At 44.5% G+C, this 71,939-nt stretch overlaps 1 protein-coding gene across 1 annotated transcript; it reads left to right on the top strand.

The window, feature by feature from the left end:
- Positions 1-36,667: 36,667 nt before the first annotated feature.
- GRIN2B (glutamate receptor, ionotropic, N-methyl D-aspartate 2B) lies at positions 36,668-66,853 on the top strand (the record flags this gene model as incomplete). Its single annotated transcript, XM_010021264.1, has 9 exons — positions 36,668-36,876; positions 37,195-37,366; positions 38,108-38,261; positions 39,757-39,882; positions 42,861-43,090; positions 58,505-58,665; positions 60,923-61,110; positions 62,849-63,087; positions 64,952-66,853. Coding segments are annotated over 9 exons (3,381 nt in total), but the record flags the coding sequence as incomplete, so codon positions are not given.
- Between the last annotated feature and the right edge of the window lie 5,086 nt (positions 66,854-71,939).

Below are 71,939 nucleotides of genomic sequence, written 5' to 3'. Positions count from 1 at the left end.
TGAATGTTATTAACTGGAGCTGGAGCCTCTGTTTTCTTTCCATGGGGCTTGAGAGAAGGGAGGTACTGCTGTGCCTTCATCTGCGTATTCACAGGTTTCCTTTTTTTTGCCCCCCCTTTTTTTTTATGTTTTGTTTTTCTTTCTCTTCCTCTTCCCGTTCCCCATTTTTTTGCTAGGATTTTGGCAGTTTGCTTTTCCTGGAGTAGAAGTCTGGCCATATTTGCTTCTGAATGCATCTTAAATCAATTTTTCTTCATATGGAATGGCTCAGAAATTTATTTTTTTTGTCCGCCCGGTAAGGAATAGCTCGTTGGTTGTGTCTTTGGCTTGGTTTCTCTCCTCTGGTGCTGGTTCTGGTTGGCGTTTTTGTGCTGGATTCTTACACTCTCCTTGGTTTGGATTTGAATCCCAATGTGCATGGTTGACTTGGCTTGATGCTGAACTGCATCTTGGCAGAATTTTTTCCTAGACTAGGACAGTCTTTTCCCCTGTGGCTTTCTCTGCACTGTTACGTGTTAACTTCTCTGTTGCTTTTCAAAGGTATCTAGTGTTAAAACTGCGGTTATTGCTGAAGCTACTGTGTGCTTGAGTTACTCTCACTGCTCATGAACTCTGGCATGCGTTTAGTGTCATTGATTTGAGCACACAATATGTTCAGCATCGTTTGTTTTCCCTCTGCCTGAACTGTGTTTTCCCTGAGTCTGTAATATTTTCAGACTGCCTTTGGTAATGTTAGATCACAGCACTCACTCTTTCATTGCCTTGTAGTGGTATCTGAGTTTCTGTCACTATCCTTTGGCCTTTCTTCCTTGTGAAAGGTTCTGGCATTTACTGACCTGGGTTTATTTCTAAAATGTGCTGGGGGTTGTGTTGTTTTCTGCTGATTCAGCAGTTTGCCAGGCTTATTTAATTTCCTTCTGCCCAGCTAGCTGCATTCTGCAGCGCCTCTCACCATGCCAAGCCTGGAAGATTGTTTGACAGCCTTTTTCTTGCTCCTGTTTAAGCTTTCGACTTGGTCTGCATTTTGTGTGACAGTTTCTGGTGCTTGTTTCCCTTAGGTTTACTTCCTCGGTTCCTGTACATGATAATGACTTACATTTCTATTGTTCCTTTCTTCAAGAAGGATCCTAAGCACTTTGCAAAATTAACATACAGGCAACATTTCACTGTGAGTAACGTTCAGCCGCTTGTGTGGTGGAATGGGGTTAGGCTGCTTAATGATGCAAAACAGGGCTGCACAGCCATGCAGGGTAGGAAAGAGGAGTCTCAAATGGAAGGAAGCGAGGAATTTTTAATGCGACTCTGGCCAGTTTTGTCCCCAAAGCCTGTTTTGGGGGAAAATGATGCAGACGATTAAATGCCAGGAGTGATAAGGCCAGTGCCCTTCCCTTTGCAGATGATAATGCTTGAGCCTCAGAAATATGGTGGGAGGAACAAACAAGTCTGTGAAAAAAAACATAGTTCAGGATCAATGAAAACATTCATTAATTTTGGTTAGCTATAGAGAATTTATTTTGGAAGTTTTATTGCTGTAAATGAAAACTGGCATTTTGATGTTTCCATGTAGACTCGCAAAAGTCTTTACATACCGTTCACAGAGGTGACGTGGAGGAGGAAATGGCAGCATCTTCCCCCAGATCCCAGAGCCTCATTAGCCAGACGGTGAAGACAGACTCCTAGGCAATGGGAAAATTGCATTCAAATCCCTTCTGCCTGACTCAGAACGGAGGTTTAAAATGTTGTCTCAGTTGTGTCTCAGGAGAGAGTAGGTCTAGCCTTTGGGACTGAATTTATTTATTTATTTATTTATTTAATCATCGAAACTCCTCTGCCAGTGAGTACTCAAAGGGTCTTTGCAGATGTTTGTTTGGATCCAAATTTCCATCACTTTTATTAATCATGTCTGATAAAGAACATGAGTTTTGGGTGTGTGTTGAATGGAAGAGTTTGATTAATGGAAAATTCAGAAAAGCAAACAAACCAGGGTTTAGATTGAAGCAATACCTTTAATTATTTTTTCACCCTCTCTCTCTATTTTTCAGGACTTGCTCTGAAAAATCATTTTTGTGCATGGTAATCAGAACACCATTTTGGTCAGTGTTGGAGCATGCAGGGCTGGCCCTTCTGAGGCTGGGGGAAACTGTGCAGCAAGGCAGCTTGCCACCTACCATGTAACATGGGGTGCACACTGCAATGTCAATTGCTAAGAGATGCTGCAGATCCTTTTGTTCTCCTGGTAGATCCACCTGCTGTTGTGTAACCCTGTGGGTTTTGAGAAGAAATAGTGTTTGCTGGTAAATCAACCAATATAGACCGGGTGCAGCACTGGACAGCAGAGGTGTGCTGAAAGTTTTGCAGTCTAAGCAGTGTCATACGACAATCTCACCTCCGAGGCTGGGAGATCTGGGAATAATAGAAAAAGTCCTTTCTGCAGTCTGCTGCCTCAGATCACCTCCTGCATGCTGAGTTTGGGTGTTTTAAGAATTCAGGATTGTTCAGGTCATTTCTTTTAGGCCAGTGCTTTACTTTTGTTCTTTTTTAGAAGTGGGAGCTATTTGCTTTCCTTCTTAGATGTGTGCTCATTTTCACCAAGGCCAGAGTTCTTTGTATCACTGCATTTAATTATGTTTGCTTTGTAAAGACTGCTGGGATTATGGCAGCATCTCATTTCTGTAGCTTTTCTGCATCTGACTGGGGCTACCTGTGGACAGCTACTTTCCTTGAGCTTCTCCTGTGTATAGATCAGCCTACATCTGTAGTTTCCAACAGCTTCATGCCTTGTCCCTTTTCTTGTACAGAGGGCTGCTATTTGAGATCTCAGCTTTTGGGATAGCTGAGGAACAGACCAGTAAAGAGATGTGTGTGTCTGTATTTGAACAGTCGTTCTCATCTGTACTCTGTCTTCTGTATTTGGTCCAAGAATAAGTCCCGTGTGTGTCTATATTTTCCTGCTCATTGCCCAGACACCTTGCTCCAGCCTGGGACTAATGGAGACACTGTCTTACAAATAAAGATTAAAAGAGTACAGTCTTGTGAAATCTGCACTAAGGACTTTCTCCATTAAGAAGTCCCCTGTCTCAAATAAACATTCTGAAGTATTCCCAGGGTTTACTCTGCAGTGTTACTTGAACTTCAGTTAAAACCTGGTTTCTTACTGGACATTCACCTGGTTGCTGAGGATAGATTTTTCCCAAGTGTATATTTTTGCCAGATAAGAAGTATGGTAATTTTCTGCAAGTGTTTGAAGGGAATAGTCAATAAGGAAAGAAAGGACTTCTTTAGGATAGTCCAAGTGAGGGTAATTAAACAGTAATGGGGAGGCAGGAGGTAGAGCAAAAGTGCATTTAGATTATTGGAGATCATTGGGTTCTTTTAGAAGACGCAAAACAGTTGTCTGATGAACATGCTGGGGACCTGGTTGCTGTGACTATGGGACAGGCCAGGCCAAATGGGAAGAAGCTGGAGAGGAGATGACTGGAAAGACATCCACCAAATTTTTTGTTTTGGTTGTTCCATGTCTGTCTGTGTGTTGCTGTGGAGGGCAAGCAGCACAGCAGCCCTGAGGGAAATCCTCCCTCTCCCAGATACGCTCTCCTCCCGGCCACCCTGCCTGTCCTCCTATGACCAGAAGTGTGGTAGAAATCTCCCTTGCCTTCTGCTTGAGGGGAAGGCACCTTGTTTGTGCGGTGACAGAGGGAAAGGACTGAGAACTCCCCTGTGCCCTGAGGAGCCCAGCAGGTCTCTGCACTGCCCATCCTGTGCCTGTGCGGGTGGAATTTTCCAGGAGCATCCCCCTCCGCCACCACCATCGCTTTGCAAACTCCAAGAAACGCAACTCACGAAAATGCATTCTTAGCATACAGCTGACATGGTCAACATCTGGTTTCCAAAGAGAGTGCTGTGAGAGATTCGAAATTGCTGCACTGTGGAAAAAATGACTTGGGGTAATTATAGATACCTAACAATGCTATTTAATTTCTTCTGCTGTGTCTTTCCTACAAAGTGTATCTGGTAAAGCTTCAGAAAGCTGAATAATTCTGACAGAGGGCAGTGAGAGGTGTAGATGAGGGAGGAAAACAGTCCCCCGTTACTTCAGTTAGGATCTGAGCTGAAGGAAACATGAGTGAAGGATTAAATGTTTTCAAGTCCTGCTCCAGAAAGGGAGACCTTTACCTTTTTTGTGCATTGGGTATGGGAGGAGGAACAGGATGTATAGGATGAGGGAAGCTAAGGAAGACAGGATGTCTGAGCACAAACTCACACGACAGGGGGAGCTTCGCATGAAGCCTCAGTGGCAGCAGGAGTGCTGCTTGGCCCCCCTTCTGCTGAGAAGGCTCAGAGCTTGGGACCACAGGGAAAAAGGGAGGTACATTTTATAAGGTTGGACTTGTGACCAGTGGTGGGACTGACTGCTCCAGGAAGCAATTCAGAGGGCTTGAAAGTCAGACCCCTGCTCAAAACCACCTTTGCTGCCTCTGAAACAGAGGGAGCCTGCAAAGACCAAGGATCGATCTTTGAGGACAAGCCTGGATTCCAGCAAGATCTCTCTGTTCGGAAGTGCTGTCACTGTGTTGGCACTGCAGTCCAGAGGTCCCATGTAGGCTGCTCCTCCTGGAAGCACAGGGCCAGCTGCAGTCGTGACCTGTCCCCCAAGAAGTGAGCACATTCCCTGGCGGCTGCTGCTGCACAGAGGGCACTGCATGGGTGCCTTAAGAAGAGGCTCAAGGGCCAAGGAGGAGGACCTGTGTGGAGATCAGAACATTGTTTAGGAGAAGCCCTCAGAGCCTAAATGGCACATGAGAAAGGGCACAGTGATAACCGTGGAGGGCAGAACTGGGGAGCAGTGGGCAAAAGTAGAATTTGGGGCATTAGATGTCAGTTCTAGCATCAGGGTGAAGGCGCCCAGGAGAAGGATCTGTGGTGACTATTGAAGCTTTCTGTAGAGCCCAACAGCAGGAGAAAGATGTTATGGCGAGGTTGCTGTTTGATTTTGCTTGCAGTGCAGCCAGGGTTGGAGCAGATAGGCAAGGATGCAAGGTGAAGATGAAGCCCAGGTCTCAAGTCCCTGTGCAAGTTGTATGCTACCTTTCTGCCCTTGTGCTGAGTGCTGTGTTCCACCTCAGTTGCCATCTCCAAGATAATTACAGTTGTGCAGAGATGAAGTGAAAGGCAGTGGAGGTTTTCTAAAGGGATGATGGAAGGTCAGCAGGAGACTTGTCAATTGGTCTGGCTTCTATAGGTAAATTGTCCCCTGAAGGCAAGCTTTTGGTATAATTTCCTTTAGAGAAACACACAAAAAAGAATATAATGAAGATATTTGTATTATGAAAGTGTGATTGTTATCCTGGAAGAAGCACTGGTTAAGACTCATTTGTCTATCAATCATGCTCACTGGGGCTTGTCTCAGTGATATGTAATCTGAAGATACTTAGAGAAATACTTTGTGAAAGAGGCCTACATATACAGACATATCTGAGTGACTCTGCCCAAAACCAGCTCGTATTGAGTTAACTTGCAGAAAATCCTGTGAAAGGTTTTTTGATGAAAAATCAGTGTTTCAGTTAAAATACATTTTTCATATGAGATGCTTGTTTTCTTTGAGATGCTCCAATTTTTTGTGGGAAGGCTGAGAAGTTTGAAAAGAGACACTTTAGAGTCTTTTATTGCTACAAATATGTACAAATTGATTTGGGGTTTTTTGTCTCAAATTTTGTAATACTATTTTGAAATTTTTAGCAAAAGAAGCTATGTCAGGGGCCTTCTCTCATTTATATTCAAATTGGTATTTCTGTGTGTTTCAGGAAGCCAGAAACACAAACCAGATGACTCTGGTATTAAAAAAAGAACATACTCTTAGCCAGTGTACCTCCTTCAGAGGAAATTACCATCTTTCTCTGCTCCAGAAGGTTCTGCAATGATAAATGCAAAGTTGTGCAGATGCTGAGGGAATAACCAAACCTTGATCTCTGAGGAAACAGCTAGAGATGGATACGAGTTCAAGGTTGAGCTCCTGGACAAATGTGAACCTTCCCTATGGAGGGTTTCTGATGAGCATGGTGAGTAATGGTGAGCATGGCCATAGCTGTGTGCAGGAAAACCATAAAAATTAATGAGGTGTAAGAGCGATAAATATTTAGGCAGCATCACAACTTTGCAAGGTGGTTTCTAAAAATTAAAGCAAAAACGAGGTGTTCTGTTCTTGAAAGGCCCCTCTCACAGGCCGCCCAGACACTACCCTCTGTAGTGTCACGAAAAGCTTGTGTCTTTTCCTTGCTGCCTTGCATCCTCTTGCACTTCTGTACTCCAGAAGCTGAAGCTGCACTGTTGCTGCAAACCTGACTATTCTGAGTTACACTGATGCTGTAAAACTGGTACTGCAGTTCCTGATGCAGACCCTCTTTCTGAGGCCAGAGCACCATCTTTGCTCTCTGGTGGACTGGGGCGACAGCCCTTGCCTGGTTCTTCACGTGAGGTGTGCATGACCAACACTGTCCTCCAGACAGTGCTGGACAGGATAGTGGTGCAAGGCTCAGCAAAGCCAGAATATGAAGATAGCCAAGAAAAGGGAGAAGGGACTGGGAGGAGGGGAAGGGTTAAAATAAATAGCTCTCATGAGATCTATGTTGAAAGCAGATTGACTGCTTCCTTGATCACAAATTTGTATTTTGGTGAAGAGACTAAGCCAAGATTATTTCTGCTTAGAATTTTGTTGTTACTGGTCATCCACTTCCACAGCATTTTGCGGAGTAAGTGAACCAAATACTGCAATGTGGCAAGTCAACTATCTACCTGCAGCATAATAACAACAGCACTGGAAACTGAAATTGGCTTCAAGGGTTTCCTGGCATCACCCTGACCTCTGCAGAAAGAGGAGGACACAGGTTACCAACCTTCTGTGAGCAACTCTTAGAGATACTACAAACAGCTGTCTTTCAAAGTAGATGATAGGAGCAGCCTCACAGTTGCAGGCCCTTGTCCTCATGGGGGACTTCAACCATCCTGGTATCTGCTGGAGGTACCAGCACAAGCAATCTGGGAGGTTCCGTGATTGTGTGGAAGACAACTTCCTCTTGCAAGTAATAAAGGAGCTGACAAAGAGAGGTGCCAGCTTGACCTTGTATTCAGCAACAGGGAGGGGCTGGTCATGAATGTGACACTCCAGGGCAGCCTTGGCTGTAATGATCATGAGATGGTCGAGTTTGAGATCCTCAGGACAGTGAGAAGAGCATGCAGCAAGCTCACTGCCCTGGACTTCAAGAGAGCAGACTTTGGCCTCTTCAGGAACCTGCTTAGTAAAGTTCCATGGGATATAGTCCTAGAGGGCAGGGGCGCCCAAGGCTGCTGGCTCATATTCAAGGATCGCCTGCTCCAAGCTCAGGAGTGTTGCGTCCCGACTAGAAGGAAATGGGGCAAGAATGCCAGGAGGCCTCCATGGATGGATAAAGGAGCTGCTTAGGAAACTAAGAAGAAAAAGAAGCTTATAGAAGATGGAAACAGGGACAGGCGTCCTGGGAAGAACACAGGGACGTTGTCTGGGAAGCTAGGGACCAGGTCAGGAAGGCTAAAGCCCAGTTAGAACTGAGTCTGGCCAGGGATGTCAAAGATAACAGGAAAGGCTTCTATAGGTGTGTTTCTAATAAAAGGCAGAGTAGGGAGAGATGATCTTAAGGTCCTTTCCAACCCTAACTATTCTACAATTCTATGATTCTATGAGCTTTCCTTTTATGTCTGCCTGCCAGAAGGCTTCCTTGCAGGGGAAGGTGATTGCTAAGTTGCCTGTGCAGAAGCAGATCTGAAAACCTCTGATTTTCTTCATCTGTTTCAGCTTAAGTTTGGGCACAGGGAAGCTGTGACAGTTGTAATAATCAGGATTCAGTTGCTGACTCAGACACACACCTTCTATTAACACCTCCATTCTGCTCCCTTCAGCTACAGGGTAATTTGAGGTAATTGCTTACCTAGACAAGGGCTATTGGTCTGGGTGATAACACCTCCATGTGCGTGTGAGGGGGATCTTTTTGGTGGGTTTGGATGCTGAGACTTGGTGGAAGAAAACAGAAAGGCTTAGAAAAGCACTAGACAATATTCTGATTTGCCTTTGAAAGGAGCCTGGATGGCTAAACGCCAGGTACCAGGGTATCCCGTCTATTTTGTGTTGGACATGTGGGCAGGAAATGGCACCCTTGTGCCAAATGCTTGTAAAATAGCTGTTTAAAAACATTTTTTTTTATTTTTTATTTTGCTTGTTGTGTTTTGTGCCTTTCTTGCTGCAGTCGTCTCCCTTACTACTGGGTGCCACTTCAGCCTATGCTGAAGTCGCAGTGAGGTTAAGCCATTTAACTGTATGATGCTTACACAGTGACCCTACAATACTACTCTTTTTCAGTTATGAGTCTAACTTCTTTTGTGTTTCTGGTGCATCTGAAGGGTGCTGAATTTTTTCTCCATAGCCCTCTGTATCTTTGCATCCTGAGCATTTTGTAGCTTTATGCTTCAGCCTGGATTGAAATTGTCTAGGTTGAGCTAAAAATCTGTAGATTTGTACACGTAGCTTTACCATTGGTGTGATCTTGGCACTGGGTACTAGATAGTGATACTTTATTCCATGCCCTTGGGAAATGCAGACAAAGTTTGCTGACCTTTAAGACAAGTTGCACTGTCTGCCTGTTTGCTGAGGCTAATTCTGAGGAGAACGGTAGCATAGGGAGGTGCTGGGTGTATTTCTTCTTTATGGGCTGTGGAGGTCTCTAATGTCATTTTCTGACCTTGTGTTAATTGGAAGTGTTTCCATGGGTGTTTTTCAATTTTATTGCTATTGCACTTGGAGAGATTGAAATAATACACAATAGAGAATGGGAAATAAATAAAACCAATGATCTTATGAAGTTTGGCAGATCTTACATCTATGCTGTCTGGAGCCTCCTTGTTGGCTAGTAAGCTATTTGTCCTTCCTTCTCTGGCTTCTCTTCTGGAGAAAGTGTTCTCACAGGATCTCTCTCTTACACACAAAGAACACCAGAAATGCTAAGGAATGGGAGGCAGAGCAGTGAACAGGGAAGACACACTTAGCTGGAGGGGATGCAGGGAAGTAGGGAACAGTGAAATGTGGACTATACTAAGTGACAAATCAAAGCCAAGGGATTTATTAACTCCTTTGTTAATCAAGAAGTCGAAAGAGGGGGGGATCAATCAGAAAAAGTGGCCTTCATCTTGGTTAAGACAATGCCTCTTAATATCCTTAAGCAAGATGACTGGTGGGCTGTGGATAGCTTGTTCTAGGAGAATCACAGGAAATGGGACTTGGTTGAAAGGGAGGAGCATCCCAGCAAATTTATTTACTTGAGAAAAGGGAAGTCTTGACATTTTGTAATTCTCTGTCCTGAAGCAATGCTGAGTATCAATGATTTTCTGACCTGTGGCCTTGGGCAAGTGTCCTTTGCTTATTACATGTTCTGCAGCAGCAGTTTTTAATGCAACATTTTAAAGTGCAGCTGCCTTTGCAAAGGCGGTGCTTGATTGCTCTAGGTCCTTCTGGTAGTAACCCTGTAGTCTGTGGTGGCATGTGGTATAGACCAATTGACTCTTCCTGCATCTTTAATATGTACACAAACTCCCCATGAGAAGCTGAAAAAGGAGAGGTGAAGCTGTCCTTGTGACAATTTCCATTCCCTCCCCTTCATACGTGGCCCAGAAGCCAGCTTTCCTAGCTGAGAAAGAAGTGCTTGGAGAAATGGCAGATGAAATTAAACTGTGGCCAGAGAAAGGGGTGATGGAGAGAAGTACTTTTTTGAAAGAACATGTCAAATCCCAAAGATCTCCTTTGGTCCAACACCTCTGCCACTTAACTTCATGGTGAACACGGATCAGGGGGCTTTCACTGGTGATCAGAAACTGGGTTTTTTTCTGCAGCTGCGAAGAAACCTCTGCTCTATGCTACAGGCTTTTCTGAACGTGGCTAGGAGTGTAACATCCCTCAGCAAGTTATGAGTTTGTTGTAGTTTGATATTGGCAATAAATGATGGGGGAGACTTCAGAGTGGTTGAAGACATAATGTCCCATTTTCTCAGTAACAAGAAAGGACTGCTTTTGCATATGCTTTCTGGAGAGCAGAGTGAATTTGATCTCCAGGTTGTTATTCCAAGCTCCTCCACAGATACTGAGAACAGTTAGAAATTCTGGTGGAGTTATTTAGGTGTCCAGTGATTTAGACTCAGAGGACAAGGCCTTATTCCTTCGATATTTTTAAGTGTGTGGTCCCCTGGGGCCCAGGAAAATAAAGAAAACTTTGTGCTAGAGATAGGCACTTTTCTGGCAGAATTCTGTGTTGAAAACTCTGTTCTTTCAGAGTTTCCCCTTAGGCCAGGACTGTCAGCAAAGGCAGACTTACTTGCGGAATGGCTTAGACAGAATTATAGGGGCTAGCCTCCCCATTAGTATTATGTCTTTAAGAAAAATAGCTCAAGTTCTTCAGTTTTGGGATAACGCTTTTTTTCCATCTTGTTTGACTGCTACCTGTTTGTTCAATGGCCAAAGATCTTGGGCAGTGAAAATGTTGGGTTGGCATCAGGTTGGAAAGTCCAATGCAGCAATCTTGGGATCTACTTGACACTTCTAACCATTCAGGCTAGCCCTCTGGCTTTTGCCTGCTGCTTCACCCAATACAACAAATGTAAGCCCAGAAACAAATATCAGCATGGTTGTGAACAGGCAGTGGTTGGTCCTGGGTGGGAATCTAGACCTGTTTCCCTAGTGTTTCCAGTAGGTGCTCATTTCGATGAGGTGCCTGCAGGGCAGACAATACTTTGCACATGCTATTCTGTGAGGGGGACACATGAGTTGTGTATAGTGTCTGCAGAAAGTTGTAGATGTGCATATAGGAACTTGTGCTCAACAGGGTGCATGTGGAAGCGTACTGGTCCCACGTGTATTTCTATGCGTGAGTTAGAGATCCTGGTGCTGGCAGCGTGTGGAGCACTGCCTCTTTCTCTGTGCATGTGTGTGAACTGCATAACGCCACCTTCACTTCTTTCAGTCTTGATTTATAACCTGTATTACAAGAGATTTTACCACTCCCATTACTCCAAGTCTCTTTGCCTTTACTTCTTTCTAATCATTGCCATCACAATTTTAGGAATGGAGCCTGATCCTGGGAATGCTCATTCCTTTCCTAATTAGCTAGCAAAAAGCCATGTCCGCCACTGGTGTGCTGACAGGAAGTTCCATAACCTGATGCTCCAGTGTGTGGAAAAGTATTTCCTAGGTCCCAAAAATGTGTACAGATGATCCTAAATGAAAAAAAAACCTAATGAAAAAAACCCCTTGTAGCTACTTTTTAAAGGCTCTGGATTAAAAAAATAAGACTTCCTTTCTTTCCTGGATTATAAATGATTTGAGTCTCCAGGCATCTCGTGTTGTCTGCTGCTACTGTATATAGTCCTCCACAAGCTTGAAGTTTAGAAAGCTCTGCCTTTTGGGGATCGTGATGATCAAAATCACATTTATTTTGGTATGTGCTTGGCCAAAAGTTTCTTCAACAGCTCAAAATGATAACAAAAGTCTCAAACAAAAAAAAGCTCTTAGAAGTTGATCTTTCTGAGTTTATAATTTATAATTTTCCAAATTACATTGTTATGAAGAGAAAAACCTACTTATTTTTAATAAAATTATACACTTTTTAGTGCTAGGATAATTCTGTGGTTGGTCACATTTTATCATCATGCTTGTTCAATGGCATAAGTGACTTCCTACATCAGAGAAAATCTAGTTCACAAATATAAAAGCTCTGACTGATTGTGAGTGGATGTTCCTTGAGATTGCAGCTGTTCCTTGACATTTCTTCTTATTTTCTCATTTTGAATGCACATCAGCTGTGGTTCTCCTGGGAGTGCTGCACCTAGATATCTGATTTTCTGGAGAGTTGTGCTTCATCTCCAAAGCAATAATGGAGATTAAATGCTGGCTATGGCCAACATGCATAGCAAATTGTAGGAAATGCCTGGGCTTGTTCTTATCAGGATACAGTCTTCTGTTGCAGATCCATGTGAAGATGTGTGTCGATAGTGTGTGTTTAAATGGCAGCTTATCTGGGGTAATAGTTGTCTTTTTCCCTGAATGTGATTCGACACAGAAGAACCTATGATGGTGAATAGTTCATTGAACTGGGTAAACACGGCAGGTCTTAATAAAGCTGTAAAGTCCATTGAGGTCTGGGGCAGTAGAGTGGTCAGGATGTGGTGACTGCTGGGGCAGTAGTGTGTTCTTGCCTTGACCTGACTCCAATCCAAGGTCTTCTCTGCAGTACAGGAGCTGGCCTCAGAGTGTGTGGGCTGCACCCTGAAGAAAAAGGAGCTTTCTGTTTTAATCCCAGGAAGTAGGAAGGGAGAGGGTGATACTACAGGAATGATACTACAAAGCAGCAAGGAGACCTTTCCTGTGCTATGCATGATTTCCTTTGGCAAGGGGAAGGTTCTACTAGATTCTTCCCTTTCTTCTCTCTCTACTTACTTCCTGCTCTCTTTTTTCTCTCCTTCTTTCCGTTTCTCACTGGCTGGGTTTCTGAAAGCAGCCCAGCTGGGACTGAGGTAGAGCTGCAGACTGGCCTCTTGTGCACTCTCCTAAATGCCTTTTCAAGCAAGCTCAATAATTGATGAACACCTGGGTCCTTGTCTGCACTGAAGAGTGCACATGGCATTTAGTACACGGAAAAGCTATTTTGCTCATCAGAGCTCATCCCTAGAACTGCACCGTTTCCCCAGGATACCAGCTAATTGTTGTAGAGGAACCTTCTTTCTCCAATGATCTCAGCTGCTTGACTTCTTCCATCCTAGAGCTTGTGCCTGGTCCTAGTACACAGCTCTTGACTTCCACTTAGCACACCAGAACACAGTTTAGACTCCTTCCTCCAGTGGGTTGCTTCCTGACCATTACTACTGTCCAGCCTGTCCTCTGCTACAAGTGAAACAAGTGCAGCGGTCTCAGGTAATCTCCAGAGTTTCTGTGGCCTGGATTGTCATCCTGAAACATTGCACAATGGGATTAACTGCTCTTATTGAGGTGGAAGATGCATTGACACAGCTGTGGGTGCAGGACGGAGTGGGAAGTCAGGGTTGAAATGTCTCAGAGAAGCTGGAGAAGGAAGAGGAGGCGGTGTGGTTTAACCCCAACCAGCAACTAAGTACCATGCAGCCCAGTTGCTCACTGTCCCTCCCACTTCCCCTCCTCCAGTGGGATAGGGAAGAGAATTGGAAAAAAGTAAACCTGTGGGTTGAGATAAAAACAGTTTAATAATTGAAATAAAATAAATAATAATAATGAAAAGGAAGATAACAAAAAGAGAGAGAGAAATAAAACTCAAGAAAAACAAGACACACACATTACAACTTCTCACCACATGTTGACCAATGCCCAACTAGCAGCGGTCAGCCCTTCCAGCTAATTCCGTTCAGTTTCTGTACTGAGCATGACGTTCTCTGGTATGGAATATTCCTTTGGCTAGTTTGCATCAGCTGTCCTGGCTCTGCTCCCTCCTGGCTTCTTGTGCCCCTCTTCGCTGGCAGGGCAAGGGAAATGGAAGAGTCCTTGTCTTAGTGTAAGCATTACTTAGGAACAACTAAAATCTCAATGCTATCAACATTATTCTCATGATAAATCCAAAACACAGCACTGTACCAGCTACTGGAAAGAAAAAGAACTCTATCCCAGCAGAAAACAAGACATTAGGTGAGAATTGTCATGCCAGGGAAGGTGGAACCTATCAGCTTATCAGTCCCTGCTGAGCACATGGGTGAGAAAGGGTAAGCACGACTTCGTAGATGGGGATGCTGTTGAGCAGGACAGAGGCATATGGACAAAACTAAGTGTGGAGGGTAAGGAAGGGCTAAAATAGTTGAGGTGCTACAGATGGGGTCTAAGGTGCACTGGCTGAACTGCTTATTGCTGTCAAAGGCTGAAATGCCAAGATGTGCCACAGGCCAGGGCTGTTGGACAGGAGGTCTGGTGCATGCTAATACCAGTCTGTATTTTGCTGTCAGTGTGACAAGTGAGACTTGAAAAAGGACAGGGTTGCTTGTTTCCTGAGACAAGGTAACAACCTCCTTTCTCCTGTTGCAGCAACACATTACATACCCAACCTTCCCCTTTTTCCAAAAGGAATTTACAGAAAGGGTGTTTTGTGATTGCACTGCATTGAATCTGTACCTGTAAAGCTGACCCAGGTAGTATCTGCCAGATATTGGAGAAACATTGATGCCTGTCTTTAAAAAAGACAGGATTGGGGCAGAGGGGAAAGGAGTTTGGAAACTGCAGATTTATGGAATCACTGTTGCTTACCCTGATTCTCAGAAAAAGTATTAAATGAATTATCAACCAATCTCTTTGTCAGCACCTGAGCACTAACAAGGAGACATGTGAAATTCCTCCAAGATCTGTTGAGAACAAGTCATGTCAGTCCAATCTAATGTCTTTCTGTGAGAGGGTAACAGGCAATTGTGGACAGAAGTGAAACTGAAGGTGTCATCTGCTTTGACTCCAGTAAGGTTTTTACCATCTCTCTCATCACACTTCGTTAGCAATCTAGAGGAGCCAGCTCTTGCAGAGAGCTTATAACAAATGCATACAAAATGAGTACGAATGTCGAAATGGAAGGGAGAGTGGACTCAGGTTCTGTGAGGGTCTGTCCTGTGCTCACTTCAGTTCAGTTCAGTGTTTTCTTCAACAGCATTGGTGATTGATGGAAAATTTGCATATCAGATTTAAAGATGACAGCAAGCTGGGGGGCGACGACTGTGAATTTGTTAGAGAACAAGGTTAGAATTCATAATGGTCTTGGCAAATCGGAGATACACTCTGAAAAAGTGGGATGTAATTCAGTAGAGACGAGAGCAAGCTATTGTACCTTGGCAGGAATAATGGACTACATAAATACAGTGCAGAGAAAGATCAACTAGATCACAGTTCTGCAGAAAAGGATTGAGAGGGGGATAAAAGAGGATCACAAGCTGAACATGATTGTGTGTTGTTGAGAAAGAAGCAAATGCTGTACTTGGATGTATAAATAGGAGTTTAGCCTGCAAGGCGCATGATGTAATCTTTGTGCTCTGCTGGGTGATGGCAAGACAGAAAAACTCTGTGCAGTTCTGTGGATAGCACTTCAAGGGGTATCTGGACAAACTGTAGTGAGTCCAGGGGAAGCAGTGAAAATAACCAGGGGTGTAGAAAATAAGACATACAAGCAGTGATTTAATGAATCGAGATTGTTTAGTTGTAAATTGAGAGGACTGGAGAGAAAAGGGGAGAGGCTGGACAATAGGCAATGAACTCTGAATCTCAGAGCTTCCCCATTTTCATCAATTCCTTTGACAGTACCAAGTGACAGCAGCAGTGGCTGTGTCAGTGCTCTTACCTGGTCCCTGATGAATGAAGCGTAGAAATATGAAGGGGTTTGTGTGGCTGGAAGTTCAGGTGGTTCCTGTCTGTTTGAACAGTTCCTTTGGACCATGGTCAACATAGTGGCACCAGAGGCTGTCAAAGGAAAGAAAGGGGAAGAGGGTAAGCGAGCAGGGCTTATGAGGAATCTCTTCCACTTGAAACAAGTGTGTGCATCTAGGCCAAGGGGATGCTTGGGCCCAAGAGTTGTTAGAACCACTCACAATGTGTGCTGTGTGCCAGCCGAGGTCTTCAAGGTGAGGTTCAAAGGTTGGCAGACCATCTTCTGCACACCATCTATAACCCTGGGAGAGGGATAAAGGCTTCATGTTAATTTTCTATTTCTTTTTTTAAAGTCAGACTTTCCTGTTTATTGACTCACTTGCCCTTATCATTGACCTTCCCTTTTTCTTTCATCTGCATCTTCTGTATGTATGTGTCTATCTCTGTCTGTCTGTCTGTCTGTCCGTCTATCTATCTATCTATCACCAATATTCATTCACAGTGATTTAGCTTGTCTGGCTGTGATACTTTCAGTATCTTGGACTTCCTGTACATGTCTTCTGTGCTCTTTGATCTGGGCTACTGTAATTCCCTTGCACTTCCAGATGTCAACTTTCATCTTTCATGTTAGTATTATGATGTCTTGTATTAGGCACTGCAAAAATACTTTCCAAGGGGTCAGTCTCTCAAAGTGTTTAAAGGAGATGTTGCACACTACAAGAAGATAAACTGAACATGCATATGGAAAGAATGAGAGATGTTAGGGTCAATAAGAAGTGAAATATCTGTATTATAGCATAACAAATGATGCTTGTAACTTGCTGTCTGACTAGCTTGTTGTAAGCTGGGCTGGCAATTCTTACAGACATTATGGCTGAAGAGAGTTTGAAGGCTGAATCTCATGGTGTTCAAAATTATGTCTAGATTTCATTGGATGCCAGATTCTGCCTTTGCAAAGGAACAGGGAAACAAATTTATTCTTCCATACCTGAAACTATCCCATTCATTCCTAGTTTTCAAATTCCAAATGCATTTAGCACATGCCGTCTTGACAACCACTTTTTGTTTTGGTTTGGTTTTGGTTTTTTTGTTGGGTATATTCATATGCTGCGGTCACATGCAGTACGTTAAAAATACATTATGAGTCTGAGGCCTGTGAAGTCTTTTACTAGCCCTGTCTGGTAATACTTAGGACCTATATAAAACAGCCTTGAAACATGGAGGCAATATTTGGGCATAGGACAGGGGTTTGTTCTTACTCTTTTGAGAAGATCTGAAGTCTGTAGTTGGTGACAAAGGGGGCAGGAAAGAAAGCTCCTAGGAAGGCAGAAAACAGAAACGCAGCATTTTTATGGATGAATGAGCTTTTATGCAGTTGCTTTTAAAAGGCAAAATTATATGGCCATTTGCACTGTCTCTTGATTGCTCGGTGCACCAGCTATTCTGTATGCTGCATGCCATTTGCTGTCTTGTATTTAACTTTGCAAAATATTCTGGGATGCAGTTTGCGTGAAGGCGCCTGTATTAACACATCTGTATGGTTTTGCACTTTAGAAGGGGGTAGGATTCCCCTACTGAGGGGTGCTCATTAACTCTGAGTATTTTTTGCCCTTTTCTTATGCGGTCCTGGGTTAGCTGGGCTCTAGACATGAGTAGGAGAGATGGCTATTCTGTTGCAGCATTTTTTGGCCCTTTTTCTCCCTCTCTCATGCTATGGCTGCAACATAAGGTTTGAAGGGTCATTATCTAAGCCATTGCATAGAAAAGTGTTTTGGGAGCCAAATTCACCTCTGGCATAAGTGGCTGCAATTCTATTGTCTTCAGAGCAGGATCACTGCTTAACATCAGGGGTACATTTTTTGGAAGGTAGATATGAAAATGAGTACTACTAGGGCATAATGGACTGGTTTCTGTCCCCAAAATGACCAATTCTTAGGCTTGGTTTGGCTTGATGACAGTGCTGCACTCCATCCTTGCATGTGAAGAGCCCCCTTTTCTGTTTGCTTCTGTCCTGGGACCTGTTTTCTTCTCCGTGTTGTCTTCCTTCCAAATCCCTTCAGATCTGCTTGTCTGCAATGGCACACTCCCTTAAGCTGCATGTTCCCCACCCTCTGCTCCCACTTTGCAGCCAGTTGCGTGGAGTCCTTGAAGCTGGTGTTGTTGAGAAAAAGATAAAATAGCTGTCCTGGGCTGATCATTGCCACTAGTTCTTACGTAGTTATGGAAGACATCGACCAAAGCCCACAAATCCTGTCTCACAGCTGTTGCAGTCCAGGACTCTGATATCTCCCTTATACAAGGGAGTAGAGATAAGGATGACTCATGGAAGCCTGGTTTACATTAATATTACAAACCTGAGATATTTTCATCAACTAATACACAACTCCTGTCTGTATTTAGAGACTCAGAACCCTTCTGGAGGGGATAGTTGTGTCAGCAGTACCTGGGATGGAGGGGGACAGCAGAAGTGCATGTTGGCAAAGGCTGAACCGATTGACTCTTATTGGCAAGGAACTATTTTTGGGCGCCAATTATGAGAACACCCTGTACTGCTGCAAGTTTGGCTCTGCCTTGCAAGGTTATTATCTGGGAATTTAATCAGTCTGTCAAGCGCATGGAGTGAACAACTAGAGTCTAAAAGGGTGGGTTTTGTGCTGGGACAGGGCGAAGAAGTAATGGGGAAGAGAGGCTTTTGAGGTATGAATGGAAGAAAATAGAAATCCATTTCTTGACTTTCTGCCATTTTTTCATTTGTGATTAAATATATATAAATTACTTCTATAAATTCAAGACAGACTTCCCACATCTCTGTGATCTTGTGGTGGTAAGGCAGAGGCAAATCTGTGACACTGAAGACCTCCTATTTTCCCTTAGCCTAGGGGGTCCCTGAGCTCTCTGTGAATGAGCTCTGTTCACAGATATCTCTTTGCCCTCTGTAGAGATGCAGCCGTACCTCCTTGGGTTGAGATGTGTCAGCTGTTCCTCAGTGCAAAGGCATTTTAACTGGCAGTTTAGGGAATAGGTGAAAATGGAGGGGTAATTAGAGAGAGAAAGACTGTAATGAATATCACTCGGGTTGCAATACAGCTATCATTCTCTGTCTTGCAAAGAAGCAGTCCTGGTTAGTTTGATTCATGAACTGTGCAGAACGAGTTTATGGTGATTTGGATTATTTGTATTACTGTAGTCCCCGAAAAGGCCTGTCATTAACCATTGCTTGTCTTGCTGGGAGCTGCACAGAGAGACCAAGATGATAGCTACAGTCGCTAAGCACTTACTGTGTAAATATCTGTAAGTGAAAGTCTGTAAAGAGATGGCATATTTTACCCACTGATAGCAGTGAACATTTTTGCATTGATCTGCTAGAGAAATACAAGGGGAAAATGGGTGAGCGTTTGCAAGTTTTGTGAACTACAAGCATAACAGCAGTCTAATTGTTGCAAATTATCTTCCACTATCTGGGTAAAAGAAAGACTTAGGGTAAGGTATGGAGAAAAGCAATGATATAACTTCACTGGTATTCACCGCACCTCCCTCAAGAAGGCAGCCAAAATTGAAGCAAGCTACGTGGGTCTTGGAAAAACTGCTGAAGAAAGTGGAGCAGGTCACCATTCATATCTTGCTACTGACTTGAGGGATAAAGGCATCAAGTGGCTTGAAAAGAGGCACTTGATGCAGCTGAAAAGGGAGGCAAAGGAAGACTGAAAAGAAAGGGGAGAAAATTATATCAGTTAAATGTTCTCTGAAACAGCCTTATGAATGGATGTGCAGAGAGTGGGGGGCTGAGAGGCATTTGTCACAGCCAAAATTAAAAGATGTTAGAGTAAGAGAGAGAGCAGGACCGTGGTAGTCTGTGAAGGTCGACAATCCTAATCCCATACCTCAGATCTTGCTGTGTTCGCCTTATAAAAAGTCAATCTGTCCAGGAGCAGGGTTTACTTTCCTACACCCAGGACTTGGAGCACAGAGTTCTCCTTCACTCAGTCTTGCTGCACCGCTTGCTGTATGTCATCAGACTTCTGGTTTTTGGAGATATTTTGTGCAGCTCTCGTATAAGACCTGACTTTTTCCTAAGCTGCAAGATCATGGGCACCTATGACAACAGCTTTACAATGTCACAGTTACAGAAGTGCAATAACCTTCTGCAGGAAGCAGAAAAATCTTTCTTAGATTCAGGTAATTTTGTGCATAGTGAAGGAGGGGAGCCTGTCAAAAAATTCCTGTTTGTTCTCTATATTAGTGTCTGCTTTGATTGGAAAGTCTGCATTTTTTAGGAGAGAGAGTTCTGTAAAGTGAGAAGTGAGAGGCCCAGAAATATACACATATTTACCGCAGTGCTGACAGGCAGTGGTAATCACAGACAGGGAGAAGGTGATGGGTGGAAAGGGCTTGATGCCACAGGGAAAGCAAACTGCAAGGAGCCTGACAATGCAGCAGCCACTCTGGGGAATCATCAGCTGTGACGGCTGTGTGGGGTGAAAAATCCCAAGGGATCCCAACTGCGCAAATGCTGTTATGCTTTGACATCTGGATGACTATTTGTGGGAAGGGTGTTTTCATTTTCCACTCTGCTTAAAAAGAAGTGAGAATGGATGGAAGGAATGGGCTGGTCTCTCATGTTCAGTGGTACACACCATGATGACAGGACACCTCCATCTATTGCTCTAGTGGATATTGCTGGCTCTTCTCCCTCTTCAAATTTCTGATAGACAGGGTGCTTCTCCCTGTGACGCAAGAAGGCTGCCTAGGGGAGGAAGTATGTTTCTTTATGCTTATTGCACAGGGTTCAGGGAAGAAACCATCCCCTCTCTCTTTCCTGTTCAGCACACTTGTTTGCAAAGGCTGGTTTTTTTAATGTCTCTATACAGAGGGGGTATGTTATTTTCTCGTTATCAATAAGGAGCATTTTCCCCAAAGGACAGTGATATGGAGCAGGTTAAAATGGTGACAAAAACACCCTGCAGAGGCAGAAGCAAAGCTGCAGAAATTGCTAAACAGGGGGAAGAAAGGGCTTTGGCTGGTTTCATTCACTCTGGACCCAAAGTTCTCATTGGTGGCTTGCTTCCTACCATAACTCAAGTAGTAGCCAGCATCTTCATACATAAACGAGAAAATAAAACTAGTGAAACTGAAAGGGGGGCCTCCTTTGACCTTTCTGGCTCTCTGAGGAAGTGAAAACTCTGGGACATACTCCTGAAGGAAATATCTCCACATCATTGCATGCCGGTGCACAAAAAACGTCCTACTTTGACCATACAAGTGGTCCTTCAAGTCTGCCGATGCCTGCTGTGGGCTCTGTGTGTATGTCAGAGTGCACTCCCACAGCTCTGCAAGAAGCTGACTCTTGACTGGATTTTCTGAGGGCTGTTTAGCTCTTCTGGATATGTTGGAAAATATACAAGAAGTGTGTGGTTTTCCTGGGGTATGACATATTTTATATGGCTATTACCCCTCAAACTACCATCTTACATGGGTGACATAAGTGGCCAATTTTATACCCTGTTGCCTATAATACCCACTTTCAAACCAGTATTTCTCAAGTAGTCTAGAAAAGATCCAAACTTGATTCTTTGGTATCTCATAGAGACTTGTGAAATCTGTAGTGCTGTGGGCGTAGACACAAATAATTCTGCATTGGTACAGGATCCACAAGCTGCTGAGCCTGAAAGGAGCTGTCAATATAACAGCCTCTTCCAAGCCACATAGCAGGGATGAGGGTGGAGGAGTGGCTGCCAGGGTTTTGGAGGGTGGTCAGGCATCCCTCCTGCTACCCAGCTTGTGGGGCAGAGGAGCAACCAGGACTGGAGCTGAGGCCTGGTCTCTGTCTGCAACAGACCCAAGGAGCCCCCAACCTGCACCTAAGTGTTCTAGGCCTCCTTCTGGAGTGTGGCAACAAACTGGGAGAACAATGAAGCAGCTAAAATGAGAAAGACTCATCATTAGAGGTATATTTATTTAGCTGTGTCTTTGCTAAAGGTTGTTACCTCTACTAGCCTCCCAGCAAAGCACATTCTTGGTTTTGGGGTTTGTGCAGCTGTACTAACAGAGATCTGTATTGCATCAGCTCCCGTCTCAGGGTGGAAACCAACCTACTGTGCTGCCTAGGTCAGGGAAGAGAAGGGGATGGTTGTGTTTCCAGTTCAAACTCCGGTCATTTATCTTCTCCCAGCCCTCCAAGCCATGCCTCTGTTCTTTACCCTCTGTGCCCTGAGTACTGCAGCCAAGTCCCCGTGTGCTTCTCTGCATCTTCAGTGCTTTAGTGGCTTTAGATATTTTTCTATGTAGAACTTACCCCTGGGGGAATGCCTTATGAATGCAAAGGAGGGGTATCATGAGAGAAGGATTACCAAGCAGTCCCTAGAGGGCTCAGTATTGTCTACTGCTGAGAGGCAGAAACAGCACAAAAAAGCCTTGTCCTGGCAAAAGATGGATGTATAGAAGAACACACGCACACACGTGCACACAAACACACACACACATATAAACACACACGAAAAATTGGCAAATGAACGCAAAGAGAAAGAAAGCATTTGCACCAGCCAAATGATTAGAGAGCAAGCTCTATTCGGTCAAGGAATTTGCTTTCCTTTGATCCATAAGACTCCAGCATTTTTACAGACCCACCATCCAGAAAATGCTGCAGAAAGATATATAAGAACACAGGAATGGTCTGAGATGCTGCATGTAAGAACAGGCTACCACGAGTTGAAGGACAGGTTGTGTCATCGGGAAGATTTCCTGAGGTTTGCAAGCATGCTTGAATTTGCTCACTGATTTGAGTGTTAACAGTCTCCTTGTAGATAGAATGTAGGAAAATCTGGAATCTTTTTGCTGTTGTGATTGATATTGCTTGAACTTTAATCATATGCAAGAGGCAGCTCAGCTTGTTGAATTCATTAATTGCTAAGGCGTAACACATTCACTTAATTGGATTCTCTACTAGATAGAGACATATTTATATGTATTTGTATATGTGCTTAGTGTATATATTTAGCTCCACAAAGACTGATATTAATGGAACGTTAAGGGTGCGTGGTGAAATAATCAGCAGACTGGAAGGGATAAATGTTCAGTCATAAGCATGATCTTTTCTGCCGCAAGAAGGGTAAGGTCTGGCTTACTGGATATTCTTGGCACAGCAGAGGAGCAGGCAGGGCTAAAGTTGGCACTGAGGTGAATTTGCACTTGTATGTGCCTTGGGCTGCTTGTGGGGCTGCTCTACACGTGGCAGGCCACCCCCCGCACAGTGCCTGTTTGTCACCAAGGACTTCTGATCAGCCAGTCCTTCTCCAAGGCTCCTTCTCAGGTCTCAGAGGTTGCTTCCATTTCTTTGTACAAGACAGCACCACGTTGGTGAGCCACAGCTCTCTGTGGCAACTGGGTAGCATCTTTGGAGGCATCCTACCCTCTGAGGCGGCAGACTCCCTCCCACCCATATCTGACCTACGTGTGTGGAGACTTACTGCATGAGGGTCCTGGCATGGCAGAGAGGCTGCTTCAGAGCCAAGAGGGAGAGCTGAGGCCTGGGGCCTCATCTGACTGAGTTTTGTGTTAATGGTGGGAAGTGAGATGGATTTGCTTCCTGGAGGCTGGAAGGGGAAGGGCTGAGCGCCACTGTGCCAGCTCAAGCATCACTGTGCTCCCTCTTCCAGGAAAGGTATCTTCCGAGAGCCAGGAAAGACAGCTGCCTGGTCACTTGTGCCACTTTAGCTTCCAGAGCAGCTGGAAAGGACCCAAAAATGTGCTCTCAAGCTTTAGTTAATCTCCTGATCCCAAACTAGTCCTTAGTGAGTACCATATAAAATCCCGCTGTTCCTTTCACAGCTGTCGATCCACGTTCCTGACCCGCTGTACTACCTCTTTGTGATTAATCAGCACGGTTTCCACTGCTGACTGCCAGCACACATGGCTGCTCTGCAGGAACCATTACCCTTCTACAGCAAAGCTCCTTCCTCTGACGTGGGATGTGAGGGTCTCGTAGGTGCAGCCCTGAGCTGCACAATTTCTTCTGGGATGGCTGATCTCAGGCTTCTCCTTAATACACTTTTGTCATTGCTCCTGGCTGGTAGGTCCCTGTTCATCCCTCTCGCAACACGGGATGGATTATTAAGAGACTTTTGCAGAGCAAAACTGAGTTTCAGAAAGCTTCAGTGACTTGCTTAAGGTCACAGAGTAAGCACAGGACAAGATTACAGCCAGCACTTGGGTCTCTTCACTCCGGGGCATTTGGGGAGAAAGCATCTGTGCTCTGCACAGCTGCTGCAGCTGCTTAGGGCAAGTTTGCTCTGTGAAACCCAGCTACACATTGAGTGCTCTGGCTTCGGCTTCTGATGGTAAATCCACACAGTGCAGAGCAGCGCCACAGGGATGCAGCAGCATGGCGTGGTGCAAAGCAACTGTGTGAGCCTGGCAAGCTGCCTTGGCTCTCAGCCCTGCTGGGCTCACATAGCTAGATTACATCTGGACTGTAACTGGCTTGGTGTCCTCATGCCATCTACCCCCACCCTCGTACTTCTACTCTAAGGTTATGCAGACTAGACAAGCGTGGTCCTGTCCATACCTCCCGTGCGGACCTAGCCCTCTCTCTTAGCCTTTTATAAGCATGTTGCTGCAACGTGAGCAACCTGCCTGCAGAATAATCTGCCTGATTAGTGTCTCCCTTTCATCTCACCTTCTGAGCATCATGACCGCAAGGAACCTGCCAGCTTCACCCTCTTCCACCTCTCTCCAGTGCTCCCTTCCAACTTGGCTTCTGCTTTCTTTGCCTTGTTCAACCCCTTGGCAAGGTCAGTGCTGCCTCTTTCATCATAAAATAGGGTTGCATAATCTCTATGTTGGTTGATTGGTTTGCTGTCCATTGCTGGCTTTTTATTCTTCTCTCCTTTGCCAGTGCATAGTGATTTATGGATCGCTCTTTCTCCATCTTCGCTGATACTTTCTTGGCCCATTTAATGGTTTTGTAATAACTCATGCACAATTGTATAAGCAATTACAAACAGAAACTAAGAGAACAGTGATTTCATTTTTAGCTTCTGAAGTCAAGCTAGGAAATGCCAGTCTTGTTTCCCAGGACACCTTAATACTGCTCCTTCAAGTTTCTTTACAGTACAGGATTGAGGCAGGGACCCTGTGGAGAGAGTTGTATGTACTCATTAATTAAAACTTGAATCAGAATGTCCACACACAAGTGAGATGGAAGAAAAGCTGAAAAGGAAATGGTAAACCTGCCATTTCCTAATATTTCAACCTAAATAGAATTCCTTTTGTGTAGTTTGGTTTATATGTTTTTGTGTGTGTGTGTGTGTGTGTGTTTTATTTTATTTTTAAGGGAAAAATGCAAGATCTTTTCTGTAGAAATATACTTTTCATTCTCATGCATGCTGAGCCTTCAGCACTGAGCCTGACTGCTCAACCCAGTGACTAACCTGTATTTGTTCCGCAGGCAGTAATGACAGATCAAACTAGTTTGCCTTTCTTCTGCATCCCAAATGGTGGAGCGCAAGTGACCTTTTTACAGTGGGGTGCATTTAAAAGATGGAGAAGAACCTGAATAGGTTGTCCACTTTTGTGGGCAGCCTGACTGAGCTTTCGGCTTTCCCTTGCTCTGCCAAAGCTGAGGTGTTCCTTGTACTGACTGTGGTATTGGTGGGGATGTCCCCACTAATTTACTGGGTTGATGGACTTAGCTCTTAAAATATTTATGCTCAGACACTGTTTGGGCTGTCTGCCATTATTTCTGCAAGAAAGTGACAGAAAAGAAATTACGATTATTTAACAGGTTATAATGCAGTTAAAAGTGAATGAAATTTGATGGGCCAAAGTAAAAATCACGTCCTTAGCCTCAGGGTTTTTACCCTGCTGACTTTCAAATTCCTGTTGCAAGACATGGAGATGTTGTCTTTTCTCAAGGAACCAGCCTGAAGACAGCTAAAATGGAAAATGTCAGAGAACTTAATTAGTCTTACTACTTACTCCACTTTATAATAGAGACAAATACACCATACACACACATTTAAATACATGTATGAAGTCATCCAGCTAATTCCAGACTGCAAGAAGTCACTCCACGTGTGGACTTACATGTGTCACAAAAGAACTTTTGCAACCTGCTCAGCCTTTGCTTCATCTTATGTCTCCAAGACTGCCTCTGTCATGCCTGTTCTACTTTCAGGCTGCAGAAAGGGAATGGCACAAGATCTGCTTTGTGTTAACATGTTCCAGCACAAAATAAGAGACAAATCTTTGAAAAACAGGTGCACCTGAGGTCCATTGGGGTTGAGAGAAGGGGAGGAATTTATATCCTTAAGGCCATGCTCCCTAGAAAGCAGTGATTGGCTTAACCCTTCTTTGCTAGCTGGGGTTGGCGAATAAATAGCTTCCTCTCTCCTTCCCAAGTTGTTGATCTCAAGGTTACCTCTCTCCCTATCCAGACTCAGTTCTGATTATGCTCCTTTTGCATAGAGATGACTTGCAGGCCAAATGGCCTCAGCTGGGTCCTTGGCAGTTCTACCTGGACTCTAAGCCCAGATCGGCTTAGGATAACTGCTGATGGGAGTACCTCTGAGTTTGTGTCTTCACCTGTGTATGGGACAGGAAAGGAGCAAAATCTTTGGCAGAGGCACTCCCTGCTGCTCACCAAGTGCTCTCTGGTTCCAGCCAGCATGGCACATATGCAGTTAACCAGCCGTCCTGCCAGTGGGCTCCGTCCAAGGGTCGGGTCTTCTCTGTAGGGTATGGGTAGGGCTTGTGAGTCGTGTCTAATGCTCTGCTCAAACACAGCAGAGCACCATGGTTTTCAAGCAAAACCCAGCACTCGGCTGTAGCAGTGGGTCAGTTGGGGGTCCTGCAGCTCGTGGGCTCTCTTTCTAGAACCCCCATTTACTGGAGAGGCTGATGCATCAGCTCCTAAGGCAGGAATCTCCAGCGGGGGAGTACAGCTCACACCAGCTGGGAGCCCCGGGCTGGCCCATCAGCCTCTCCCATAGGAAGGGTTGGTCTTCAGCAGCACAGACAGAAGTACCCTGGCAATGCTTGCTGCTGGCAGAGCTGTGCAGCACTGACACCACTATGGTTTGGACCAGCACTTCATTTCAGAACAGAAGTGAAGTTATCATTTGGGCACTGCTGGGGTGAGGGCAAAGCACCTAGCCCAGCATCAAGTCAGTGGGAGCTGAGATGGGGCAGAAATCAAAGCATGAATTACTCCCCCATCCCTGCAGGTTTCTCCACTGCTTGCACCAGTCTTATTCCTGCAGCTGGTCCTGGCACGGGGAAGCAGAACAACAGACTGAAAACATGATGGAGTCACTGGTAAGGAGACAGGTCTGTGCAGTGGGGACTGAGTCACTGGTTGGACACCAGTGATTTGGGGCAGGACCATAGGTGGGCAGGAGCTGGGGTGCTGATGAGCTGGGGCATGAGGGCCACTGTCCCATTGTGCTCACAAAGGTGAGGCAAGAGCTGCCTCTGCTTCCCCTTCATCTTCTGTCCCCTGTGTTTAGTTGGGAGCACCTGAGTGAATAAAAGGAGGAAGGGAGAAACTGAGTTAGGGTATGAATTTATCTCTTCACACCATATCTTCTCCATAGAGACAAGCAAGGAGGACTTTGGATTAGAAAAGGTGCAAGGATGCTAGAAAACAGCCCCCTTAATAACACATGGGGTGGAAGGGAAGCAGCAAGGGCATCCTCAATTGCCTCTATCCCACAGCTTTGCTTCCCATCTGGCCCCTTTGCAAACCCAGCGAAGGGGTCTGGCAGAGAACCAGGGTGCAGAGCAGAGCTGGGGGTTTCACTAGTTTGGAAATCCAGTGACAATCTGGAGCAGTGGCTCTGTTGGCTGCCCCTTGGGACAGCTTCTGTGCTGTGCATGTGGCCCCCCAACATGTGTGAGGTTGGCGGGGCACGCAGACACACACTTTGAAGGTGCGGAGGTGGTGGGGCTGGCTGTGGCTACGCCAGTGTGAATCCAGGGCCAGGATGCAGACAAAGGGTGCCCGGCTGGTGAAGCTGAAATCTTGTTCCCAACGTGTGCAGTAATTCCTCCTCCAGAGGCACGTTCCTCCCCTTTTCACCAGCAAGAGAAGAGCCGAGCACCCTGTGTCTCTCTGCGGAGGGGCATGCATGGGGCTGTGCCTGCCTGTGCCTCTTTCAGAGAGGCATGCATCTCTGCAGGGGGGCAATGCGGGGCTGCTGTGCGGAGGACAGCAGCTCTGGCTGGTGTATTCAGGATGGGGAGGCGTTTCACCCACTGCGATTACCCCCGGTGAAAGTTAAAGGATCTCTCTGATATTCTCAGAGATGCTTTTCAATGCGGCACCTTCCATCTTGCTTGCACAGCTCAGAAATCAGTGAGGTTTAGGCAGCCCACCCCCTTTCTCTTCATGTTGCCTCCTCTCCTAACCCTGCTGGGACCTGCTTCAATGTTTAGTTTTGCTCAGCAGAAGGAAACATTTTTGGTCTTCCTCTGGTTCTGCGTTTTTAAATATTCCTTCAGCCTCAGGTCCCAGGAGGTGCTGGGAAAGATATTTGCTCTGTGTAAAGAGTAGGTGTCACTGCACAGGGGAACACGCACCGAGGTTTTGTACACTGCTGCACAGGACCCACTTATCAGGCAAAGATCTAAACCATCTCCCAAGCTGCGGTGTGACTTGGCAAAGAGCATCCCTCCCTCTGTGTATCATGTTTTAAGGGTAAAAAAAGTCTGAGTGAAAGAAATGAAAGCTCAGCAAAATGCAAACCCAAGCCCAGCACTCAACAGGGAAAGCCAAAGGGAAAAATCATTAGATAGGGCATTACATGCATGGACACGTACTGGATGCAGATACACACCTGCACAATGCGGATGCACCCCTAGAGACTGTGAAGTGCTTTCATAAAGCATTTAGATACCTACACATGCACATAAAAACACATTTTTCTTTAAACCGTTGTGACTCCCAAACCCCCTGTGGCTGAAAATGTGCAATCTTACCAGTATTCTTTCACCATTTTCCTCTGCCCCGTGCTTCTGCAGAGAACAGCAGTAAAGATGCTCAAGGTGAAACCTTCTTTCACCTTAGATGATGGGACAGTATAAGCTTCCTGGCTTTACATTTTATTTCCCAGGCCAGAATCAGACTAGACCGACGTTGCTGGAGTTTGGGACATCGTATTAAGCTCCCATCTCTTCACGCAGAGTCATCTCAGAAGGGCATAACGGCTCTAAGGATGTAAAGTTATTGAAGTAAGAGCCTGAGTCAGGTGCTGTCACTGCCTGTTAGCTGGAGGTGGCTTGTGTTCGATGGTACAGTCAGTCTGCAGTTTGTTAAAATACAATTGTTTTTTCCAAGTCTTCTTCCAAAATCCTAACACCTAATTTGCAACCCCTAGAAGCTATGGCTTTGCTGAGTTACATTCTCCAGACTACTCAGATCAGAGCCCACACTACCATGAAAAGCTTCCTCTAACCTCTCCCCTCATGTCTCCTAATTATGCCTGTGCCAATTGCAGTCTGCACTTCCATAAATCATGGTTATATGGACATGAGGTAGCATTGAGGATCTTGAACAAACATGTTCACCACAAAAAAACCCAACCAACCCACCATGCTGCTCCTGCATAAGCCAGCCTTGCCTGGATGAACCACTTCCTAGGTTACCAAGTTACCAATACTACCAAGAAGACCATCTGCCAGAGGAAGCTCTCAGGCGATCCTGACTGGTTTTATACCTGCAGTGAACTCTTGGTACCTTCTGGTTTGGAGAAATGATTTACCAAGGCAAACACTTTGGCACTCTCACAGCTCTGACCTTTCTGTTACACCAGTGGAGCTCCATAGACTTTGCAGAAGTCAGAAGCACTCAAAGTACATCTCATTAACCTTCTCAGGCTAATCATGGAAGGGAACAGGACCTCAGCAACTGCAAAGAGCATTTAAATGCACTAGGAAAGAAATGTTTCAGCAAAACTGGCAAGAGCTGTGTAAATGCCAGACTTCAGTGAGCTGGGGGACTGTGTTTCTGCAAAGAGCTTTTATTCCCAGAATGAGTTGTAAAGCAAGAGCAAGTACTTCACCCTGTCTGTATTCTAAGCCAAGCCTCTCTCTGGCATATGCTAGGTGCTGTATAAATATAGAGGGAAGAAAATTCCACCATCTCCTGCAGCCTACATGTTTAATTGAAAGGCTATTAGAAGCAATTCCTGCTTCTGCAGGTGCAGTGAAGAAAGCAGCCTTCCCCAGGTGGTTATGGAAGGTGAACTTGAGGTTCAGGAAGGAGTGTTGTTTCTGTGTTAATTAATTTTGCATGTGGAGCATTTACAACCATTTCTTGTCTGCTTTGGCTGATGTGGCTAATTAATCACCTTAAGTGTCTGTAAACAGGAGATTTTTGCTCTCTGTGGCATCTCTTCTTCATCTGCTGTAGACCAGCCTATGTGAGGATACAGACCTGTAGCATCACAGGAATACACTTGGTAATGGCTGCGATGTTAGCACTCTAAGCGTGACTTAACCAGCTTGGGTGAAGGCTAAGAGAAATGTTCTATTCTCAGGGCACTGGAGAAGGTTTTTTTTTCTGAATGAGGGAATTATGAGCCTAGGAGGTGAAGATATCAATAGCAAGAATATATGTGATCATGTGGGTTAGCCGGGGAACAGAGATATATATGAGTTTTGACATCTGCAGGCTGAAAAATCAAGGAGAAAAGGTTTTCCACAGAGGAATTTCTCCTCTTGCTTCTGCTTACTTAAGACACCGGACTGAAAAGGCTCATTTGATCCCTTCCCTACTGCTCAAGTCAGCAACGTCTTATAGCCCTACACAAGCCAGTTGTGTTTCTTCTCAACCCCATTTGAGTTGTTTCCACAGCTCCTCTTGGGCAGTTCTTCCAGAACGTCCCTCCTCTGCTGCTTACAATCCGTTGTATTTTCAAGGGAAATTTCCTCACAACCTGTTGTTCTTGTACCAACATTGGGTTTATGCTTAAAATCCCCTTTTCTCCCCTTGTTGTATATCTGTCCCCACTTTATTTATACAGAGCAGTCATATTCCCTCTTGGCTTTCATTTATCTAGGTTAAACAAGTTTTTTAATCTTCTTTAAGGCAGGCTCTCTGTTCCCCTAATCGCCCAATCCAAGGTTATTTCTGATAACCAGCTTTTCTGTAAGGTTTCTCACTGCGTTGCCCAAACCAAGTGTAAAATAGCATGACCTGATGCCTGTTGAATAATTTTGGGGTGAAGAAATGTGTCAGCTATCAGATCTAGAAAAAAAGACATGAGGGTGCTGGTGTTAAAAATTGCATTTGTTCTGCACCTTATCTCTAGAAAACTAAAGTCTCCCCTAATGGCTTAGTTCCTGATATAATTTCTCTTTAATAACAGTAATGACATCTCAATCCAGACTGAAAGCCAAGCCTGTGGAGCAACAGTAGATCTCTCTAGTTCAGTCCTGGTGAAATATGTTGCACCAGCCTTCCAAAAACTATCTCAGTCCCAAATGATCCTGCTTTATTTATGCATGATTAATTTCTTCAGAGTCTACTGCAGCATTAAGGTTACAACAGCATCCCCCAGGTTTACCTTTATTTTTATATGCCCTGAGCAGTGCATACTTCCATCGACAGTGTCCCAGTTATAATGACTATTTCTATGGTGTTTCTATTATTCCTACAGTAGCCCTTTTCAGGTCCTGCCCAGCTGTTCTGGTTTTCCTATGTCCTCATTCAGGATCTGTATGAACAGTACTGACAAGACTTATTTCTCCCTGAACTCTCCCTCCTTCCCAGAGGGGTTAGGTATGCTTTTCCATCAGCTATATTACCCATAACACTGCTATTTTCTGCCCACTGCCCAACATTCTACCTTTACCTTTTCTATATTTGATCTTTCCTTTTTCATGTATTAAAATCAGGTGCAAAAGTTACATAAGCTTTTTCCAGTTAACTATCTGACAGCAAAGATAAAAGAGGGGAAATTTTCACGTTTACACCATTCACAGATATGTGCTCTGTATGTTCCCTCACCTAGCTCTAGACACACATGTCTCTTCATTTCCACGCTATTTGTGAACCTCATGGCCCTTTCTGTGTTCATCTACCCAGTGCATCCCAGAGGTGAAAACATAGTGTTATCTTCATTTGATACAGTGTGGAGTGGATAAGGATGCATATTAGATTCCATTGGTGCTTGGTGGAATAGGAGATTTCTGCCTTCTAATCCATCACCTGTGTTATTGCCTTAGTGCTTCCTCACTGGAACGAACAAGTCCCTTAGCTCCTGGGGAAAAAAAACCAAACCCAAATACATAATAAAGGAGGAAACATTGACCTTTTAGGGAAATGAAGAAAGCAGTTCAAGTCCTAAGTGAGTTTGGAATGATCTTTCTTTTAGTTCATAAATGAAACCAAATCCATTTTCTTCCTTTTGTATTTCTTCTATACCAGGAGTGGCAGGAGCTGACAGAAGATTTTAAATGAAAAGAGAGTGGTGCAAGACACAGTGCAAATGGGAGTCTGAATGAAATAAAAACTATCAAAAGACTTTGCCCAGACATAGTTCTTCTGTGGCCTTTTGAAAAACAGGCACCTGAAGGTTCATGCTTTCTTCTGGGCCTTCACCCTAAATATGAATGCAGTGCCTCTGAGCATCTTGCCTAAGAAATATAGCTGAACATTTTTGGTTTTATCCAGAATGGTGTTCTGTTGCCTACTCCTTGAAAGTCAGGTTTCTAGAAGGTTTTGGTTTTCCATCAATTGACATCAGTTAGAGGTTTTTCCAGATGCTGTTGTGTTTTGAAGTCCTGCCTTAGCATACTAAGAGCAGTTCAGAGATTGATGTCTTCCAGTCTTTAGCAGGAACAGACAATTTTGGAAGTTCACACGAGTAGCTTGTATTTGACTGTACTACCCATCTGTGTAAGGATTTTGTAAATGGTGAGACTGGTGCTGGATGTTTCAACAGGCAGTTGCTTTTCCCAATATAGTGTGCAAGGTATCCACTGAATACGACTACCAGCTCCACTGTTTTATAAATATCTTACTGACCTGATAACACTGAAAAGAGCACATGTAGAAAAATAAGGAAATATACTCTCCTGATATAAATTGCAGCAAGGAGATTTAGGTTATACATCAGGAAAAAACCCACCTTTTTAATGGGAAGGATGGTTAAGTACTGGAATAGACTGCCCACAGAGACTGTGGGCTCTCTGTCAGTGTAAGGACAGGTTAGACAAACATTGCCACAAATGGCTGTTACAAAACTTAGCTTCCCTTGGGAGGAGAGAAAAGCTTCTGTTAAGAATTAGTTTCAGAGAACTAATGCATTACACCTTTCATTAAAGATGCGCATTAACATACTGCAGAACACTTTTGTTCTGGCTGCATTATACCGCGGTTAAGGCAATTTGCCAGCCTGCTGGAAGGCTTTTGGAAGGCTCTTACTTAATTTCTCCTTGCATAGGCAATCTTGCCTTTTGTCTGCATGGGATAGCTTGTATACTTAGGCAAACCAAAGGCATATATGATTGACTTTTTCTGCTATAATAGCTCTCACTTTCGTACTATGCAAATGTATTGGACTTCTGCTTCCAACAGCTTCCTATCCAAAGTAGGATCTCATATTTAAGGTAAAAGTTGGCTGCTTCCCTCCCTCAACACCTCCAAATTTATCCCCAAACCAAAGTGACTTTCGTTTTGTGATAAGGTCAGATGTGTTACAGACAGAACAAGGGGAAGTTAAGGTGAAATTCTGGCTCTTAGAAGCCCTGCACTGGCATATAGGAACATTCCTATGGATCGGAGAATGATTAGAAAGGAGATTTTAGAGATCCCTAGTATCATTCTGCTGATGCTGCAACCCTTCAGGGCTCCTAGTGGGAGTTTGAATGACTAGACTGATCGGAGAACACCCAGTGGATCTTGAAACTGCAGGGTGACCAATATGTAGGATGCCTGGGATGGTTTATTTTTCCTCTTTTTGCTGAGGCAAGCACTCAGCAAAACCTAAGTAATAGCAGTTCACAAACTGTTAATACCAAACACCCTGAGACTTCAGAAGTGCCTTGCTCTGATCTGCACAGCTTGGCAGGTTATATTCTTTAAGAGAAGGCATCATTACCTGGACAAGTCTGTGACATTTAATTCTGTTGCAGCTAACCTCTGTCCCCACAGTGAATTGCTCCTTCCCTCTGATGGCAGATTATCTCGCATAAGATGCACATTTGTATTTTCTTTCTCTTGCATTGTCTCCATCCTCTGCATGTGTGGTGTTTTTTACTATCTTTACTGTCTTTGCCCACATGTTGTTTTAGCCTGGTCCTCTGACTACATGCATGCACATTTGACCCTTGCACACGTGGGCATATAAAGAAGTCTGCCCTGTCTTAATTAAGAAAGCTTTTCTGACTTTGCTTATACGTATGTGTACGTGTACACGCCTGACTGTTCAGGTTAGCAATGAAATGTAATATTTACATGTATTCTTCAGACATTCCACAGTTAGTTTGAAAATTTAGGATGGAACATGCCCACACATCCTGTTTTTCCTTCTCTTTGGACAATTTAGAATGATTTTATTGGGATAATAAGGAAAGGATGTGTACTACTGTATTTGCAGGTTAGGTGCTTCAGCATGCTGGCGGCTGTGGCAAGACTGTCACTCTTATCCTAATTTAATAATGTTTCCATGTAGTACAACACTGTGAAACGTGCCTGGCACACAGCCTTATGAACTCCCCTTTCTGTCCCAGAGAACTTCTGGGTAATTATGAGTTGGGTTTGCCTATCTGATCTAATTTATCACTTAGGAGTTTATCTCATGCCTATTACTGTGATATCTAAGTGCTGCTGAGATTCTGCAAGATGTCTCTTTCATCAACCACTTATTTCTATGATAAGTTAATGTTACTAAGCTGGGCTGTTCTGTGCATCATCTTAATCACTGGTCCCTACTGAGCCCCGTCTGTGCAGTTATTCTGCTTGTCTGTTGGCTTCACCGAACTGGTTTTGGGGATTTGAGCTCAGTTACTTGAGGGTTAAAGTTGCACTGCAGAAATCTCTGGCTCAGATGATGATAAATTGACTTGCTTGGTCAACGAGTGAGAAGTCTAGGGCTGAGCAGACCCTGAAGGAGCTCTTTATTGCCTCAGAATGTACTCTGCACATCCAGGCTTAGATATTAGTTTGAGTGCAGACCATCTGCTGCCCTAGACAACACTACCTGTCTTTGAGGACAAAGGGGCCACTGGTTTCCAAGCCTGCCACCTTTCACCTGCTGCTTGAAGTGTAGTTAAAAATTAAAACAGCTACTCCTTGCCCACTCAAGTAACAAAACAAAGCAAAACAAAACAAAATGAAGTGAGAGAAAGAAAGAAAGAAAAAAAATAGCTGTGCACCCTGCTTTCTGGTCCAAGAAGCATGACTCTCTGGGTGAAGGGAACATTAGAGGCAAGATCTCCTTGACATGCTTGTCGCCTTGGGAAGGTAAGAGCAGCTGCCCAACCACTTCACCCCGTTCTTGCCAAACCCACTGCCTTGCTATCCCTGGGGTGCTGTATTCACACTGCAGGGATGGATGGGGAGGCTGCTGTCTCTGGGTGATTTCTTCTGCCTTTCTTCTCCCTTCACAAGCCCCCGGAATGGATTTTCCTTTCATGGCCAGATGACGTGTTTGTTTGTTTTGAAGGCGACAAGTGGTTTATGTGAATTCTAGCTGCTCTCAAATGCCAAACCCCAGCTGGGCTTTGAGTTTCACAGAATAACCGCTGACACCTAATGAGCCTCTAATAAGTGCTTCCCCCTCCCATCCTGTCACTTAAATAAATAAATGACTGAAATTTGGGGGTGGTGGGAGGGGTGTTGGATTGCAGTGGAATGAAGCTTTTCTGTTTACCCACCAAGCAGGTACACTGCTCAGGGCAGTCGAGCAAGCTTCCCACACACCCACACTGCCTTTGCCACCAAGTCAACCTGCCTCAGCCCTGGCCTGGAGGGCTTGTATTGAGGATGGAGCAGGAAAGTTCAGTTAGTTTCTTGTCCTCTCAGCTTCAGCTGCCAGCCATGGTGCAAATAGCACCAACTGGAATGGGGGGAATTGAGAACAAAGGCAAGACTTCGATAGTTGAAAGCTTAGTTATGTTCCAGGGTTGGTTTGGGGCTTTTCTCCTGGAATCTTTGCAAGGAACGGTCTGACATGTGCAGTGGGTGTGTTACACGTATCATCTCTTGAGGGCCTGGAATGGCTTCAAAAAAGCTCATATTTGTGGCTGTAGTTATAGGGCAACTGAGTTCCACCCCCTTTTTCTGGTTGCTGAAGGTACGATTTCTGTTTGCTCAAGAAATGGAACATGAAAAGATCTAAAATTAAAATATATCCTTATAGACAAACAGCACCATTTAAAAAAAAATCAAATACTGTTTGATTTTATTTTTCACGTGTCAGAAACACAGAGCAATTCCTTGTTTCCAGCTAAGGTATGTATCCAAGTCACTGTGGAAGGACAAGAGCAGGCATTTTAGTAAGGCCTTAGCAGAGGATAGCAAAAGCTTCTGCTAGCGAGCACCTCTGTCTATGTTCTTCTCCTGTGAAGACACTCCTGCAAATTCAGAACATGTCCTTTTTCAGTTGCCTGTCTCTTGGAAGAGCTCACTAGCTGACTAGGAATGGGCAAGCTCTTTCCAGAGGAAGGAGTTATTTCTGGACAAAATCAAGTTTGGCTAAAATCAATCTGTTTAATGAATTTCACTGAAAACAAATGAAGACAAAATTTTGAAAAAATAAACAAGTTCTGGTTTGACTGTTTGAGGTGAAATATTTCAGTTTTTCTGTTTCAAAATTATATTTGTTTCAGGATTTGTATATGTTTCTTCTCCTTTTTAGCAGAAAAAACCCCAACATTTTTATTGTGGCTAGTAGGCTGAAGTCAACAGTTCAAGAGGCAACAAGCTCTGTTCCTGTTGTTTGGCTGAGAAAGTTGAAAGACATCATGTCTGTTTGACCATGGTGATGGTATCTCCCTGGTCATCCACTCACTCTCCCAGAGGGAGGCCATCATAGAGATGAGACAACCCAGACATCTTTCTCCTTCTCCACTTCCCCCTGCTTTGAACCCACTTACTCAAAGCCTTCTCCCCAGAAATGTCCTCATCTTACAGGAGCCGTGATCTTGGGTACTCTGGAGTGGTCCTTCTGCCCAGGTCTATGGGAGATTCAGAGGGACAGGGCAGCTAGAAGTCTATCTTCCATGGTTTGTGTCTCCACAGGTGGGGAAATGGAAGGAAAAAAAGTTGCAGATGAAGTATTACGTGTGGCCCCGCTTTGAGCTGTATCCTGACTCTGAGGAACGCGAGGACGATCACCTGAGTATTGTGACCTTGGAAGAGGCACCGTTTGTCATTGTGGAGAACGTGGACCCCCTAAGTGGCACCTGCATGAGGAACACGGTCCCTTGCCAAAAACGCATAGTGACGGAGTATGCATCCCTGGGTTTTTCTTCTCCTAATGGGCTCTCCCAACTCAGCAGAATGTAGGGAGTCTGTTGGGCCAATACCATCATACCCTGATAAACCTCTTTAGAAAAGTCACCAACATTTGCCCAGCCTGGCCTGTGTCCATTCATGACGGGCCCCTTTGGGCGAATCATCAGTGTATTCCTTCACCCTGCAGCACAGATAGCGCAAGTGAAATTCTCCACATTGTATTGTGGGAGGGGGAGTGCATACAGACAACAAAAGGGAATTAAGGGAGTTTTTCCCCAGTCCTTTAACCCATTGTTGTTGTGATGGTTCAGGAACAAAACCGATGAGGAGCCAGATTACATGAAGAAATGTTGCAAGGGGTTCTGCATTGACATCCTCAAGAAAATCTCAAAGTCTGTCAAGTTCACCTATGACCTCTACTTGGTGACTAATGGCAAGCATGGGAAAAAGATCAATGGAACGTGGAATGGAATGATTGGAGAGGTCAGCAGCAAAGGGAGGGCATGGTGGGCTTTATCCCGGGCTGGATGACATGGGTCAGGTCTAGCCTCTCATCATTCCTGGGTCCCCTTCTGGGTCAGGGACAGAGGTGACTCTGTAGAAATGACTGGCCTGGATTCTTTCTGGGCATTGGGTAAATTAATCTGCTCTGGCACTCTGACCATGACTACCTTTCCTGTTTGACGATTAATTATTATTCTCTATAGTGTCACAAATTTGGCCTTCACAGCCAAAGAAGGAGCTTAATATCCATGCACCAGAGAGGCTGCAACCTAGATTATGCTTAGATCGTATATAAGGTGCATAAAGAATGAAATAATACTTTGCAGTGTTAGAGGGAGGAGAAAGCAAGGACAGAAAAATGAGATAAGATGTCTTCTCAGTGGATGATGGGTTTATCCTAAGACCTCTGCGGGTTTATTTTTTATACACATACCAGCTTTGAGGGGAAAAGTAATGTCTGTACATTTCGTGGAAGAAGGTGTCCTGATGAAAGATTAGAGAAATGATAGAAACAATATAGGGCATGGGATTACACAAGTGTCCTGGGTCCAGCTGTAACAGTTATTTTCTGCACCAGCTACTAGGAAGGAGAAAAAACGCTGAACCCAGGACAAGGAGTAAAGGACTGTGTGGAAAGACAGGAACATGAGTAGGGGGTTGGCTGTGGTGCTTGAGAGGTGCCTCAGGTCTGTGTGTGATTTCTTCCTTTCCTTCCTCCAGGTCGTCACCAAACGGGCCTATATGGCTGTGGGATCCCTCACCATTAATGAGGAGCGTTCAGAAGTGGTGGATTTCTCTGTGCCCTTCATTGAAACAGGAATCAGCGTCATGGTGTCACGTAGCAATGGAACTGTCTCACCTTCTGCCTTCTTAGGTATCATTTTAATCTAAAATTAAAACTTCACCCAGTGTTCATCAAAAATTAGGTGAAGGTTGCTTGTGACCCTCAGCCTGAAAGTTTCTTTTGGGAATACGTGTGGGACAGGTGTATAAAAATAAACTCTGATGTTTTAGTTCTAAATCCCAAGCAAGCAAAATCCAGGCAAATGCAAACAGGCACTGCCTAGGAGTTCCAAGGCATATCTCAGCAACTGTATGCCTAATCCCAGCAAAGAATGGGCTCACTCAGAGTTGTCACCTACTCTGTAGCATATGGTTTCCCAGTGACTCAATTAATAGCATGTTGAAGGAGTGTAAGGCAGAAGAAAATTGATTCAAACCTTATAGCTGGTATACCATTGTACTTAGTGATAACAATTAGCAAAAGGTATTGACTTCCTTGTCAGAGCAACTTGACCCTCTATTAGAGATCTAATACTGCTTTTCAAGTACAGTTGATCTATCAGTTCTGTGCTGATACTGTCTTCCAGTAAAGTGATTTCTAATGTCCTTCAGTGGTGGAAGGTGATCAGAGAATGGAGAAACTATACTGCATTTCCCCAAGACAGCTATGTCTTCCTAGTGTCTATTATTTGGCTTTATAGAATGCTTTATGATGCAGCAAATGAAGTATACGAATTCTATAATAAATTTCTCCTCTCCGTCAGTGTCCTGAGAACACTGACAAACAGAAACAACTTTATATGGGTAAAGAAATTTTTCTAAACCTCTTTAAATAGGAATTTCATGACTACTCACTCTTCATGAGGTTCTTTTTGCCTTTAGCCAAGTTTACCAATATTGTTGGGATATGAAAAAGCAATGGTAAAGTTACCTCCAAAATTTTAAGTAGCAATTTAGCTGAGGTTGCCATATTGACTATAGTCTGGAGCAAAGTTCTATGTTTCTTTGATCTGGTTCAGTCCCATCTTTATGTGTTCGGGCTTGGAGAAGGAGAAAACCTGGCAGAGATCAATGCTAACGTTTCTGGAATGAGCCAGTGTTCCCATTGCTATGGGAATGGAATAGCTGAAAAAAACTACTATCATTATGACTGAACCTCAGAATTTGGAGATGCTTTTTGGCTCAATAGCATCTTGAAAGTTGGATGCTTGTCTGAAACTCTGCCAGTTCTGCTTGATTTTCCCCACTCTCTCCAGATGGTGCTGGAGGACTTCCTGGGAACAATCTTTTATCAATGCATTTTATTTTATCAATTCATGCCACAATGGCTGCATGTAGCTCCAGATGGAGCCATGTGTCACAAATGTAACAGCAAGAAGGAATGCAGTCAATACAGAGACAGAAACTACATTATCCCAATTCAAGAATTTTTTCAGACTGGGGTTGAGGCTTTGTTTTAACTTTTGTGTTTCCCCAGGCCAATTTACTCCACACTCTCACTGAGGTACTCATGGAAAGCAAAGGAGGTGAAGGACGAGTGAGATAGTGTAGCAGGTCTTTCACTATGGTTTTCTCTTCCTCTCCAGAGCCTTTCAGTGCTGACGTATGGGTGATGATGTTTGTGATGCTGCTTATCATCTCTGCGGTGGCTGTCTTCGTCTTTGAGTACTTCAGCCCTGTGGGCTATAATCGGTGCCTTGCTGATGGCAGAGGTAAGGGGATTCCTTCCTTGCCGTGGTCCTCTCTTGCTTCCAGTCCTGGCTCCTTTGTTGGGGTGTTCCCTTTGCCTGGAACATGATACAGATCTAGCCCACTCTGAGCTCTGTGTTCAAACTAAAGAGGGCAGGGATGGAGGCAGAAAAAAGGCTCTGAAGAGAGCAGTTGTGTATAATGGATAATTTGCTTGGCTCAGGAGACGGAGCTGTGTCACTTTTTATCTCTAAAGCATACACCAGCTCCAGCTTGTTTCTTGCTGAGGGGAAATGGGTTCTGGTAGTCAGTGCTGGCAATGGCTATGGTGCTGTGCTCTCTAAGGCAATCAGAAGGCTCAGTGCTGTCAACCCATACTTCAGTGCTATGTCTCCCCAGAGAGCAAGCCACTCTTCTGGCCTCCCAGCATCGTGCTATGTCCTCCAGCCTCCACATCTGTCACTTGGGCATGTCCCTCCCCCACTTCACTCTGGCTTGCTAAGGCCAACTGAGAAAGTGGGAAGCTCATTTTTCTGGGAGTGGGTGATGGATTATTTTGCCAAGGGCAGCAAGATTGATGGGAATGATTGACCCATCTCTGTGGTTCTGGACTTCAGAAGACAGCCTGATGAGTTAAAGAGAGGATGGACAGACAGCCTAAGAGACAGCCTGATTTGCCTTATTGGCATGAAGACAATTAGAAAGTTGAGCCTTCTGTTATCTCTACATCTTTACTCCCGATGAATCAGCCCTTCAAACCTTTCAGGGCTTATTGGTCCATTCAGAACAGTGGGAGAGAGACTGTTACTGGAAAATGCACTCATTTGCTCCTGAGCCTTGTGACTGAATGATTTTGTGCCATCATATCAGAGAAGAGGGGGGTGGGGAGGGGAAAAAGCGTTAACGAGAATGCAGGCAGAACCACATATATGAAGAAGTGGAGAACTTTGCTCTTACCATGGAGCTGTGGAGGGCCTTTATGGCAACTGATTGTAACCACATGGATCCGTGAACACAAGTAAATACTGTGTAAACCTGTAAGTAAACCTGTGAGTCTCTTGAGAGATATTAATACAGATGTGGAACTGGAAGCAGTTCTTAGTACAGGTGTGCAGCTGTGCAGTTATTAAGTTAGCTGAACTGCAGCTTCAAGTATCAATATTTCTGAGTAATTATGAACAGTACTGCATAATGAGGCAGATATTATCCCTGACAGATGTAATGTGAAGATGGAGAAATCTGCTGCACAGACTGGAATGCTTGTTTGGTAATGAATGCTCTGACTGTTACTTTGGCTGCACTTGAACTAGTCTATGGCAGTATACCCCTGCCTTCCATACCTGCATTTGCTCTGTACACACACCAAGATGTTATCTCCAGGGCCAGGTGGGCATACCCTGATCTAGCCCATAAATGATGTAGGGTTGTTGTTGGAGCACTCAAAGTTGGAGAGCTCAGAAGCATCCTAGGTCTCTAGTTTGGACCAGAGGCTCCCATTGCTGTCTTGATTTATAGCTGGCAAAGTAACTGTGAAAACACATGGGGTGATGAGTGGAGAGAGGAAGATCTTAGGAGAGAACCTCTCAAGATTTCCTTACGACTTACAGTTCCCACTAATGATGTGTGGGCCTTGCACCTGTGTGTCTTAGGGCACATTAGATAGAGAGGGTCATAAAGCTACCAGTCCAGCATGTAAAAAGACAAGGATCGCCAGACCATGTTTCTTACAGCAACTTTGTCTCCCTGCCAGCTTTGCCAGGTAGTGATTCTGCTATGAACTTGGTGTGCAGTTCCCAGGGTGAAAAATGAGCCCCATGCACCTTGCAGTTGTATTTAGAGTAAAACATCTAGTGCTTTCAAATGATATATGCTATTTGCTGCTTAATGGTTTGGAGAGGAGCATCAAAACTTTCTTCCTTTTTGTTCCTCTACTGGAGTCAACCTTAACCACAGCAGTAGCACTAAGTACCAGTCAGCTTACCCAAGAAAGGAGATAAAACATGGGATGCTAACCCAGAAGGTTGCAGAGTCAGGTTGGCACCATTGGAAAAGTGACAGAACTGTGCCAGAGGGCTCTTGTCCTAAAAGGATCTTCTCAGTGCCTGAAACAGGATGCTTGGAGGAATTGCATCGGCAGTTTCCTGACAGATCTTCTTGTGCTCAAGTTGAGCGAATTTTGATTTGGGTTCCCACTAATGGAACCAGAATATGAAATATGAGGGATATGAGACTGCTGGGAGACAGGCAGGATTTCACCTGTTTTCAGGCATAGCGCTTCATGAGCACATGGCTTTTGTGGTATGAGTGAGCTTCCATGCTGAAAAATGAGTAAGGAGAAAATAGCAGCTTTTTAAACACTGGATCTGCTCCTGCGCTGTCTGGGGCAGAGCTGCTGATTTTCCTGAATTAGACCAGAGTATATGTCACTGTTATGTACCTTGGACACACAACCCGTGAAGAGGGAGCTGTGTTTTTTCTCTGGCTTGTGTGTCTTCAACAGCCTGGGTAATGAAACCATCTTGGAGAGATATTTGTAGAGCCCTATTATTTCAGATGGTGCTTTGCCTTGCACTTGTACAAATACAGTGAAGGTCATGTTTTGCACAGGTGTATGCTGGAAGTTCAAGGGCAAAATTGCTGTTAAATAGCTAGAAACAAGAATAGAATTTTTCTGAGAAAACTATTTCTGGTGACAAGACTTGGACTGAAACGGAATGTTTGGGCTTTTAGAGACTCCAGTCAGATACAAAAAAAAGCCCTTGTATAATGTTTCAGAGGAAATCTTTGAGATAGAAGCGATGGAAACCTGATGACATTTTTAAAACTGTATTTTCCAGGGTCACACTTTGCTGAGATACGGTGTCTGAACATAGGGAAGTGCAGCTGTGCACATACATCTCACATGTGGGAATACGGCTCTTAACTCTGAAGTCAAGATGTGAGTGTGAATAGAAATGCAGACCACTTACTTTGAGTAATTCGTATTTCTCAATCACTTTAGAGCCAGGAGGTCCCTCTTTCACCATTGGCAAAGCTATCTGGCTGCTGTGGGGGCTGGTGTTCAACAACTCTGTGCCAGTGCAGAATCCCAAGGGTACCACTAGCAAGATCATGGTGTCAGTGTGGGCCTTCTTCGCTGTCATCTTTCTGGCCAGCTACACTGCCAACCTGGCTGCCTTCATGATCCAAGAGGAATACGTGGACCAGGTGTCTGGCTTGAGCGACAAAAAGGTAATGGATCCACCCAACCCCCCAAAGCAGCCTTTTCGATGGAAGAGGCTCTCTTTTACCCTCTCTCTCCTCTTCTCTTTGCATTTGCTGAGAAAGTGTCCAGTTTTCTCAGAGTGACGTCATAGCTTTAGTCCCTAGTTTAAATAGCACAACTACTCTTTGCTAGTATTCAGTTGCATTTCGACATGTTTTAAACACTTCAAGAATGAATTAGAAGCAGAGCTGAAGTGATCCCAAACCACACCTTGGTTGTCAGCAAGAAATGAATTAATGTAGCTTTGGAGATGATGTGTATAATGGCTGTAACCTGTTTTATCAGGAGGAAATAATTTGTCTTTGTAGGCACACTGGCCATTCACCTAGGAAATATGATCTGTTACTTTATTATGGGGACAAGTTCTGCCCGTGGGGGTAAATCAACATGGCTTTGATGCTTTACTATTACTCGCATTTGAAGTTATACTGTCATTTTTTTCGAGGCCTTTGGAAGCTTAGCACAAGAAATCACTTCCTCCTCAGAGTGTGTTTCACTGCTTTGCTTACAATGCACAGCATTTTGTCCTTGCAGAGCGTTTGCTTTTGCTGGGCTCTGCACACTGAGGATTTTGGGGAGATTGCTCATGCATGCAGCATAGCATCGGCTGCTTCATGAGGGTCTGAAGCTTTGCGCACTGCTTTATTTTTGTTGTGTAGTGAGGTTACTCACAAGGAATTGAATGTTGTGAGGCTCGATTGCCCATGCTGAATTGTTACTCAAGCACTGGGGCTGCTAAAGGGGTCATGCCATTGTAGGACAACCAACCAGCCATAGGTCACACATGCTACTGTCAGGGATAGCAGCAAGATGACTGCAAATGTCAGTTTGCTGCTGCTAGACTGGTTATAGATACTGTCTCATGTGTCCCCCACACAGCCTAGAAATAAATTGTGGCCAGGCCCCCTGTGTATACAGTGTCCTGTGCAGCGGGCTGGAAACTCTGGGGTGGATTAGTTTTTAAGAGCTTCCCCCTCTACCCTCCCTTTTTGTTATTTTTTCCTGAAATGAAATGTGATGGAGAGTAGTACAATCCATGCAGAGGTTCTCCTGTTACTTGTTTTAATTTCAACCTTGATTTGTTTCACGCTGTCTCCAGTTTTGCACTGAGCTGTGTTGAAGAGGGGGTGGAGGCGAAGATGCTTTTCTGCCAGGTAGAGGTTGTTGCTGAGACTCCTTAGAAGCTGTGGACTCCCTCAGACTGAAAGACACTGTTCAAAACCAGCCAGCCCTATCAGAGTTAACATTAGTTTGTCATCATTAGGTTTTCAACTGTCTGAGCTAAATGGGGTAATTCATACCTGTGATCTATTGTTTCAGGATGTGCCTCGGCTCATGGAGAGAGCCATACTTTCATTCTCATGTTTTTCAATATATTCTTCATACCTGCAGAGATATGTGCATGAAATATCAATTGAAAGCGGTAACTCCTGGAGCTTCACAGAGCCTTCGGATACAAGTTTCTGGGCCTATTTTAGTCCATTTCACTGTAGGACTGCCTGTGTGTATTGGATTGAGGTCATTTTCTTCTACTTTTCTTTGCCAATGTACCTGTGTTTTCTTTTTGTATCCTAAAGCATATGTGCTTTGGTTCTTGGGGAAGTGAAAGGTCACAGTACGTACTCAGATTGTTGCAGTATGCCTCAAACATAGCCACTAGCGCAAGTGCAGCATTTGGGTAAAATTACATTTCTACCAGAGTATCTTGAATCAGGTGAAAATTGGCTGGTAAAAATGAAGGCCAGTTGCTGCCTCTGGAGAATAGAGAGGTGGGACTAACTCCATCCAAAAGATGTGAGTGAATGAACTTGATCTGCGGGGCTCATGGATTTCTGCTCTCTGAAAATGTATAGAGGGCCTTGCAGAATGTGTCACAACGCTTCAAGATGCTGTCGTTTGGGAGTAATTCACTCTTCTGAATCTTCTCTTTTCCCTCTTCCAAAGCCTACGTAATGCTTGCAACTCACTCACCCCAACAATGCACTGCTTGGCTGGGATGCAGGGTGCAGGCACATGCAGGGCAGATGGAGGTATGCTGTGCTCCATCTACCTTTTCCTGCCTGCTTAAATTAGCCAGTCACTGACCAATGCCAGTGGCCAAGAGGAAAGACTATATCTTCCTGTCTTTTTTATCTCCAATGTGTGATCTGGTCTCCAGGTCAGCAGAAGTGAGGCAGATCAACCTCCCAGCCTGCTATATCAGCTGGCAAGGGCAACTGTGTCCAGCACATGGAGTCAGGAGAGGATATAATCCAAGCTGACAGGCAAAGGGCTAGTTATTTTAAGGGATATTGTTCTACTTGCCTAGACCCAGATCTGCTTGCAAATGTCTTTGTAGCATGACAGTACCTGGGGAAGGTGTCCCACTGGCACTGTACAGCAGCCAAAATGCCAGATGCACTCACAAAATCCATTACTATGCCTGGCTGGAGAACGCTTGTCAAGGGCAGGCTGGCTACATCCTGCGACAGCCACCCTGAGGGTCTCCTTGGACCCTCATCCTTGGGCCTTGCCTGGGAAGAGCTTCTCTGAGAGATGCTTACGGCTGCCAACCTGCTGCTTCCCCAGAAAAGCAGGCTGAAACACTCCAGCTGTCTAAGGACTTGGATGGTGTCTTGGCTGTGCCCCAGCATTTACTTCCTAATGACATGCAAGACAATGACTAATGTCATGTCCCTGCTGTGCTGTGTGGATGCTTGAGCAGGTCTGTCTGAGCTGGGCTAGAGTGGATACCTCTGTGCCAGGGTAGTAGGCTGGATTGAGGGTGGCTTGGAAGCTTCCCTATACAGAGCTTAGTGACCTCCGCCATTCTCCCTCTGGCTCAGGTGATGCTTACTCTGCTGAGTGCTCAGCTGGCCCAAAACTGGTGCCAGAGCTGACCCAGAACCCACCTCACAATGGCTTTAATTCCCCCATGTTAACCTTTGCAGGTGCTAAATCATCAAGCTGCAGCTCTTAATGCTGGTGCAGCTGTGGGCAGTTTGAGGGAGGAGAAACTTGCTTCTTCCCAAGAGCAGCACTGGCCGAACTACTCTTCTCTGGCACTGATGCCAAACCAGCACCATCCGCCTTTGCTGGTCAACCTTGTGCAGTGGAGTGGCTGGATGTGGTCCTGGCAGGGGCAGAGCCATGCTGGCCAGGTCAGCTCCATGGTTGGAGCTCTGCCCTTGGCTGCAGTGCCAGCAAGCCCTGCCAGAGCATCCTTGCACGTGGCCCTGGGCTGCATCCCTCTGGGGTCCGCGCTGGGGGCTGCTATGACCCCAACCATCTGGGAAAGCCCTGCTGGTAAGGTGGCCTGTCACAGAACACTTCAGTCAGCTCCTGGTCTGGATTACATCTGGCTGTAATCAGGAGATATAACCCAATTTCCATTAACGGGAGAGCTTCAGACACATTAGAGAAACAAGCGCCTGCGGTATTTCAGTCTAACGAAGGCAATAAATAAAGGAAAGATTATATAAAATGAACTAATGTGTGAAATAATATAATAGCTGGATGTAATTTCCATTCATATACAGTAGTAATAGAATAAAAGCAAATGTGGACAGCCAGCAGGGCATTTAAATAAAATAGTTTAGAATGCAGTAGGTTAATAATAATAAAAAAATTGTGTCCATGACTATAAATTAGTTGGAAATGCCAAAGAAGCTAATAAAGTATCAAAATGGTAATTTTGTAATTGACATAAAAAGGAGAGAAATGGATTTCTGCATGCCTGCAAATTAACATAGATTGCTGAAATTTCACACGTTTGACTTATTTGCTTTTTAAGATGTTAATGAAATGTTGAAACAAGGGGCCTGTTCCTGTGCAACACCGGCCAGCTATTTTTTTTTTTTCAATAAACATGCTTTTCTAGGAAAAAAAAAAAAAAACCAAAAAAAAATAAAAAAAAATCAGTTTTGGAGTTAAAACTGGACAATATTTTTATTAAAAAATATTCTGGGGTGTCTCGGTTTCAGATAAGCCATGACTGCGGATAGAGTAAGAAGGCAGTGGGAAATCCTGATATTTGCCAAAGTAGCTCATTTCAGTATGCTTGAAACAAAACACTTTGATATTTCTGACATGTATTTTTGACCTGTCATTTTCTGAAGTCACTACTCATAAAATTGAGCTATATTTAAAAAAAAAAAAGGAAAATAAATATTTTTTTCTGTTACAAGGGGAAAGTACAGAAGGAAATAATTGGAAGGCAAAACAACACATTATTCTGAAGTGAATGAAACACTTGAAGTTGAGGCAAAGCAAGAGTCACACTGAAAAACCTGCAAAAAAGAATCTGCTGTATTTCTGCAGTAATAGATGCTTGGCCATGAAACTGAAAAATGAATTATTTCCCACATTGTACTCTGTGGCACATTAAATCTAAATTATCCAAGGATCCCAGACATGCAGGACACTTAAGCATGTGCTTAACTTTGCGCTCATGAGTGGCAACATTAAAGTCAATGGGCTATTATGCACATGACTGAAGCTAAATGCTTTTCTGAGCTAGCAGCTTTTGTACAACAAACACCTATTCTGGAGAACTCTAGAAAAAACACAGAAAGGGCACATCTATCAGCTAGAAATTTTCTAAGGGGACCAAAAGTGGGGGTTACTCTTATAAGGTCTGTAAGGGGAAGGTTGTCTAACCAGACGGCTTGAAGGCAGAACAAATCTTCTGTGGGATTGTGCATTTACTGTCACCAGACATTTGTGGTATTTTCACACATTTCTGCACAATACAAAGGAAGTTTTATGTGGTGGTGTTTAAACGCAGAAAATATGAAGTCCTTTGAACAGAAGTGTGATTTTTATTGTCAGGACACCTTTGTAAAGATAAGAGTTAACTGCGCGGAAGTAATGCCAATTCCAACTCTGTCCTCTTGTGATAGAGCAAAACCTTTTTCAAAATGCATAGAGTCCTGCTTGACCAAAAACCATCAGAAGTAATTAAGTCCCCAAACCTTATGTCATGGGGTAGAGTTGAATTTCTTTCCACAGTGCTTTGTTGTGGATACATTTTCCTGTAAATAAGCTCAACTGTGTTCAGTCTTCTGCTTAAATATGACCTTTGTATATAACATTAGTGCTTAATATAACAAACATTGATTCAAAGTGAAGTGTAGAAAATTCAAATAGTCTAAGTCTGATATTTTCCAATAGTCTGAAATTTTATGTCTTAAAATCTGATAGTTTCTCTGCACCTCTTTGTAAATCATCAGTTACTACAGCATGAACTATTTACAAGTACTATACAGTGCAGAATGTGTTTGTGTAATTACATATTATGCTAAAGTCTTCATATTAATAAATAGCTCTTAAAATAGCCACAGCACCTCATTATCTTAGTAAGAGAACTTTCTAACTGGTGACTTACATTTCTTGTGTACATAATATGATCTCAGATAACTTTTTCCAGTTGTAGATGGGTACATTTATCATAGATTTAGTCATTCAGCACTTTTCAGATTGGCATGATGTTATGCTTTCTGAGATCCTTGGAACAAACCACTGTGCCTGTGGGCTAAAAAGTGATTCTGTAATCTTAAGGCTATAAATGTTTAAAGTCAGTGTTTTTTCAAGCATGCTTTTTCTCCCCCGCCCCGCTTCAGTCCTACTTTCTTTGTCGTTTTCCCTCTTTTTTTAAGCTCAGGCCTGTATAGTGCAGAGCAGTGAGGAGGCTACAATATGCTTTAGCCTTGACTCAGTCTCTTAGGATTCTCTTCTGTTGATCTGGAGGCATTTAATGGCAGTAAAAACTTGTGATGGGACTCTTCAGGATTAATGCCAGTTAAAACGCAGTTTAGTTGAGAACTTAATCAGGTAAGATACAAAGGGAGGGGATACTCAGAGTCAGACTGTAGGCTTAATTCATCCTGCTGGAAAGGGAGAGATGCAACCCTCTGGGCTTTGTTGGTGGCACAGATGGGAGTCACTGGATGAGGGATGTTGGCAAAGGGCCTGAGGCACTGTCTTTAGCTTGCAGCTTTCTCCTCACCGCACGGCTCTGTCCTTTCCCAGGCCTTGGCCACCACTGCCTCTTCCTATACATCTTCCTTTTAACTGGCTCTTGGAGGTAACCCATTGGAGGCTCTGGACAAATTTGGTTGCTTCTGTGCTAATTGTTTGGCAGTCTGGAAAAAGTCATCTTTGGAGAGTTACATAAGGGGGAAGGAAGTGGTGGGGAGCAAAGAATTGTCCTGCTTCTCACGTCAGTACAAGTAAGCAGAGAGGGAAGCAATGAATATTTTTATTTATTATTTATACAGTGCCATAAATGTACTTGGCACTCTGCAGTCAAATAAAAGACAATGGCCCTGCCACCACGATATGGCAGCCTGAAAGATGAGACCTGGCCTCCTTCATCTGAATGATCAGGGCTGAATTGCTGATGGGGAGGAGATGGGAAGACATCTACAGCATTAAAAGAAAATACAGCAGCCTCCCCCCACCCCTTTCATTGCTTGTGCCTAGTGACCGTAACGTTTGAAGTTATATGTACCTATGTATACTTGCTAAATTTGGTTGTATCTTCCAAGGCATTTTTACTTCGGGAGCCATGCTTCTGACAGGCCTTTGGCTCTTCAAGGTCAAACTTCCCCTGGGTCTTGGTGGCCCAGCAGACTTGCTTGCTTCAGGTGTACATGTTCCAGTGCCCAGAGACTCACAAGGGATTGATACAGCTTTCATTCCTCTGCTGTCGTCTGTTCGCAGGTGGGAGGCAGCTTTCTGTAGAAGGCTAAAGGAAGGCATTATCTCCCACCTCTGGGGTGGTGCTGGGGTGCCCCAGGTACTGCCTTGAGTTCCGTTCTTTTTGCTTTGCCTCCATGCCTACAGAAGTGCTTCAGAAATCAATGTGATGACTTGGCTTTTCTAATTATTTGGATGAAAATCTGGCCCCAGTGAAGTCTTTGGGAGGTTTGCTGGACTTACGTGGGGTTTCACCCTCCTTACCAGTGATTGGTACCTGCATACAAGGTGCTGAAGCAGGTCAACTGCTATTAGTGCCCAGAACATAGAAGGCTCTGACCTGCCTTTCTTAGTGAAAATGGATGACAAATGGAATTGCTCCCCCATCAAACTATATCCTCTGAATTTCTCAGAGTGTTTCATAATTTGTTAACCAGCTGTCTCATGTGCAAGCAAAACAGATTTCAAACTCCTCTGTACTTAGCTGCCACCTCTCCTCTCAAGGTCTTTTTCATCAGTTAATTTTCTCCCTCTGAATGAACATCTACACTTCTAATGATATAAACATGAGTGTACTAACTGGCATCTTTCTGCCTCAGTAATTTCTGTTCTGTGCTTGCATGGGACTATTCAGTAGATACCTTTTGCTCCGTTATGTTTAGCTTCCAAGGAAGCTGTTTTACAAGGGTGGAAGACATGGCATGATTTGATACTGGGATAAACAGATCTTCATTCTCTACATGCAGGCAAGCAAAAGTTAAGTGTACTGTAGATAAGACCCATAGGCCATAGGGCAACAGATAGGACTCTGCTCATCTACTATCACACCTGCTAATACTAGGGCTGTTCAAGAAGCTTTTGTCTCCAACTGGTGAAGCTCAGTGTTTCCACTACAGATGATGTTCTCTGGTCAAGCTTGAGGAACACATAACAGTGTGACTGACTTGAAGCCTATAGCCTGCCAAATGTGTCCTGAGAAAGTTTGAAAGCCTTAGTGTTACCTTTTGGGTGGAGAAGCTGCATGTAGTCTGCATAATGCTCACACACTTGGAAGACCCAGAAGATACCCGGTTTGGTGGTGGTGAGCGGACTCTGTCCACATGTGATGGTCTGATCCCTGAGGGGCTCCAAAGGCTTGGTGTTTCCACAATGCCTGGGTCAGGAGAAAGGCAGTGTGGTCCCAGCATGTGCGTGTAGGTCTGGCTGTGGAAGACGTGGGACCCCTGAAATGCCATCTGTTTGGGGTGACGCTGTGCTGCCAAGGTTTTCAATCCTCTGCTCTCTGCAGAAACAGCACAGAGCAGGTCTGCACATAGCAATCCAGCTTGTGGAGAGGCTGCACAGTCCCACTGTGTGCATTGCTCTGGCAATAACTGCATGTGATGGCGGCTTCTTCCACCAATTGGATCTCTGCTTTCACCTCAGTTATTTTACAAGGGCAACTATTTTTATAGTTGCTATATTTGAACTCCTTTCTTTTTTTTTTCCCCTCCCCAACCTCTGCATTGTCACTAGGTTGCTGTGTTCCCTTCCCTGACCCACACGTGTCCCTGTTTCACCACCAGACAATCACAGATACTTTATTTCTTGCTCGTGGGTCTGACCCACCCTACATTTTCCTTTAAAAATTACTTTAATCTAATACTTTGCTGCAGTCAGCTGCACTAACTGATAACTCCTTTCTCAGACTTATCTAGAGGAATTCATGGGTGAAAGCACTATGCAAAGCAAGACAAGAGAATTTGAAACATCACCGAGTATTGAATAATAAGATAAACCACAAAGTCAAAGTCTGAGGGAGCACAAGGTATTTTTATGCCCTCCCAAAACTGACTTATATTGGATTTGATGCTCTTCGTTCCCTTTTTTATTTTTTCCTTTCTTTTTTTTTTGTATTTGTAAATCGAGTTGTGTATTGTTTGACTGGTGAACACAAGAAACTGGGGGTTTGCCACTGCAGGGCTGATTTCTTCCACTGGGCCCAACAATCAGGAAGAGTTGATGTGGTGACTGAATTCTGAGCTGAGAGGAGACTCAGCTGCTGCTGAGGAGGTGGAGGGAATGCAGAACAGCAGAGGAAATTGGAGCTCAGGTAATAGGAGGATCTGAATACTTGTAGACACTTAGAAATGGCTGTGAGTTCCACCTTGGGAGTAAAAAATCTTTGCAATATCAAAATTATGTGACTGCAGAGGGAATAGGGGTGCTTTAGGAATGAAGCTTGAGAAGTATCTGTACAAGAGATTCATAAGTAGTAGGAAAATGAGCAGCACATTCTCTTTAGTTCGCTCTCATCACATATTATTGTACTAGTGCTATGATTTTTTGCCTATGCTGTTGAGCTGGCACACTCCTAGCTGGAATGTTGTTGTAGCAATGTGAAAGTGCCCTGCACCAACATACCAACAGAGCAGACTGGGAATCCGTAGAGCACTTCCTCTACCAAGACAGGTGATGGGCCGCAGTAGTGTGGAAGTTGATATAAGAGAGGCACTGAGGAGAGTAATAATGATCATTGACTCTCACTAGCAATACTTTTTATTGTCTTTCTGTGAGCTTTTTTAGTGTAATGTTCTCTCAGCATCTTGGGGTCTCAATCAGAATGTTCTTAGTATGGTGGAGAGCATGTCCAACAAAGGCAAGTCAAGGCAAGACCTACTGGATAGAGCCAAAGGACAGCAGCAAGAATGGTTGCAGGTCTAGATAATACAGCTAATAAGACTGAGGAAATTTGGTCTCTTTGGCTCCAGTGCAAGAACATGGAGAAGAAACAGCTCGATGGTCTTCAGAAACATTAAATGTACCTTCAAAGAAGAAGAAATTATTTTGATTTCCCTGTCCATGGTGAAGATAACAGAAAATATTGTAGTTGGATTGCAGCAGGAAGGTTTTAGTTCGGACACTTGGAAGAACTTTCCAATAGTAAAACCCTGGTGCAGGTTGTCCAGGGAACGGTAGTGGAGTTTCCAGGACCAGCCATCTTCCCCAGCAGGTTGAATGAAGAGCTGTCAGGAGCAATGATGTCTAGGAGAGACCCACTGGAGAGAGAGGGGCAGAGCAGACATCTCAGAGCCAGATCCAGGTTTGTGATTCTGTGGCATTGTTCATGGTGCAGCTTGGTAAAAAAAATGACCTATTTTTCAGGTATAGAAAGGACAAGCCTCCTCTCTTTGACATTCATGCATTAGCTGTGAAGGAGTTCATTTCCTGGCTGAAACAGAGGATACGGAAGCAAGACCGCTTGGGCAAGGCATGTTGCTGTGGACATGCATAATTTATCAAGACCAAGGTGTAAGCATAGAGCTACCTCAGAGTTAGATCTGAAAACCACTGACCCACTCTTTAATTTTTAGCAAGTTTTGGGTGAAGCTCCTGTGCAAACAGCCTGACTGGATTCTCAGGCAGCAAAGAAAGGTGCAAAGTGACTGCAGGGACATGCAGCTGAACCAGAGCAAGAGGAACCAATCAATGATGTTTGGGAAATGCAGAGAGGTTGTGGTAAAATTACGCGCTTGAGCACGGACTTTGCTTTTCTACCCTGATTTTCTAGCCTGATACCACTAAATCTTACATTGCAGCTCACTAATAAATGCCGCCGTTTTTAGGGATATTTAGCTTGTGCCACAACAGATATTTGATGGTTGCACAGCTGCCAAAAAAAGCAAGCAGTGGGCTGCTTATAGGTGCCTGCGCAAAATGTTGTGACTGATGCCCTGATGGGCAAGTTCAAGATAGTGGTAGGCACTTTGGGCTGTCTGCTGCCCACATCAACTGTCTCCCTGTATGTGTGGTGGGAAAAGCTGTCCTGAGGGCCAAATGGTCCAGTGCCAGCATTCATCTATGCAAATGTTGATGTCTAGAGGCAATTTGGGTGCACTAGAGTATTCAAAATATCCTCCAGTGGCTGTCAAATCTGGTGCAGGGGCTATGAAAGACCTGCTCCCAGGGCGAAATTCCCGTGGCATCTCAACTTGGCAATTAACACTTGGGCAAATGAACTGAACCCTGAGTATCTAATACGGGCTCAAGCTCTTTTGGACTTGCAGGTAACAGAGGAGCTGAACCTGTGGGCCTTATTTTGGTGTGTCAGAGCTGTTGAGATTCCTGTGGTAGAAAAGTTAAACTGGGGGTCTGAGCCTTATGAAGTGAAAGAAGCCCTCCCAGAGAAGCTGTGTGGGAGTAAGGCACTGCACACATACACAGACACACACACACACCAAGTTTTGCCAGCTCATTATGTTATCCAGCAGGGGATTATTCTTTTTTAAAGCAGTGTAAAAGTAGATCAGCTGATAAAAAAGAGCCTTTTTGTTGTGAGAGCTTGCTGAGTTTGGGAAACTGCTTTCAATGCTATTGGCAAATACTCTACAGTGTAAACAGGGCCTACATCAGGCAGATAAATAAGTGCAGATGCGCTTTTCTGTAGGAAGCATTTGGTGATAGACAATATATTGAAAAAAAATTCTCATCAAATTAATTGCGGCCAATTAGACATAACCCCTTCCCCTCTTCCTGAATCCCCTCCAATCACAGCTGCCTGAATGGAAAGAGCTCCTATCACCTGTTTCATTATGCAGATTGATATTCGAACATCTGAGAACAATGCTGCTTTCTGCTCGGCATGGCTCCAAATTGCTAATGAAACAGCTCTGCCAGACAAGTCACTTAAACCCGCTCTCACTGCTGCTGTCGACAGCTCTCACGGCGAGTTGCGGGGGGAGCGGGAAAGGGGCTCTCCACTCTGAATGTGCTAATAGCCCCCAGCCTGTGTGTTTATCGCTCTCCAGAGCAGGAGGATTTCTGCTCTCTGACTCTGAGAGGTTACTTTTCCCAAAGCCATGCTCTGATTTGGACTTAACACTTCTTGATTTCAATTTGTTGAGTAAGGGTTTGAAGAGGTGGACAGCTGCTGAACACAGGCTTCATATCCCAAAGCTATCCCAGCCCTTCAGGCACACTTAGTGTCTGCTTCCCACCCTGAATTCTAGGACCCACTTCTGCCCCACATTCGATGTGAAGTCAGCTCTCTGAGGGATAACTTTCATGGGCGAGAGTGTGTCACATCACCTTGACTAAAAGGGGAGCACTTATGACCAAAGCCCCATGGTGAGCAAGTTGCAGGCTGCAGGTGAGGTACATCCCCATCCAGGGGTCTTTGGCTGCAGATTCCCTCTCAGGCATTCACCCCTTGAGGTACATAGAGCTCGGCAGCAGGACCAGGCTCCAGCTGCCGCAAGTATGATGGGGGGCTTCTACAAGTGTGGTCCCCGTACAGCTCTGTTTGCTGCTCCCTGTGACTCTCTGCAGCTGGGTTTGCTCAGCAACTGGTGCAGTTGCTTATCTTCTCTTCCCCCATTATCACCACATTTTTAACCCAGAGCTTCACAGGGCTCCTCTTTGCAGATGCCTTGGGTAGAGCAGTTGTGACTTAGGGCTCTGGCAGGAGAAACATTTATATGGAATGATGGGACAGTTCTCTCATCAATCTAAATTCTGACCCTTCTGTCAGTATCTGTGGCTAATTCCTTTGTCAGTATTTACTAAGGCGTTGAGATTATCTCTGCACAGGCTGCCTCCATGTTATGGCCCCTGTGCTGTGTCTCAGCTCCTTTCTCATGTCTTGCAGACTCCTTCTCGACTAGCCTGTCAAAGTGCCCTGCTTCCCTGGGGCTGACACTTCTGACTCAGGCCTACTCTCCCAGTCCCAGGGAGAAACCAAACAAGTGACTTTCCTTACTGAACTTCTTGGCAAGAGGGTCAATTAACTTTCTTCCTTATGGATATTCTCTAGTTCCTCCACATGTGTTCCTCCACCATGTTGCCAGGAGAGAACACACTCTTCCCCAGCTGTCCATATATTTTCTGGGAAGGCTTATGTCTTCTTGCTCCTTCAATATGAGCTGTGTGGGGCAGAGTGAGCTTAGAAAGATGTAGCAGTTCTTGGCTCTGGAGAGCATTTTGGAGATCCCTTCACCCCTGAACTGAGCTGTGCTCACCTACTTCCAAGCAACAAATGTGGGGATTTTTCATCTGCCATCTCCTGACAGAAAGCTTCATGCATGTACCTCTGTTATTTCTCAAATGTGAAGAAGTTAGCTGTCTCTTTCTGGCTCCAAATGGACTGTGGAGTCAGCTGGGCATCAACTGCTTTTAGCTTGGCAAACACCAAACCAGGTGGCTGGGGATGAATGTTCCTCTTGGGCATCCAAGCTAAAGATCTCTGGTGTGGGTCCCATACGGATCCTTTCAGACTGTTTCCTGTCTTGTTGTCCACCAGGCTATGGTTGAAGTGTGTGTGCATGTTGGTGTGTCGAGAATAAATTGTATTTGCAGATCTGCTCTGACTGCTTGAGAAATGACCAGGGGGTAAGGGATGATGACTGACTGTGCAGTATGTGGTTTTGTAGAAGCCATCAGCCTGGCTTCCTTCTCTAGAAACATGCTTTTCTGGTTGCCGAAAACAGTAATCTCATTCAAGAAAAATGTTTTAATTTATTTATTGATTGCCCAGGAAGTTAAAAACTAGGTATGGAGCCTTTCATCTCTGGCCACTGAGATGGGCCCTTGAGCACAGGCAGGACAAAGGACACTTCAAGGATGGGATCATTTCCCTTATCACAGCCGTGCCTGACTCTATAATCCTTCTTACTCCAGTTCATAGACCTAGTGATGGAAGCAGACAAAACTAGAGATCCTATCACTGGGAATGGAGGCTGGAGGCATAAAATGGACATTGGATGGGGCCTCTTTTTCTCTTTTTTCTCTTAACACTGTTTGGGCCCAGAGAGAGGCTTTCATAGCTGCTGCTTCTCCAAAGGGCATGCTGAAGCTGAGGTCACACCAATACTGTTTGGACCTGCTTGGTGCTTGTCCTGCTGACTTTACTTTGTTGGAGGGCTCTGTGGGGATGGGGAGTGGAGGCTCGGGGAAAGCAAGTTGCCCACTTTGCAAACTCCTGTTTTAACATGCTGCAGTGATTTTTCTCCCATCAAAGTTTGCTTTCATTACAGATTTTGATAGCTATGAGTTTGTCTTCATCCCTAGAGGGTGCGACAAGGTTCTAAGAGCCACCTTACTGTTTGTTTTGTGTTATGTGAAACCTCTTCATTTTTTTTTTGGTGAGGTGCCAAACTGTGTTTCAAAAACATCCCTGATATTTTCTGTTGGCTAAAAGAAGTAGGACATGTCTTCTCTCTCACACTCTTAGGTGTGCACACACAAACCAGCCCGTCTCACCATCCATACTGGAGAGGTGATTCCTTGCACAACCACATGAGTTGACTGGTACACAGAAAAAGCACACTCTTAGGTGTGCACACACAAACCAGCCCATCTCACCATCCAGACTGGAGAGGTGATTCCTTGCACAGCCACATGAGTTGACTGGTACACAGAAAAAGTGATGTGAATGGTGTGTTCACCTATCACCTCTGCATCACAGACACAGCTCCTGTTTGGCCTGAGTGCTGAGATGTTATGAATGAGATACACTGCTTTAGCGGCTTTGGCCTCCTCATCTGAGTCGACCAGAATCATAATTGGCTTTGAGCAGAACTCAAGAACAAGGCTCATCTGCATGTTTTTTAAGCTATAGCTGTAGACAGCAGCCACATTTCCACTATAGAAGGTAGCAGTTCATGATTGCATATATTCATGTACCAGGTGAGCTCTCGCTGTTAAATGGTCTGATCTTCAGCATGTTCTTGGCATGCTTCTCAAGATCATCCAAAAATACAGCCGCAGTTGGGAGTCAGAAATTAGCACCAGGCAAGCTACTGCTTGATATCAGGGGGGCTGATATATCAGGGAGGTGGTGGGGGGTAGGGTGGCTTCCCTCCATCTAACCTACCTTTTCAACTTTATCTATACTGCTTATTCAATTCCAAGCTTACAATTCTGTGCTCCTTCCCGTCTGCTGGTTCTAGGAGTTTTAAGCAGCCTTGATAATTGACAGTCTAAATTTTACTGCTCATAAAATCCCAGAGAGCATTGATTATGACTTGAGTTAAGCAAGTGGCACATAAAACCTCACAACCTTGCAGCTGTAGCGGAATGTTATGATGAATGTATTTCTTAGTAGCAGCAAAAGGTTTGGAGTATTCAGCCAGCCGGTTCTGGGCACTGAATGTTACTAGTGACTTGAAGCCACTAATAGTATTTCATTTGGGACATTTGCCCAAAAGTTTGAAAGCTGATCATTCGTTTGGTGAAGTGAGTGTGAGGTGTTCTGAGAGACATCTCTCCTATTAATTGCTTTTCCACTTCAGTCAGAATCAAGAAGTGCAAAGGCATCCATGGACCTGAAAAATATACTTTTTAGGAACTAAATGACACTTTATGGATAAAATGTACACAGATTTTCTTGAAAATGTTTGCCTGACCGTGTTCCAAAGCTGCCATTACCTTTTCCCTTTCCTTTTTCCTTTTATCTAACTTTTTCATCTTTGATTACTGGCGATTTTATGCACTTGATCAAGAGTGGAAAAGAGACTGGGTTGCTCAGATTCACTTCTTGGTTCTCTAGGTACTAACAGGAGATGTCTGTGTTTGAAAAGAGTGAAATATGGTATCTTCTTAATCATACTTTCCACATAATAGTAAAATAAAATCAGAACTACCTTTTGAGGAGAGTGTGTTCTTCCATTCAGATGATTGCTTCTTGCTGAAAGATTGTGAGAAATATTCTTTTTCTGTCTCTCCAGTTCCAGAAACCCAACGACTTCTCACCCCCTTTCCGCTTCGGGACAGTTCCCAATGGCAGCACAGAAAGGAATATTCGCAACAACTACCCTGAAATGCACAGCTACATGGTGAAGTTCAATCAGAGGGGGGTGGACGATGCGCTGTTCTCGCTGAAGACTGGGTGAGGCTTCCTTCTTCCCTGCTTCTTCCATCTTCACCAAAGAAATCTGAGTTCTTTGCACGCTTGTCTGGAATTTTTTATTTTTTATTTTTGGGTGGGATTTGGAAAATGAGCATACATTATCATTCCATTGCGGTGTTCAAGGCCAGGTTGGATGGAGGCTTGAGCGACATGGTCTAGTGTGAGGTGTCCTTGCCCATGGCAGGGGTTGGAACTAAATGCTTTTAAGGTCCTTTTGTGACTTAACCATTCTACGGTTCTATGATTCTATGATTAAAAGTATAGCAAGACCAAACACAGCACAGGAGAATAATTCTGTGATTCTCTTAGCCAGGTTTTTATACTGACATCTGTAAAAGAGTTTCTGGCTCTAGTGTGTTTATAAGACTATTGAAAAAAAAAAGGATCTTCTGTATCCTTGTGTAGTTTAGTTTTGTGTGTATTAGTCCCAAAGACCTTGCTTCATCAAGGTGTTTCATGCTGATGTGTCCTTCTGCGTACACAGGAAATGCTCACAGACCTCTGTGGACAAAGTTTTTTTCAGTGTGTTTATATTGTCATCTGGAAATTCTTTTGTTTTCCCTCCTTCTGTGTATAAAAGATTATGTTAATCAGGAAGCTGAAACAATCCTTCTCAGACTAATCCCACCCCAGTGTATCACTAGCTAATATAGTATAATAGAAGGTGTGCTTGAAGCAAATAGTATGGAAGTAGCCTTTCTCTCTGGAATATTTTAGCATCAAGGGCTGAACAAAGTGTTGTTTAAATAACAGGGAAGTATATAAAATGGGAGCATTTCCTTGGGTAATTTGGGAAACATGGGAAAAATCATTTGCAAACAGAATGTTTGAACAGCTCATCCTATTTTAATAACAGTGAATCTGCAAGGGAGCTAACTTAAGTGCCATTTTGCAAGCCTTTGTCCTTTATAATCAAAGACCTCTTGCCCAAGCTGACAATTTTGATTGTCAGAGCCCAGCCCCAGTGAAAAAAGAACCCCAATGTTTTTGCTTACACTTGTGTTGTGCTCTTATGAGAAAGTTCATTCCAAAGCACGAATGAAGATGTTCAGCCAATTTAATTACTAGATTGAATGACTATTCCTAAACCTGTTTGCCAGGTTCAGAGGCATAAAGCCCATTATAAATGATTGTACCATTGTCAGATGTCATCCTGGGAAGGTACATTTGCCAGGAGAGACATTATCCAGGAAATAAATATGCTCTGTCCTGGAAATATATGGATGAAATAGAGCTTATCACTTGCAGTAGATGTCATCCTGGCTTCATATCCACACTTGGACAGACTTCCCTACAGATATGCACAGAGATATTCACCATACTGGAAATACATGTGCAGGAGATGGATTGAAAAGATAGCATGGGTGTGAGAATGTGTTAGGTGGAAGGTCTTTGGTCTTTTATTGAAAGGTGCTTCATTTCAGATCTAGTGGGAGGATTTACTCATCACCTCTCTTCAGTTATGTGGAAGATGCAGCCCCCTGAGACCGCCCCCCACACCTAAATCAATTTATTGCAATGAGAGGAAGGCTCTCATCAGTCTGTTGTGCTGTCTACCCAGCCCAGCCCTTAATGGGGATTTTCCTGTGTTGAAACTGATTTTTTTCTTGTGGTTTTCAGCTAAGTACTCACTGCCAAAGTGCTGCTCAGCCCAGTAAACCATAAAGCTGCTATGGTGGCCACTTGACATTGGTAAAGATCCAGTAGTGCTTTTCACAGTAACCAGGAGTGATGTTATGGCTATATTTGTTTTGAAAAAACTACATTTTGCTCAGCTAAGTCATGCCAGCAGTTTGAATCTGAGATAATCTTTTCCTTCCTCCACCCCCTACTTGGTTATCTAACATTGATGCATTTTATGAAGCATTTTAGGTTCCTTTGAGATGAAAGGCCGCACAGAAATATAAGCTATTCTTAGGACTATAGATCTTCCTTGACTTCCTCTTTGTTTGCCTTTATCATGCAGTATGTTTATATTCCACATTTTCTTTCCAATCAGAAACGGTGATTATCAAAGAGACAGAAAGAAATAGACAGTCCTCATTTATAATCTAGCTTCCCCTGTAAACGGGTTCTAGGCTTAGATTTTAGTTAATTCTGATGAAGAGGAAGATGCAACCTACTGTAGTCTGTCTGAAAGAGGTTCATTTCTGCCTTAGTTACCTGAGAACACCTTTGAACTCATATAGATTCTCTCTTTTCTGCATCATGCCTCTCTTGTTTCTTGCACATGCAGGAAGTTGGATGCTTTCATTTATGATGCAGCAGTGCTAAATTACATGGCTGGCAGAGATGAAGGTTGCAAGCTGGTGACGATTGGGAGTGGGAAAGTGTTTGCCTCCACTGGCTATGGCATTGCCATCCAAAAGGACTCGGGCTGGAAGCGCCAGGTTGATCTTGCCATTTTACAGCTTTTTGGAGATGGTAAGTGACAAGAAAAACAGGAGTTTGAGTTTTCCTAAGAAATACCAAGTTTTGCATGTAAGAAATAGATGTTCCCAGCTCTGTTGCTTCATATTTGAATTGAGAACAGGAAATTACTAACAAGGGTTTGTTAAGAAGCATTGCACCAAAATGTGAGATGTCGCTTGTTTTAGGTTGTTGATGCAGGCTGGCAGTATCATCAAAAGCAATGTCAAAAATACTAAAGGTTTCATAGAAGCAGCTCAGATATGTGTTTGAAAAATACCTTGTGTGAAGAAGGTCTTGTAAAAACAAGATTCCTGTTGTGAACTTTTCACTAGCTTTGAGGTTTTGCCATGACTAAATGCATTAATTATACTGGCCTTTCTGCGGTCATCCCATGCTTTATAGTTCCATACAAAATCAAGCCATACAGATTTTACAAAATTTAAAGAAATATTTCTGGATGAAGGAATTAACTGAGATTTTCCAAAACCTAAAAAATCAAGGGAGAACTTGAGACTCAGAAGCACATTTTGGAGTGAATTTTTACTCCGAACATTATAGTTTTGTGGGATAAGGGATTATTTCTTAAAAAATATTTTCCTGGCTTTCCCTTTCCATTCCGTATTAAGTCTTGTTGTTTCCCTTTTTTAATAAATAAAATTCAAAGGTTATTTTACTTATAAGTTGTTTTTTTCCCCCTGAAATCTCAAAATAACATATGGTATAATAAATATGGAAAGAACATAGCTCTGAAAATTAGCCACCTGACGGATAGGGTGTTATGTCTCCTAAACAGCCTAATTTGTATTATTTCAGAAAAAGATGTAAGTTCTCCATAAAGCTTCAAAGACTGTGCTACGGCAGCACATAAATATACATATTTTTTCCCTCTGCCGCTGGACTGCAGGTTGAAAATGTGAAAAACTAACTTTCCTAACAGCATGAAATGAATTGCCAACCTGCAAAATTAGTTTGTTTCTGAATGTCTCAATATGTGTGTGTGTGAGAGTTTATCTCTCTTTCTCTCCACTCATGAAAATACCATAATGGGAGTAAGTGGGGTATGAAATTAGACTACAGAACATTTGTTCCTAGCTGATACAATTTGGTAGTATTTTTGATTGGTCGAAGAGTTTGAAAGTGTTGGATTTCAACAAAATTAAAGGGAAGAAAAACAGGTAAAAACACACAAATATTTTGGGAACATTGCACCTAGTTTTAATGAGCTACAGGTCCGATGGAAACGCATTCAAAGTCAGACATTCTGATTACAAAAAAAACCCCAAAAAACCATTTTCAGTTTTGGGCTGAAAACGTACAATGTTTTCACATAGAAGTGACTTGGTTTTTTTCTAACTACGTCAGTCACTGATTATTTCCCTCATCAACCTAACATGAAGGTGGAAGTTTGTGAGGCTAGGTCTTCAGTCATCTGGTGGGCAACTTTTTCAGTATCTTACTGTAGACATTTGGCAAGTGTGATAGTTGTGTCCTGTGGTACAGCTTTTTGTGGCTAATAAAAAATGTTTGGCTGTGGAAAAATGCTGTTGCCCTCCCTGTGACAAAATGCACCTGCCCGTAACAAAAGGGCAGTAAGGATATTTCATGGATGTACTAGATGTGGAAAAAGAACGTGGCCACTGGAAATGACCTTATATCAGCTTCTTGCTTTCAGCCTTCCCCAGCTTGAGGTCTTTAACCATTGCAGGGCTATCTATCTAAGCTGTTTCGTTCCTTCTCTCTGTCTTTCTAGGGGAGATGGAGGAGCTGGAAGCACTGTGGCTCACTGGCATTTGTCACAATGAGAAGAATGAGGTTATGAGCAGCCAGCTGGATATAGATAACATGGCAGGTGTCTTCTACATGCTGGGAGCAGCCATGGCCCTCAGTCTCATCACCTTCATCTGTGAACATCTCTTCTACTGGCAATTCCGCCACTGCTTCATGGGTGTCTGCTCTGGCAAGCCCGGCGTGGTCTTCTCCATCAGCAGGGTGAGTGTCATTAACTAGCAGGGAGGAACAGATGCTTTATTCAGACAGTCCTAGGTACTGGAGATGGGGAAATCCACCACAGCTGTCTAACACACAGGTGGCATGGAGTGGTGGTTTGCAGGATAAAGGCTGTCCTTAGCTAAGGCCAAGGTGTCTTTTCACTCTTAATGTTGCAAAACCATCTAATGTTTTTCTGTGACAACTCTGGTCTCTGCTGGATTATGGTCATGGAAATGGAAACTTCCTATGGAAATGAAAATGCAGTATCAAGAGAAGTCAGCTGTAACTGTCTGCTCCTCCAATGTGAGTTGTGAGAAGGACAAATTTGGGGACAGTAAGTCAAGTAATGGTGGATAACATAATTAGAAATCCAGGAGTTTTTCATTGTCCTCTATATTACAGCTTTTCAGCTGACCTTATGCTAGTTAGAAGTGTGCTGCCTTTGACAGTCAGAAGTCCCTAACCAAAAGCCATGCCTTAAACCATGTGGAGAGGATGCCCACATAAACCTAGCAATAGCTTTATGTAAATCAGCCTTAGGCTGTGATATTTGCATTTAGAGCAGATTCTAGTAATTTCTGAGTCATCTTTCTCCTATCAGTGCAGCTAGCAGTGTGCAATTTGGAGCTTTTTTTGTCTTCTTTCAAGCCACCGGTCCCTTCTCCTGATCCATTCTGAAGTGAGGTCAAATCTCAGCATTTTCGACCCCAGTGACCGATGTAACAGAATTAACTTTGATCGTGCAAGGAGTATGTAATTGCTACATAACATACTGTTGAGGAGAAATGACAAAGCTTTTGAATGCAGGGGGCACAGCCTCTTTTCTGTAGTATTAGTTTCTAGGCTGGTTTAGTCTAGAGATAAGATGGGGGATTGTGTTTGGTGATCCTTAGCTAACTACAGGTTCTTTCATTCTGGGGTTATCTGCTAGATCTGGGCCAGGTTGGTGAAAAGTCTTAAAAAGTGTTAATCATCTGCTAGCTGCTCAGAAACTATGGTAACATGATGTGATGGTGTCCATTTCACAACTGACTTTAATCAGCAGGCACCATTTGGCAGGCCAGGGAGTAAATGAGCTCCTTCTGCTTCTAGGGATAGCCCTTGTAAACCATCTGTGTCATGGATGAAATGAGGTAGTGGGGAATGCGGAGGAATCAGGCACTTCTGCTGACTGATTTGAAGTTGAATAGAGTATTTTTGCTTTCAGGGATGTCAATTTGGAGCCTGTTATCACTGTTAAATTTAATAGAATGCAATTAAAATTTCTATTGTACCTCACTCATCCAGGTGCAAAAGACCTAAATACCTATCTGGCAGAAGCGCTCTTTCTCTGTTTCCTTTGCTAATTTGTACCGGTGATTAATGCAGCTAAGTTTATGACAAATGAAGCTGTTCCCTTTCTAAGATAGCTTCTCTCTCATTGATTCACTTATGTCCAGATGAATTTCAAGGGCCAAACTAGACTCTTCCTCTCAACCACACAGAATCATTTGTCTTGATGACTGTGTTCCCAAGGTATGATTGACACCATTTGCAATTCCATGATACACCTATTGGATTTGAGTAACTTTTACAGATGCGAGCAGATATTCCTGCATCCTAGAGATGTGACATGAAGCAAAGCAGAGAAAGAGGAATGGAGGGGAAGGAAAAAATGTGAGGGGCAAGAAAGAGGGGCAGAACAGCAAAGGTTGGTAGAGCAGATCTAATCTAATTTGATTTGATTGCATTCCAAGATGGAAGGCTGACAGGCCTTGCTGTCTTACAGGAATATGCTGTTGCCACACAGGGTGTTTCCCAGTCCAAGTTCCGTTTTGTGTAGTCTTTGCAGGACCACTTACCTTCCTGCTTTCTTGCGTTTCAGGGTATCTACAGCTGCATCCATGGTGTGGCCATTGAGGAACGCCAGTCAGCAATGAACTCCCCCACAGCAACTATGAACAACACCCATTCCAACATCCTCCGCCTGCTTCGGACAGCCAAGAACATGGCCAACCTGTCAGGGGTCAATGGCTCACCACAGGGTGCCCTGGACTTTACCCGCCGTGAGTCGTCGGTCTATGATATCTCCGAGCACCGCCGCAGCTTCACCCACTCGGACTGCAAGTCCTACAACAACCCCCCCTGCGAGGAAAACCTCTTTAGTGACTATATTAGTGAGGTGGAAAGGACCTTTGGCAACCTCCAGCTGAAGGACAGCAATGTGTATCAGGACCACTACCACCACCACCACCGCCCCCACAGCATTGGCAGCACCAGCTCCATCGACGGGCTCTATGACTGTGACAACCCACCCTTCAACGCCCAGTCGCGGTCCATTGGGAAGAAGCCCTTGGACCTGGGGTTACCCCCTGCCAAGCACAGCCAGCTGGGTGACCTTTACGGCAAGTTCTCCTTCAAGAGTGACCGCTATGGGGGCAGCGGGGCCCACGATGACCTGATCCGCTCGGATGTCTCTGACATTTCCACTCATACGGTCACCTACGGCAACATCGAGGGCAATGCAGCCAAGCGGAGGAAGCAGCAGTACAAGGACAGCCTGAAGAAGCGCCCGGCCTCTGCCAAGTCCCGGCGGGAGTTTGATGAGATAGAGCTGGCGTACCGCCGGCGCCCACCCCGCTCGCCCGACCACAAGCGCTACTTCAGGGACAAGGAAGGGCTACGAGACTTCTACCTGGACCAGTTTCGAGCCAAGGAGAACTCGCCACACTGGGAACACGTGGACCTGACGGATATCTACAAAGAGCGGGGAGATGAGTTTAAGCGTGACACAGGAGGAGGAGGTGGTGGGTCCTGCACCAACAGGGCCCACCACAAGCATGGCTCAGGCGAGTTTGGAGGAAGCAACGAGCACAAGCATGGAGGAGTTGTGAGTGGGGTCCCAGCGCCGTGGGAGAAGAACCTGACCAACCTAGAGTGGGAGGATCGGTCCGGGGCTAATTTCTGCCGCAGTTGCCCTTCTAAGGTGCACAACTACACGCTGGGGCAGAACTCCACCCGCCAGGCTTGCATCCGCTGTGAGGCGTGCAAGAAAGCGGGCAACCTGTATGACATCAGTGAGGACAACTCACTCCAAGAGCTGGACCAGCCACCTGCCCCCGTGCCCGTGGCCACCAGTGCCACCTCCTCCTCCAAATATCCTCAGAGCCCTTCCAATTCTGCCTCCAAGGTGCAGAAGAAGAACCGCAACAAGCTCCGTCGGCAGCACTCCTATGACACCTTTGTGGACCTGCAGAAGGATGACTCAGCCCTGGCCCCCCGCAGCGTCAGCCTCAAGGACAAGGGCCGCTTTTTGGAGGGGAGCCCCTACGCCCACATGTTTGAGATGCCAGCCAGTGAGACCACCTTTGCCAACAACAAGTCCTCAGTGCCCGCCACCAGCTACCACCACCACAACAACCCCGGCAGCAGCGGGGGCTACATGCTCAGCAAGTCGCTCTACCCCGACCGGGTCACCCAAAACCCTTTCATCCCCACTTTTGGGGATGACCAATGCTTGCTCCACGGCAGCAAATCTTATTTCTTCAGGCAGCCTGTGGTGGCAGGAGGGCCCAAAGCCAGGCCAGACTTCCGAGCCATTGTCACCACCAACAAGCCGGTGGTCTCAGCCCTTCATGGGGCTGTGCCAGCCCGTTTCCAGAAGGACATCTGTATAGGGAACCAGTCCAACCCCTGTGTGCCTAACAACAAAAACCCCAGGGCTTTCAATGGCTCCAGCAACGGGCATGTTTATGAGAAACTCTCCAGTATTGAGTCTGACGTTTGAGTGAGAGGGGAAGAGCGCGGGGAGGGACTGGGGGTGTATGTGGAGCATGGGAGGGTGGGGTGGGATCAATCCCATCAGCTACTCTTCTAGGTCATTCTTAGTTTGTGGGATACTGGAGTTCTGAGTAGTGCAGCACTGGTGACAAGTGCCACCTCTTTGGTTTCCCCACTTCCTCCTCCTCTTTCCCACCCCTTCCCTTTTATCTCTTTTTCCATGTTCTCGCTCCTCCCATTCTCCTCCATTCCTGGCCATTGCACTTTACAGTGACGTTGGAGTTGGATATACTTGCTCATGATTTCAGGAAGTGGAGAAAATGGCAGGGAAGGGGTGGGCTGAGGGCGAGTGGCAGTGACTCTAGCATTTTAGTTTTGCTGGCTCCCAGCAGAGAAAGGCACTGTGCACACACACGTGCGTGTGGCAGGAGGAGACAGCAGAAGCAGTGTAATGGACATGCAGGAAAATACGCTTGCTCAGGCAACTCTTCCTTCAACTGCCTAGAAGAGAGTAGTGTTTGAAGACGTGGAGAAAGTGAAGGGGGAATAACATGACTAACTTGATGATGCACTTATATGTTAGCTATACTGAGGTTCTCATTACATTATTTTGTGAAGACTATGGGGGTTTAGGGCTGAAATATATATATATTTGCGTATATGCTGAGAAATTTTATGCTAAAAATTTGAATTGTCTGCTGGGGGGTGTGAGGGGAGGGAGAGAAGGCCTGTCTGCAGGTCTGCCTAGTGGTTTCACTATGGCTGTTAGAGCCATTGAATCTCTGGCAGACCAGTGGGAGAGATGGAAAGGAAGTGGGGTCTGAGTTTGGGAAAGTAACCCTGGAGTCAGGGAGGTTGCTGGGATCTCTGACAGAGGATGCTGGTTCGCATTGAAATGAGAGGAGTTTGGGGAAAGGGGCACAGGGTTGGTTCAATAGCTGTGAGTTGGTCACTAGTTGTGACATACTTCAAGGGTGGGAGCAGTGTAGAGCGTGGGTTAGCCTATACGTGAGTATATACGATAACTTTATACTTGAAATGTCTGTGGAGAAAGCAAAATAAATTCATCATCCTATAAGGTGTCTGGATTTGGTACTTGAGGAAGAAGTAGGCTGGGGAGTTTTGTCACTGTCACTTCAGGGGACACCAAGATTATTTTGGCATGTCCTTTCAGCAAGGAGGGCAGGGAAAAAAGGTTTTCATCCTTCTGCCCTCCCTACCCTTGGCCAGCAGGTCAGAACAAAAAGAATAGGGTGCCCTCTGCCAACGCTGGCATGGTGCTGGAGAGGAAGAAAAATGCCATGAAACAGTGCATGTGGTGGCGGCGGTGCTGGTGGACTGTTTCAATGCCTCCTTGCACATGTGGAAATGGGAGGAGGGTGTGTGCACCCATGGGAAATACATATGTATATTTGCTACTGAATGTACAGGGGAAGTACATGGCTTGTCTTCCTGCAAAGCGGTGTGCTTGAATAAATGCCAGAGAGCACAGAAACTTGTGCTGAGGGATGAAGACAAGATGTGCAAGGCTGAGAAGTGTGTGTATGTACATGTATGTGTGCCTCTGTGTGCGAGAGAGAGAGAGAGATACTAGCACAGGTGCAAAGCTGGAATAGCCTAGGGTTTTCCATCCCTGCAGTTGTAGTGACAGCTTTCCTGGTGCACCTAGTATCAATATGAGCGTTTTTTTCTTTCCGTTGTATCATTTTAGATGCAAGTTAAACTAAAGGCAAGGGAGCAATGGTAGGAGTGAGAAGGTGAACTCCCCTTTCATATGTCTTCTTTCTCCTGAGGTGGGGTATGGACCGACCTCTCCTGTCCTGAGAGATGTAGCTAAGTCTCTCCTGCTTATCCTGGATCTGTCCCAGTGTTTTGATGACCGTGGCTTGCCAGGGGAAGGGTTGAGAGCCCTGTGCTGAGGGCATGGGGACACTGCTGGGACTGACTCTGAAAGGAGATGGCAGCCCTGTCTTTATGAGCCACACTTCTTGGAGCTGAAAGCCACCTCTCTCACTTTCCTCACTGCACCCTTGTTGATTTTATCTTATCTTTCTCTTTTTAAGCCAACAAAAGGCCTTTTATTTCTTTACCTATTTATTTTATTTATTTTTTACAGCTGGGGTGGGGGGAGGGTGGGACTTGCCTGTAAAGTCAGAGTGTGAGGAGAGGGTGGGCAGGGTTGGTGCGGGGAATATTTTCTTAAATTTCACTGAGGAAATTAAGGAGGGAAGAGGGGGAGAGTCTTTGTAACGCCACCCCTTAGTCTTTGGGGTAAAGAAACTTCTTTTTTCTTTCCCTCTTCTCTCATTACAAGGACAAAAAGAAAAAAGAAAAAAAAAAAGAAACGAAAAGAAACAAACAAAAAAAGAAACCAAACAAATTAACAGAGCGATCTGCAATCCAGAACACACGGCAGCTTGTCAGAGCCCTCTGGCAGCGGCCACCAAGAATGCGTTCCTTTCATTTGTAAATATTTCTTTTTTATTGCGTTTTTGTATAAATCGGTGTTTCTCTTCTCGTGAATATTCAGGTTGTGGGGTGGGAGGGAGGGGAAGTTTGTTTCCGTTCTGTTTGTTTTCTACGACTTTTCAGGCTGCGTTTTTGGAAGCGGTTTACGCGGGTCGAGGCCGTATGAATGAGGAAAAAGAGAGAGAGAGAGAGAAACCCATGTGTGTTGTGTTCCCCCAAGGCCCCCTGTATTGCCCTGTCACCTTTATCTTCATGAATGGAAGACGCCGGAACGTCACTTCAAGCCTTGCCAGCAGGGTTTCATGTTTTGATGGGAACACCCCCAATTCCTTTTTGCGTATAAACTCTCTGTACCAGCATCTCTCTGTGGAGTTTGGGCCTCAAGGCACTACGCTGTCTTGATAGTGGTGGGGTGAACCATCAAGTTGGCCGCTCAGGTTGGACCATCACTTTGACATTAAGAGACTTCTCCAATGCTACTTTGGTTTAGAAATCTTGGACCTGGGAAAGCTTGTGATAAATTCTGGTATTTCCTAAAGGGCTTGGGGGGGAGCTTGACAGCTGGCAAGGGCAGCTAATCTCTTTGGCGGTTATCTCGGTACTTTTCCGTCCCTCCCCACCTGGAACGAGGAAACCTGGAGGGTGGCTCTGCAGGGAAATTAAGCCGAAAACAAACCAAAAAGAAGTTAACGGAACTTTTTTCAAATCTCTTCTTAAAGGTTCTGATTTTTGTGTTCCGGGGTGAAAGGTGGTTCGTATTTTCTCCGAACTGGTCTGTCCCTTGTTCTACTGATTGGCAAATGATAGTTTGCCAGAATCATTATCTAGTGTTGATACTGTTGTAGCACTGTTAACACTCCGAGTGCTCTGCAAATATTAACTGTGCCACAAACCACTCAAATGAATGCTCTAGGGCAACCAGAAAAGAAGAACTGGAAATTCTGGACTGAACCACTGGTCTAACAACAGGAGCCTGGTATTTTGCCTTCTCCCATAATAGATTAGGCCACGTGTCCATCAGGTTAATCTTTTCTCCTATAAGCGATCTTTTCTGGTTGCTTTGTTTATTTTAGTTCTGACAGGTCAACAAGTTTTGGGGCAGAGATGAAGGGGAAGGGGTGGGAGGGGGGAGGGTGTAATTCATAATCCAGAAAATAAATGGATGATGTTATTAAACTCTGATTATATATTTAGAATTTTAGATTTGGTGTATTTTCATTCTAAGTATTCAAGTGAATCGATCAGGTAATATTAGCAGCAGGTGTTGTCTATACTAGAAAACCACCCATGTGCTGTTTATTACCTGTGCAGAAAAGAACGGGATTTCATACCAGACCCTGACAAAACTCCACATCTCCCCCCTTGCCATTTCTCTCTCTCTCCTGTAGAAGCACCAGTATTTTCTGGGGCAGTGGCTAGGAACATTTCCCCTCTCTGAAAGTTTCTGCATACAAGAATACTGAGAAAAAAAAACATTGTGTCCTCTACAGTTCGGTGACCTCTACCGTATATTTGCAGCCAGCCTCCCAGGAAAGATTAGGCAACTTTGGCAATGTTTCTGACATTTACCTCCTCACTCTAGCCCCAGGCATGGCTCTCTGAGAGGTATTTTCAGGAGCCATGTTCTTCTGAAGTGGTGCTGTAGTGTCTGTGCTCAGCTGAAGGAGGATGTGTATGAAAGAGACGGAGGAAATAATATTCAAAAAATACCAGAAATGTGCCACGCACGATGAGAAGCAGCTGGCAGGTAGAACTTGCAGCCGTGGATTTCCACATCACAAACCTTCTTGGAGTAGTCACACCAGTTTTTTACAGTAGAGCAACACAACACAGGCTGCTGTAGTAGTTCTCTGACTCCCATCACACCTCCCACTGAGGGCAATATCAGAACTTGCCGTGTCGTATCATAAGTAGGAACGAAAAGCTGCAGTCAGGACTTGTTGTCAGTTGAGACAATGAAGCACACCGGCCCCACCTCCTCAGCAAAATCCCATTCCGTTCTCTCTGAAATCCAGCGTGCGCCATCAGAAATCTCCAGGCAAGAACCCCAGTGGGTTTAAATGCTCAGCAATATGCAAGTTTGAACTTTGCCCGTACTGATATTTCAATTTTCAGTGCACGGGGGGAGGAAGGTTCCTTTCTAAAGTCCTAAGGGATTTGGTGAAGGAGTTAAGGGTTGTCAGGATGGGCCTCTTTGCTTCTGGCTTCTTTAGCAATGCATGCTGACATTGAACTCCTCACTCCAAGAAGACACTAGCATCCATCTCGAATAAAGCCCTTTTGTACTTTCAAATCAGGGTTGTTTCTCACAGCAACATTGCCAGCAAAAGAGAGAGGGGGAGACAGAGAAAGAATGTGGTGGTGGTGACAGGTTGGAGTGATCAGAGATACCTCAGGGATCTTTATAGGCAAGTCTTTGCTTTAGAGCTTTCTATCAAATGTGGCATATCCTCCCACCTCCATTGCTTATCAACAGATGGAAGCAAGACTGGGAACGCAGCCAACGATCAGACTTAGGCCTTTCGCACATCCTCCACTTCAGTCAAGCAACCTTTGATGAGCCCTTCCCATGGAGAAGGGTGGGAGGTTGCACTTCCCCACATGTTTATGGTTGCCAAAAAGAA

The sequence above is a fragment of the Nestor notabilis genome, unplaced genomic scaffold, assembly GCF_000696875.1.
Source record: "Nestor notabilis isolate BGI_N333 unplaced genomic scaffold, ASM69687v1 scaffold2139, whole genome shotgun sequence".
In the NCBI taxonomy this organism is placed as follows: domain Eukaryota; kingdom Metazoa; phylum Chordata; class Aves; order Psittaciformes; family Psittacidae; genus Nestor; species Nestor notabilis.
The sequence above is the reverse complement of the archived record's forward strand: the minus strand, read 5'-3'. Positions and strand labels throughout refer to the sequence as shown.